Here is a 69384-nt window from a genome sequence, read left to right as displayed (position 1 = left end):
CCAGGGTCTCCGGGATGGGGCAGGGTCTCCAGGGTGGGCCAGGGCCTCAGGGTGGGGCAGGGTCTCTGGGATGGGGGAGAGTCTCGGGGTGGAATAGGGCCTCGGGGTGGGGCAGGGTCTCCGGGGTGGGGTAGGGTCTCTGGGGTGGGGAAGGGTCTCCAGGCCCACAGCCTCTCGGAATTCTCACGGCTCCCATAGGGCCAGTGGAGAAGGGGCATCTGCAGACCCTGAGGAAACAGGCTGACTGCTGGGGTCTGGGGGCGAGGCAGGGATGCTGCTGGCAGCGGGGGTGCCATAGGCACCCCATAGGGCCCAAGGAGTACATGAGGCTTTGCGTAGCTGCTCTCAGATTCCAAAGTCCACACACGGCGGTCTCTCTGCCAGTGGGACACGTAATTAGAAACAGACCCTGTGTGTGACTCAGAGGAAGCCGGCACCACCCTCCCCCACCAACTCACACAGGCTTTTAACAAGGGGTTTTACTTCCTGTGAGATCCCAGCTCCATCTGGCTAACATGTGTTGGCCACACAGCTAATCTTATCGAGCCAGACTGTTCTAGAAGGTTCTGCTCCCAAGCATGTCTCCCCTGACTCCAGGAGAGTGGTCACCACCATGCCTCATCCCTGCCAAGAGCACATGGCTACATACAAATACATAAACGCACATACACACACGCGCACATGCACGCACGCGCATGTACGGAGACGTACACCAGCATCCATGCACACGGCCATGTACACGTGCATGTGTGTACACACACATGTTCACAAACACACGTGCACACGTGCACATCCACATATCCACGGCACGTGCGATCAGCTCCTCCCAGACAAGGGACCCCGGCGCCCTGGAGCACCCTGCCCAGGCCCGGCTCCGGGGCTTTCCTTCAGGGAAACGCAGCGGCCAGCAGCACTCTTCGCTGGGGACGTGAGGGGACGCGAGGGGCACTGCGTCCCTCCTACGAGCCACACCCCTCTCCCTCAACCCCCACGGAGAAGCAGCCCTCGTGCTTACAGCAAATCAGCCCCTGCTTCACGGGTGTGCAAGGCTTTGTATGCTGTGAGTGTGTGCCATGGGGAGTGTGCATGTGGAGTGCAGGGTGGGGCGTGTGCCACGGGAATGTGTGCACCGTGGGGTGTGCCTCTGGGGTGCATCTCTGATGGAGGACACAAGCCACCTGTTCCCGGCCTCGCCCGTCAGCCCGAGCACCTTCACCTCCTCTCTTCGCCTCACCCACTCTCGCTCCCTGGAGGGTGGTCCAGATGGGACCTGTGACACCCCTAACGTCTGGTTTCCCAGCACCCACCACCAGCTGACCAGGGAAGAGCTGTGAGCTTCTTGCTGGGAGCCAGGAGCACATTCAGTGCGCGTCAGGCGGATGCCAGGCTGTAGCTGGTGAGGTCCGCGGGGCACCATCCAGCAGGGCAACAAAACCGCAGCTAAACATGCAAGGCCGTGTGGAGACGCTGCCAGGCTCGCAGGGGGTTGATGGCCGTGCAGGGCAGTGTGGACACGCTGCCAAGCTCGCAGGGGGTTGGTGGCCGTGCAGGGCAGTGTGGAGACGCTGCCAGGCTCGCAGGGGGTTGGTGGCCGTACAGGGCAGTGTGGAGACGCTGCCAGGCTCGCAGGGGGGTGGTGGCCCCTGGGCGTGGCAGGAGGGGGCCCCCAGGACTGTGTCCGTTTCCCACGCACTCTGCACCGGACGTGGCACCCCCTCCTAGCCCACACTCCAGCTGAGAAGCCGGGGGCTCAGCGGGTCCTCACATGACGACATCAAGGTGGTGGTCGGGCTGGGGTCCAATCGGCAGGCTGTGAGAACCCTCTCCCCAGCTCATTTGGGTCACCGGCCAAACCTAGTTCCCTGCAGCTGTAGGACGAGGTCTTCTGGCTGGTTATTGGCTGGGGACCACTGCCGGCTCCTTCTGTGAGGCCTCTCCACTTCAGCCACGAGAACCCCCACCTCCCTCACCCTGAACTCCTTGGGGCTCCCCACCCTCAGGCTTCCTTTCCTGCTTCCAGCTGGTGAAAACTGCTCCGTGAGGGCTGGGCGACCCGGTCAGAACTACACAGGTCACCTCATCCTGAGGTCAACTGATTGGTGAGCTTCCTCACACCTGCAGGTGCGACGTGGCAGGCGCGACGTGGCAGGCGCGACGTGGCAGCCCCGAATGGCCACGAAGGGGCCGGACCCAGCTGCATGCCAGGGCTGGGGCGTGGGAGTGGTGTGTGTACTGAGGCCCCCGGAGACCTCCTGGGGCATGAAGGGGCTTCTGAGGGACAAGGCGGTGGAGGACGAGACTTGCAGGCACCGAGTACCAGACACAGAAGGTCCGTTCGGCAGCAAATGTGGGGCTTGTTTCCACAGTTACTCACAAACAGCCACATTTCTTTCTGATAAATTTGCTGTGACACATTCACCTGGACCCAACCACCTTCGGAACATTTTCTCTGAGTGACTAACACAGCTCGACTGCCCGGATTCCGGAAAGTGTGTCGTCACGGGAATTGCCATGGCCAATTCGGCTGCCCCGGGGAGGGACTGTGGCCATGTCTCCCCGAGCAGTAGGCTAGGGATGGATGTGAGGCTTCCTCCCAGCCCCACAGGACTCCCCTACCCCCCAGTCCCCAGCACTGGGAACGGAGGGGTGGGCCCAGAGCAGGGAGGAGTGGAGCCCTGCCTTGGGGTCTCTGCTGTGGGCAGGGCTGGCCAGTCACCCCCTCTCTGGCGCCCAGGCTCCTGGCACTCCCCCTGCCCGTGCTGCCCGGGCCAGCAGCAGCCAGCTCAGAGCCCCAGCGCCTTCCAGCCCAGACGTGGGGATGCCCGTGCCAGCGCGTAACACATACACTACCTGACGTCCAGGGGCTGTGAGGGCGGCTGCCGTCAGAGCTCAGTCGTGGGCGCCCCATCGGGAGCAGGAAAGAGGAGCTGCCCCAAGGACACTTCCGCCGGGTCCAGTGTGCATCGCAGCGGCTGCTGCCCGGGGAGGGCGGGGAGAGCAGGCACCCCCTGACCTCGAGGGCTGCTGCATTTCACCTGCCCGGAATTAGAGGACTCAGTGATAAGGCCTCCTGCTGGCTGCACACTGAGTGTGCGGGGACGAGAGGACCGCAGTGGACAGCCGGGGCACCTGCTCCATCTCTCAGTCTCATAGGACGTGCTCACCTACTGTACAGGTGGGGAAACTGAGGCAACCAGGAAGCAAGTGGTCTGCCTCGGGTAGCGCAGCATATGGATGGGGTCCGAGCACCTGGCTTCCCAGTGGTGCCGTGTGCGGGCAGCGATCAGAGGGTGCAGGAACCAAGGCTGGATGATGAGGAGGGGGCCCCGGGAGGCTGCACTCTGCCCTGGAGTTAGCAGGCTGCCCGGGCCGTTGGCCTCTCCTCCTGTAGGGACTGACCCTCACCCACTTGCTCTGGAGCCGGTGCCACGTCCTCCAGGGCCACCAGCAGCTGCCTGCCCCTCTCACCCTCATCTGACCTCCAGTCCAGGCCAGCCAGCTGCCCATAGACACTCCGAGCCTGCCCCACTCCATAGACCAGGCCCCAACAGCAAAGCTGGGCAGACCAGCGGGTCCTCTCACTTTGGGCCCCAAGTCACCCGGTGCTGAGCCCAGGACTGTCAGCTGCAGGGGCACGTGTGGACCCAGCGGGGAGAAGCCTGAGGAGGATCCGGGATCTGGCAGGACCCCATTGGCCAGGGCCTCCCCCAGGCGGACCTCTGCGTCCACTTAGAAGGCCAGGTCAGCAGATATAGGTTGAGTGAGAAGACAGGCTGGCAGGGACCTAGGACAAGACAGGTGGCCGGGGTTCCCTGATAAGGGGGGGGTCTTAGAGCTGGTGGAAGACGCGCTCCAGGAAGAGCCAGCTGGAGTGGGGGCTTTGCCATGGTCCAGGCTCAGACTCAGTGATGGGCACGGCCTTCGTGCCACTCTGGGGGGTGGGGCAGCCAGGCCCTCAGCCCAAACTCCTTTGGGCACCAAAGGAACTCACAGGCAGGATCCCTTCAGACACTCACCAGCGGGACCAGAGCTTGGAAAAGGCAACCTAAGGGCCACTGGGCTTCACCCGTCAGCTTCTCCGGGTGGAAGAGCATTGTCCCCATGTGAAGTTGTTCCCTCGCGAGACCCTGCCTCACCTCCAGATGGTTCCTCCCACCCCTGCCACCGTCTCAACACACGGGGTGGTTAAGCACGTGGAATCGAGTAGGTAGAGGGAGGGAGGGTGAGCGACACGCGGCTGGCCTCACCTCAACCATGTCCGTGTGGTCTTGTGCTCATGACAAGGCAGGGCCCACACAGCCGCGGACAGGCATCACTCAGGTCATGCGAGGAGACATATGGAGGACTGGTAACAGCTGCAGCTCTGAACCCCTCCTGGCCTGGGAGTCCCTGACCCCAGGGAGAAATTGATAGGGCTCTGTGGCTTTCCAGAAAACCCCACACCCGTGATTGCCCTGAGCCCCAATTCTTGAAGTCCCTCCCAACTCACAAATCCATTGCAGTCAGCTCCCGCAGCGCCCGGCTCGCCCCTCGAGGGTGGGGGTTCAGCCATGCTGCTTCCTTGTTCTGGGTCTCAGGACAGTTAGTCTTGGGGTAAGCTGGTTCTGGTTAGGGCCTGATTTATCAGATGGTTTAAAATCTTCTTCCTGCCAGAGAGGGGGTCCGTCAAAGGGCAGTGATCCCTCCCTGGCTGATGTCACGAGCCTCCCTGCCAGAGCTGCCCACAGAGGAGGGGGGCCAGGCTGCGTGAGTGCAGAGCAGGGGAGGGGTCAGTGCAAGCCCGGGAGAGTCCGCCTGCAGCAGAAGCGGAGCAGGACACAGACCGGCTGTCACAGCGCCTCCCCCTTCCTGACTGTAGGGAGCCTTGCACATGTCCTAGAGTCCCGGCCCGGGGAGAGGGGTCGGGCTGTGAGACAGGCGTCCCTCCCCAGCTGAGTCCAAGGGCCCCTTCCAGCAAGGTGCTCCTAATTCCCAGGGAGTGTTTCATTCATGCTGGGCTGCGTGCACACTGGTGCCCGGTGGGGGGGCCCTCTGCTTCCTGACCCCTCCCCATCCTTGGCGTCTTAGCAGCAACCTGACTTGTTGTCTGTTCTCTGGGTCTGGACACGCCCCAGGTCGCCTCTGGCCTCAGGCCTCCAACTCCAGCTCTGGAAGAGGACCCAGTGCCCTATCCCCCCAAAGCTGGAACAAAGCTCGGATTTTCTAGGCTCCCACCACTCACAAGCAATGTGCCACCGGCTCTGCCCCACAGCCCACCCTGTGGTTGCCGTCACCTCTGCCCTGCCCACCCTGGGACTTCTCGTGGGAGGGGGCGGGCACCATCTGCTCCTGCACGCCTCTGCTGGCCTGGGGGGGCCGGGTCAAAGCCACGCTGGGGGAGCGGGGGCACGTGGCCACCATGCCGATGAGGCACTGACCCTGCCGATCACATGGAGGAGCTGGCGGGGTCACGGATTCAGAAAGAAGAGCAGAGGTAAGTCCAGGTGGGGACAAGCCCCCTGCCGAGTGGGAGCTGGGAAAATGAGGAACATGCAGGAAAGCACCTCCGGTTTTGCCATCAAGCATGAGTGGACACTGCTAATAATGTGAGATGAAGTCCATGGATAGTAGGAGTTGTCAATGCAATTTGGGCCCCGCTTCAGCCAATGACAGGTTTTCTCCTCTTCTGTCCACACAGGACTCTTGCACGTGCCTCCCGGGTTCATCTGGACAAAGTGTGCACATGATGGTGCCAGTAACATGCATGCTGACACCGCCAGCAAGCTTGTGAAGACGCCTGAGAGTTCAAGACGCAAACCGCATCGCGCCGACCCCGGGACCCCGCCAAGCTGCTCATGTGGAAGGGCTCATTGACAACGTGCTGTGAAGCCAGCATCCCAGAGCCCCAGTGTGAGCCCAGGACCATGCCCTTCACAACTGGTCACTCGATGCCTTGACAGCATCATCCTGATCACTATCATCACAGACAAGCCAGAGACACGGCTCTCCCCGGACAGACTGGCCGGGACTGGACTGCGCCTGGTCATCATCCCAGACAGAGAGACGTCAGGCAGAGATATCGTTATCTGGTTGGGGTATGGGAGTAATACTGGCCTCATAAAACAAGTTGTGAAATGTTCCCTTCTCTATCTTTTGAAAAACTTTATACAGGATGGGTATTAACTTCTTTCCTAAAAGTTTGCTGGAATTCTCCAGTGAAGCCCTCTCAGATAATCAGTTCAACCCTTTTAATAAACATAGGATCATTTCTTCTTGGGTTAGTTAGATAATGTGTATTTCAAGGCATTTGTTTATTTCATATAAGTCGTCTAAATGTCTTTGTGTAAAGTTGGTCACCATATTTCTTATTTAGTTGGTGAGAGCACAGAGAAGCATCAGCAAATCCACCAAACCATCAACACGATGAGAACTGATGTTTGCTTTATTCCTGACTCTTGAACAATATGTAGAGAATTCTATATGAAACATCCAAAAAAAGGCAAAAATAGAAAGACAGAAAGTAGACTAGGAGCATGAGGGGTCTTACGGGTGATGAAAAAGTTCTACAACTGATTTATGATCATACTATTCAGTAAACTTACCAAAAATTATTGAATTACACACCTGAATAGGATGAATTTTGTTAAGCAAAATATACCACAATAAGTCTGTTTTTTAAAAAGCATAGCACAGGGGCACCTGGGTGGCTCTGTCAGTTAAGTGTCTGACTCCTGATTTTGGCTCAGGTCATGATCTCAGGTCATGAGATCAAGCCCGGTGTTGGGCTCTGAGCTCAGTGGGGAGTCTGCTGGAGATTCTCCCTCTCCCTTCCCCACTCCTCCTCCCCCGTTCGTGCACATGTATGCGCTCTCTCTTTCTCTCTAAAATAAATAAATAAATAAAATCTTTAAAAAAAAAAAGCATAGCATAGCTTTTGCCATCTCTCAGTGGTAGGGAGATAACACCTAGAATTCAGGACCCTTAAAGGAACAAAAGTTTTGGTTGAACATAAACACCCCAGGCTCTCAACTGGGTCCCTTAGAAAGTTATATTCCAGGAGTAAGGAAGAACTGGAAACAGCCCAGTCTTCATGGAGATAAACCTAGATTCAAATCATATCAACTCCTGACTGGGAAAAGGCAATCTGTCCCTACACTAACTGCCCACCAAAATAAAATTAAATCTGATTAAAAAAAAAAAAAGATAACACTAAGCTGGACCTTGGCAATCTTTCGTATATAATGTCCAGCATTTAATAAAAAACCACCAGGCTGGTCAAGAGATGGGACCACACAACACTATAGGAAAAAACAAATGACAGAAACAGACCCACAGGTGGCCTGATTTAGGAGTTATCATGTACAGACGTGGAGTTATCATATACGGACTTGGAGTTATCATATATAACTTGGAGTTATCATGTACAGACTTGGAGTTATCACATACAGACGTGGAGTTATCATGTACAGATGTGGAGTTATCATGTACAGACTTGGAGTTATCATATACAACTTGGAGTTATCATATACGGACTTGGAGTTATCATATAACATATATCATGATAACTTAGAGTTATCATATACAGACGTGGAGTTATCATGTACAGATGTGGAGTTATCATATACAGACTTGGAGTTATCATGTACAGACTTGGAGTTATCATGTACAGACTTGGAGTTATCATATACAGACTTGGAGTTATCATGTACAGATGTGGAGCTATCATGTACAGACTTGGAGTTATCATGTACAGATGTGGAGCTATCATGTACAGACGTGGAGCTTATCATGTACAGACTTGGAGTTATCATATACAGACGTGGAGTTATCATGTACAGACGTGGAGTTATCATGTACAGACTTGGAGTTATCATGTACAGACGTGGAGTTATCATATACAGACGTGGAGTTACCATGTACAGACTTGGAGTTATCATGTACAGACTTGAAAGCAAATGTGATTAATACTTCACGAAAGTGGAAAATGAGACAGACAAATGAGTAAGAGAACTGCAATCTGTAAGTTGAAGATAAAATGGAAATACATTAATTGGAAAATAGGTCAATAGAAAATGGGCGAGGCTGAAGGACAAATTAAGAACAGATATCAAATACAGAAAAGAGCATAAGATATATATGGGGGATTTTGAAGATGCCTGACATATGTGAAATTTAAGGCCCAAATGGAGATTACAGACAGAATGGAGTGGAGGCAGTACTTGAAGAGATTTTCGAAAGGATTTCTAAAACTGATGAAGGACATCTTTCCACAGATTTGAAAGACGAATCTACCCATGCCAGGCAGGGTAAATGCAAAGAGCACTGCGAGTAGCTAAACACAAGAAAGCTGCTCCAAGCTGAAGAGAATGGGAACTCTTAGGAGCAACCAGAGAAGAAAGGCATATTATCTTCAGTGGAATGAAGGAAAGAGATCTTCCACGACTCTGGAAGCCAGAAGACAATGAAATGTCATCTTTAGGGAATCAAAAGAGAGTAATGGCTAAGATGGAATTCTCACCTAGGGAAATATCCTTCAAAACTGAAGGCTAAGTAAAAAGCCATTGAGACAGGTGAACACTGAAAACACAGACCCACACTAAACAAAATTATAAAGGAAATCAGTCTCTAAAATGGCCTTCGTGACACTGCCTCCTGGTATTCATGACCTAGTGTAACCCCCTCCACTGGAGTGTGGGCTGGACCCCAGACTCATTTCCAGCAAGCAGATCATGGCAAAAGTGATAGGTGAATCCTGAGGTTAGCTTACAAAAAGATGTTGGCTCCTCTCTTGATAGACCTGTCTCCTTCTCCTGTCTTCTCTCACGGCTCTTTCCCTGTCTCTCTCAGCTCCGACTCTGGGGGAATTGAGCTGCCATGTTGTGCGTGGCAAACTGTGGTGGGAGGCTAATGTCTCCGGCCACAGGAGCTGAGACCTGCCATGGCCATGTGAGTGAACCTGGAGATGATTCTTCCCAGTCAGACCTTGCAGGGTGGGCTGAGAGGGAAGTCTGCTTTTCACCCCATGCCCTGTGGTACCTTATGAATTTTGAACAATGAACACGCATTGTCTGCTCCCAAAAGAATAAATATTACAAAAGTTTAAAGCCAACCATTAGTAAAATTTCAAAATTAGCAAAATTTTAAAAGGCAAAGAAAAGTAAGCAGAACTGAAAAACGGTGGCACAATCCTCTCCTGCATCAGACAGACCCCACTGGCTGCCCCACGATGGGAGAGTCCCAGACGCCAGAACCTCTGCCCGTCCATCTCCCTCAAGGGTTTGTGGGCGTAAGCAAGGGGCATGCTGACAGGCTTTACAGCCTTTCCAATACCACTATTTACCCACCACGAATACGCCTTTTACCTTCATCTGCATGGCAAGACCTCTGAGGACAGAGAGTGTTGGCCCCTGCAATGGCCAGGGCCTGCCTGAGGAGAGGAAGGGGAGAGGCGGTGACGCTGATGGATGGAGCAGAGGGTGACGGGAGCGGTGGTGGAGGTGGTCAGTGGTCACGTCATCCCTGCAGCTCTTCCCACCAAGAGCTGGAGTCTATGCCTCCATTCCTGGAGTCAGGGGTGACCTTCTATCTTGCTTTGACCCACAGACTGTGGCCAAGTGATGGTATCACTCCTGAGCCCGGGTCTCAAGAGTCTATGAGCTTCTGCTCTCACTCTGTGGCAATATTACCTCCACAGTGGTGGAGCTGACTGCTCCTTCCAGAGAGGCCACAGCAAGGCCCCGACCAAGAGCCCGCCCTGTGAGATCTGTAAGCGAAGCCATCCTAGACCACCTCGTCCCACAAGCCTTCTGCGGACCACAGCCCCCTGAATGAGCTCAGGGAAACCCTCAGGGGAACCGCTCAGCGAAGCCCAGCCGAAGTGTCAACCTACCCAAAACGAGCAAGTGAGATAGTTGTTGTTAAACCCATGGAGTGTAGGGATGGTTTGTTGCAGAGACACAAGTAACAGAGCGGGGGTGGCGGGGACATCACAGTGACGAGGAGGAGGAGGACAACTCCAGACCTCCTAAACCACCACAGAAACACCGACAGTATGCGTTGTGTGTGTTTGCTGTGTCCCAGCCCGCTGAAAATGTGCAAATACCCGTACCTTCGAGAATCCAAGGAAACCTGGCCTCTTTCTAGGAAAACACACAAAGGCAAGGTTTCGCTGCAACTCCGGGGGTGGCGTCCCTGCCTCCCAGGGCAAACCCCTGAGAAGGAGCCCTGGGGTAGGGCTCCCCCGTGTTCTCACACCCAGGCTGGCCAGGCCTGGAAGTGTGTCACTGTGGCCTTCCTGTGCCAGCAGGAAACTGAAGCGCGTGACGTTCTGGTGACCCTTTCAATTCAGTGAAGCACAGCTGGTTAAGAGGAGCTTTCAATGAGGCATAAATATTTTGAAACATTTTATAAACCAGTTTCATGTAGTTTACATACAGTTGGAGGTGGCAGAGGGGAAAAAACCCCTTCCTGGACCAGAAGTTCTTCCCCCCGACGTGGTCTCCCCTGTGGGCTCCCGTGTCCCGTGTGAGACTCTCACCAGCAGGATCTGACCAGGTCAGGTGTGGATGGGCAGCTTTGCAGGAGCCACCCTGGACCACTGCTGCTCTCAGGCTGGCTTCACTTTCCAAGAAACGACCATCTGCCCAAAGCCAGATGTCAGAGGAAGTGAGGGCCCCTCGGGAGCACCACCCTGCCTGGACGGATCCACTGGGAGCACAAGGGGGCAGCTCTCCTCTGGCAGCACGTGTCCCCGGACATCCCTGCCCACTGGCGCCCTTGGCCCCTGCAGGCCCTCCCCAGGTGCCTGGCCTCTGTCCTGGCTCCCTGGAGATGTGCACAACGAGTTCTCCACACCCAAGTGTTGTCATAAAGTTAGAAGCCCTACATAAAGCCCTCGGCGCCCAGGACCCAGAGGGATTATTAAGACTAACAAGATAGCTTTGGCTTTAAAAAAAAAAAAAGAATAAGCCCACTCTCCATCACCAACGGGAACCCACACTGTGACAAGTGACACGCTGATTCCCATGCGTCGCCTGTGGGTGGTGGGGTTTTTTTTTTAAGATGTTATTTACTCGTTTGAGAGACAGAGCAGAAGAGAGGGCACGAGTGGTGGAGAGGGGCCAAGGCAGAGGAAGAAGCCGACTCCCCACCAGTCCACGGGGCTCCACAAGAGACGTGGGACTTGATCCCGAGACCCCGGGATCATGACCTGAGCCAAGGCGAAGGCAACCTCTTAGCTGACTGAGCCACCCATGTGCCCCAGGATGGTGGGTTTTGTAACGTTTTCATGTCCCTGGAGGAAGTGGAGAGCAGCTGGGGTGGAGGAGGGGAACGTCACCCTTCAACCCCATGAGCGAGCAAAGGAAAACAAGCGTCTTCTGAAATGCATTTCTAAGGCCATAGGGCAAAGCCCCGCTGCCCAGGACAGTCCCACGAGACAGATGGAGCATGAGAAAGCCACAGAGGGCCTGTCCACTCAGAACCACTCGGGTCTCCCTCGGCCTGAGAACACGTGGGCAGAGGAGGAAACGGCGTTCCTTAACCGTCCCGTGGGCAGGCCAGTGCGCACCCAGGATCCGAAGACCGAAGGCTCTTCTTGCACGGCTCCCACGCATCGTCTTGGGTTACCGCCGGGCTTCTAAGCGCCAGACTATCTGCGCTGCTCTTCTGGGAGCCATTTCCCCACCAACACGGTCAAAAGCAGCAAAACGGCACAGTCACACGATCTTGGATGGGCTTCCTCTCTGGAACCAGCATAGTACAAACCACGTGGGGTGCTGTGAGCACCCCAGCGCCCACCTCTGCAGGCCCTTGGCACAGGCAGTAGCGGGGTGAAGCCAGCCAGGCCCTCGGATTCGGGACACCTGGCTGAGGTAGGGTGACCCGGGTGCCCCTCCACATCCCTCTGCACCTCACACTCCCGGAGCTATCCCCCCTCTGCCTGCAGGAACACCCAGGCAGGAACGAGGGGACGGTGTGGGTGCTGGGGTGGTGGCGGTCAAAGCTCCCCCGGCAAAGACTCTGGGCTGGGAGGCCAGAGGGGCCTGATGAGGAGGGAGCTGACAAGCCCACCTGCAGTTCTAGAGTCAGCAAATCAAGGAGAACAAATCTGTGGCAGACAAGGGGAGGGGGGCTCCTCAGGCCAGAAGACAGTAAAGACCGGCACTCACACCCTCCAGAGCTGTCTCCATAGAGCCACAGCCAGAGGCCATGTTGGTCTTCATGGTGGGATGGACCACTGCTTGACCCCAGGGGGCACTTCTCAGGGTCTCAGTCCCCTCAGGATTCTTGACAGAACCACAGGGCCCTGTGGAGGCCAAGTTTTGGAGGCTCTGGGATTTGCTGATTCAGCACCCCTGCCAGGGCCCGCTCGGAGCTGGCGTTGCCCTGCAGACCTGGAGACACGAGGCAAGTCCTGCCCCTGGGGCCTGCCCCTCTGCCAGCAGGCTGTGTGGTCTCGGGAAGGTTTCTGCAGCTCTCTGGCTTGTTTCCTCTAGAGCTGAGGGCAATGAGGGTGTTCTCGAGCTGTGTATGCAGTGTCTTGCGTGTGACACACTCCTTGGGAGGCAGGCGCTATTGTCTGATTAATGCTATCATTACCACCTGGAGAGGCAGTCAAGAACTCAATATGGCGGCCCACTGGCTGATAGCAGCTACAGAAGGACCCCTGTACAGAAGGAAGGCCGTTTCCCAGCAAGGCCCCACAGGGCCTTCCACGGGGCATCTTTTCCCTCACAAACATTTGCAGAACCACATGGTCCCAGCAGGGCTGCCTCCATGTCACCTGAGATGTGGGTCAGAGCAGTACTCCTCAGGGGGGAACGTATTGCCTTCAGAACCCAAAGTCCTACCACTGTGCTTCCTTCTTTGGAGTAGAAGATACAACATGAGGCAATTCGTCTTTTAATTTCAGGGATATCCCAGCATGCCCTTGACCACTGGACCCCTAGAAACTTCCTGGGTTTTCACAGGGCTCACCTCCTGCCCTCTGGAGCATAAGTGTCTTGAGGCCTCCAGCACACGAGCCTCCTCTCCCTTGACATGCCCAGTCACTATGGTGTCCTGTCCTGGGGGTGTCCAGGCTCCCCAGCCTCCCGGACCACATTAGGACAGAAAGGAGGGTTAACGTGGCCTGAGCCCAAACCACAGTTGTGTATGATCATCCCTCCCGTGTGAATGCAAACTGCTCCTGCCTGTCTTTCCTAACTGGGATGGAGAAAATGCAGTCGTCAATTGATGGCCTGATTACCCCGCTACAACCAGAATTCCAAGCCCAGCACAGCAGAGGAGGTGGGCTTGGTTAAGCCTCAGTGGCCTACGGACTCCCTTCAGGACCTGTCGCTCTCTGGTCTCTGCAAGGCCCACTACCCCTGCATCCTCCAGGTCTCGACCCTCAGGGACGCCATGTTGCTTGTGGTTTGCTCTCCGGGCTGTGGAGGGGGCAGCATCCAAGTCCCTCCTGGATCTCCCCACTACCATGTCCACGACCACACAGGCCAGATCCCGGTCACTCCAATGGCCAGGTATGGGACTTACGATAACATACTTGGGGATCAGGGAAATGACCACTGGGTGGAACTGTTGACTAAGGGACCCACTGTGACCAACATTTTATCCAAAATCTCTTTTATGACCTGGCCGCAAAACCTCCCTCCAACAGAGAGGCCGCGATGACACTCTGGGTATGAATCCAGTCACCCAAGGAAATGCTTTGGGGGGAAGACAGCCCATACTCGCCACGGTGTCACACTCACAAGTGCACACAGACACACACTCACACACCCTCCTCCGTGCTCCTGGCTCAGGGAATCCAGTGCATACAGAAAAACACTGTGGTGGAAGAGGGGAGAGACTGGTGCTGCCCTGGGAGGGTGGGCAGTGGAAGGCAGAGTGGGCACGGATAGTGCGCCAGGCTGAGGGGGGCTCTGGGAGCCAGGAGCAGGTGGGAGGCCATTTGCTGGGGCCAGGGAACAACTAGCAGGCCCTCTGGACACGGGAGTGGGGTCGTTCTGTTGTGCAGCTATAGGCGTGGCCTATCCCTTCTCAGGGGATATTGCGCCCCTCTGCTTGAACAGTCTGGGTCTACGGCTGGGCTCCCTGAAAACCAAAGATGCTTCCTCAGGCCCCTGCCCTAGCCACCTTATAGCCTGGCCAGGCCGTGGGAGCTGGGTGCACCAGACTCGGGGTGCAGACGGAAGGAAGCAGTCAGGAAGGCCAGAAGGCATGCATGCAGAGAGGGCAGCCCCCTGGGGCCCACACAGCTGACCAAGAATTTCTGGGATGGCTCTCCTCTTCCGGGGTGGAGGGAGGGCGGCTAAATCAGAGGTGTGCAAAACTGCTCTTAAGCTGGAGCTGCCCCTCCGCACTGTCCCAGAGCCCAGGGTCCTCTGCCCAGCTCTGCCTGTACCCCACCTCAATGAGGACCCTGGCCCTGGGGGTCAGCCACTCCAGGGTGGGGAGCAGGGATCCCCACCACAGCTCTGCCAGGGACCCGTCTCCCCCTCTCCAAGACTGCTCAGTTAAGGACATCACGGTGGCCTCAGGGCCCAGCACCAAGCCCCTCTGTGGAGTTCTGCGAAGAGGGGGCACCTCAGTCTGTACCCTCCAGGCCCTCGCTCCTGCCCACAGCACCTGCGGCTCCCGAGGTCCTGGACCCCCTGCCCTTTCCCAGCCAGCCCCCAACTGTTTGACCACCACCCTCTCAGGCCCAGGGGAGCGGGGAGCCCAGGGCGGGGACAGGAACTCTGACGCGCAGGGTCGCGGAGCTGGAGCCACGTGTTCCCGGATGAGGGCTGAGCCAGGGAGACGCTGCGGGGCATGAGGACCCGCAGGTCCACCCAGGGGCGAGTTCCAGGGACCCTCGCCAGTCCAGGGGCAGGGCGCGATTCCCAACATCCCAGGTCAGGTCGCCCTGGAAATGGGGAGGGGGCAGCAGGCAGTCAGGCCGGGGCCTGAAGTCCAAGCAGCGGCCGGAACGCGGTCCAGGAGGGACCCGTGAGGCAGGGTGGCGCGGAGGGCCGTGAAGACCCGCGGCGGCCGGAACGCAGGGCCTGGTGACTTCGGCCGGGCTAGTTGGAGGGGAGGTGGCAGCGCGGCCCCCTTGCCGCGCCTCCCCATCCCGCCCTGTGCCGCTCCCTGCCCTGGCCGCCTCCGGCCCTCCGTCCTCCCTCCCGCGTTCCTCGTCCTGGTGGCGCCCCTCTGTCTCCCCCGCACACCGCACCCCGCCCCTCCGCTGGTCCGCGCTGTCGGGGCGCGGCCCCAGCGGGAGGCGGGAGCGGTATAAAGTGGGCGGCCCCCTCCGCGGCCCCCTCCCTCCTGCCCGCTCGGAGCCCGCGTCTCGGCCGCCAGGACCCTGAGCTTCCTCGAGACGTGTCCAGCGAGGGCGCCCCGCGCGCTCCGGGGTCAGGTAAGCGCCGCTCGGCCGGCCCGGGACCCGCCCGGAGCCGCGGCCGCGCACTGGCGAGTTGTGACCGGGCGAGGGCCTCCCAGGCAGGGCGGGCTGGTCTCCCCTGTGGCAGCGAGTTCCCCGAGGGGCCCGGGCGTGGGGGGCACGCCGGCCTGGCGGCCACATTTCACCACCCACCCTCCCTCAGAGCTCCCCACGTCCGCTCCTTAGGGTGCGTCGCGCGTTGGGGGCAGGGGCCGCAGAGGTAATGGTCTGACCGCCCCCTCCTTGCCCCTTCTGGGGCAGGGCTGGGGCTGCGGGTGGGGAGGTGGGATTCCTCCCTGTTCCTGGGCTCCCTGCTAAGACTCTGCAGCTCTCGAGCTGTCTGATGGGACAGCTGGGGAGCCCTCGCGTCACCGCCACCAGTGGGTCACCAAACAGCCCCGAGGGGCTCAGCGTCTGCGGTGGGACCCCTGGCTGGTTCCTGAGAGGTTTGGTTTTGTCTCTGGCCTGGAGATCCCATTCAGAGGACTGAGGAGCCCGTGTCACCCCCACGGGAAGTCCAATCTTTTTCACGTGGAACTGGGCGCAGGGTCTCCCTGGGTTCAAGAGGGAGAGGCTGTTCCTCCTCTTTCTGGATGGAGTGCCCCGTGGCTACAGTGAGCTCGCCCAGGCACTCTTCAGGTGATAGAGGGTCTCTGACACCTAGTGGAGAAGACAGGTCACACCAACACCTGACCCCCACCTGGAATCAGCAGAGCCCAGCCTGTCCCCCATTCCTCTGAGGCTGAAAGTGGCCCACCAGGCATCCCCCCCACACACACCCGAAGTCTGTTAGGGGAGACAAAGCAGGGGGCTGCATGGTGGACATCGGAGTGAAGGAGGAGCCCAGGCTCATGGGCGGGTGATGGCTCCCCAGCTATGCCAGACCCCACACCCTCCAGGACTCCTCACTCAGTTCAGCAGAAACCTGGGGGCCCAGCACCCTCAGAGCATGGCTTTGGGGTGGGATTGGGTGGGGCACCTGCCGTGAGCTCTCTGCTGCTGTTGATAGCACAAAAACCAGCAGGGCGTGGAGCCGCAGGTGTGCGGGCCATCCTGCCTAGTGCCCACACAGGGTACCACCCCCATAGCCAGTGAGAACACCGCCGGCTCCAGCACCCACACTGCTGACCAGCCCAATGTCCCCAAGGAAAGAAGCCTCACTTTTAGGTTAATAGCCAAAAGAAGGAAGCTTGAGATCCACAGATTTGTGACTTTTTTCTTCCCATAAAGGAGTTTGGGCCCAGAGGTGGTCTTAACATTTGTTTCACAACAAGCAAAAGGCATTTGGGGTTTATATCCAGCCTCATCTCACTCAGGCCAGGCGACAGGACAGGCATTTGGGGCTCTGAGGAGGGACACTGTCTGCCTTCCTTGTTGTCTGCCTCCTTGACGTCACCCAGAGGCAGGAGGGTAGGGCCGGGGAGTGGGCCTGAGCCCCAGCCTCGGTGGCCTGCAGTCTCCCAGGCCGGACCGGAGTGGGTGGGCACAAAGGGCCCAGGTGGGTTCCCTCGGCAGGACTCAGGTGCTGATGGGCCCCTGGGCCGTTCTGGCCACCGTGAAGCTGTCACCCTCTGCTAGGGAAAATAACTGGGAGGCCAGCGAAGCCCGCGGCAGGGCAGGGGCCGTTGTTGGGGGTGTCTGTTGGGAAGCTACAGGGAAGGCCATGTGCAGGGACAGAGTCAGGCTCCTGCCCCTGGGCCCCCTGGTTGGGCAGAGCTCAGGCCCCTGCACTGGGCAGTGCCCGTCACACCCAGCCGTGACTTTGCCTCGCTGGCCGACAGGGGCAGCTATGTGTTTCTCGGGGAGCTGTGGGCAGCAGGGAGGCCTTCAGATGAGCTCCCTGGGCTGGGCAGGTCAGAGAAGGGACGGCCAGTGCCTGGGAGAAGGAGCTGGGGCCCGAGGCTCGTCCCGGGGCTGTGGCAAAGGGTGTGGCCTGGCCCTATCCCAGCCAGCATTTTCTCATCTGCAGAACCAGGCCGGGCTTCCAGGCGCCTGCCCTTTCTACCCGCCACGACGGCTAAGGGCCTCCAGAGGCACAGAGTGTGGAAAGACTGCGTTTGTACCCACAAAATGCTTTTTGATGTTGGAAAAACCTAGTTCTTGTGATTTTTATTTATGTGTTTTATTTATGTGTTTTATTTATGTTTATTTATGTGTTCTTGTGTTATTTATTTATGTATTTATCTATTTATTTGACAGAGAGAGAGAGAGAGCACAGGGAGGGGGAGCAGCAGGCAGAGGGAGAAGCAGGCTCCCAGCTGAGCAAGGAGCCGGATGCGGGACTTGATCCCAGGACTCTGGGATCATGACCTGAGCCAAAGGCAGATGCTTCACCGACCGAGCCACCCAGGCGCCCCTCTTTTGATTATTTTAAGAAAACCACAAATAGTTTGATTCTTTCCACATTTCGGTGGATCAGTCCTTTCTTTGGCTTCTTTCACACATGTGTACAAAGCCGTCGGGGGTTGGGGAAACCCTGGTGGGGGCACACCTGCAAAGAAGCCGGGGTCCTGGGATGCTGCTCATTGAACAGCACCTGGGGGAGCCCAGCCCCCACCCTAGGGGTGAGTGCTGGCATTGGGCCACATTCTCCACAGACTGTATGCACACCCTCCCCGCTGACCTAAAACATGTCAGCACTCCACACCACACCACTGGGTCAGCCTCGTGGTGGCCCACGGCAGTGGCTGAATTAAGCAAGTGGAGGGCAGGCATCCAGCTGTGAGGGGCCCCTGCTGCTAGGAGAGCAGACTCTGGGTCTTTTTTTTTTTTTTAATAATAATTCTTTATTATGTTATGTTAGTCACCATGCAGCACATCATTAGTTTTTGATGTAAAGTTCCATGATCCATTGTTTGTGTATAACCCCCAGTGCTCCGTGCAATACGTGCCCTCCTTAATACCCATCAGCAGGCTAGCCCATCCCCCACCTCCTCCCCTCTGAAGCTCTCAGACTCCAGGTCTTACGCTCTGAAAAGTGGCGAGGCTTTCACGCCTGTAGTCAGGTACTGACCAGAAAAGTGAGGAAGGACCCTGGTATTCTCCACAGCAGGAAGTACTGCGGTTTGTGGTGTCGTTTTTTCTTTCTTGTATGCCAGAGTCACAGATGAGGAACGGTGTGCTGTCGGTCTGTCTGCACGTCCTTGATTTTTGTGCACTCAGCACTTTTTGATGACTGACCATTTGCCTGGTTATGATTTCCCCCAAGTCCCTAACGAGTGCGCAGTTCTACTAATCTGTAAGAACTTTCCCCCAGTTTTTAAAAATTGTGGTAAAATGCGCTTGACATAAATGGATCATCTGAACCATTTTTAAGTGTAGAGTTCAGCGGTGTTCATATTCTTCTGCTACTGTTACCTCCATTCATCTTGAAACACGGAAACTCTATACCCATTAAGCACTAACTCCCCATTCCCTCCTCCCCCAGTCCCTGGCAGCCTCCATTCTACTTTCTATCCCTCTGATTTTTTAGATAATCTAAGTATCTCATAGGATTAGAATCGCACAGTATTTGTCTTTTTGTCTCTGGCTTATCTCACTGAGTATCATGTCCTCAAGGTTCATCCATATTGCGGCAGGGGTCAGAATGTGCTTTCTCTTTAAGGCTGGATCACGTCGTTGTGTGAATGCACCACATTATGATTATCCATTCATCCGTCCGCGGGCACTTGGATTCCTCCCTGTTTTACCTGTTGTGAATAATCACTAATGTGAACAATGAAGATGGGTATACAAATATCTCTTTGAGACCTTGCTCTTAATTTGGCGGGGAGGGGGGTGGATATAGCCAGAAGCAGAATTGCTAGATCATGTTGCAATTTTATTTTTATTTTTTTTGAGGAACTACCTGCTGTTGCCCAGAGAGGTTCATTCCCACCAACACTTCCAGTTTCTCCACATCCTCCAACACTTGCTATTCTCTAGATTTTTTAAATATTCGCCATCCTAATGAGTGTAAAGTGATATCCTTACAATTTTTGTTTGTTTTTCTGTAATAATTAGTGATGTTGAGCATCTTTTCATGTCTCCATTGGCCATTTGTGTGTCTTCTGTAGAGAAAGTTCTGTTCAAGTCCTTGGTCCATTTTTTTTTGAGATTTTATTTACTTATTTGACAGAGAGAGAGAGACAGCCAGTGAGAGAGGGAACACAAGCAGGGTGAGTGGGAGAGGAAGAAGCAGGCTCCCAGCGGAAGAGCCTGACGTGGGGCTCAATCCCAGAACTCCGGGATCACGCCCTGAGCTGAAGGCAGACGATTAACGGCTGAGCCACCCAGGCGTCCCCCTGGTCCATTTTTTAATCAAATTTTTGTTGTTGGGTTTTAGGTGTTCTGTATATATTCTGGACACTAATCCCTGATCACATCTGTAATTTGCAGAGACTTGTTTCCATTCTATAGGGTTGCCTTTTGACTCTGTGGATAGTGTCTTTTCATACACAAAATGTTTTATTTTTCCTAAAGTCCAATTTGCCTATTTTTTTCTTTAGTTGCTTGTGCTTTTGGTTTCACATCCAAGAAATCATTACCAACTGCAAGCTTGTGAATTTTTTGCCCTATACTTCCTCTAAAAGTTTTATAGATTTAGGTGTTACATTTAGATCATGGATCTACTTTGAATTAATTTTTGTGTATGGTGTGAGGTAAGGGTCCAGCTTCATTCTTTTGCTTGTGGATGCCCAGTTTTCACCACACCGTTTGTTCTAAAGAACTGTCTTTTCCCCCACTGAATGATCAAGTACTTTGTTGAAAAGTACTTGAATGTATATGCAAGAGTATATTTCTGGGCGCTATTTGACTCCATTGGTCTGTATGCTAGTACCACATTGTTATCATTACTATTGCTTTGTAGTAAGTTTCGAAATCAAGAAGTGTGAGTCCCCTGGCTTTGGTCTTCTCTTTTAGAATTGTTTATGCTATTCAGGGTCTCTTGAGATTTCTTATGAATTTTAGAATGGCTTTTTCTATTCCTGCAAAAATCATCATTGGGATTTTGATAGAAATTGAATTAAACCTGTAAATCACATTGGGTGGTATTGACATCCTAATATTGTCTTCCAATCCATGAACATGGACTATCTTTCCATTTGTTTTTATCTTCTTTAATTCCTCTCAGAAAGATTTTATAGTTTTCAGTGAATAAGTCTTTCACTTCCTTGGTAAAGGTAATTCCTAAATGTTTTATTCTTTTGATGCTAATGTAAACGGAATTGTTTTCCATTGTTCAGTTGATATATAGAAATGCAGTGGATTTTTGTGTATTGACTTTGTAGTCTACCACTTTGCTCAGTTTGTTTATTCTTACAGTTCCTTTTGTGGAATCCTTAGGGTTTTCTACGTATAAGATCATATCATCTGTGAACAGGGATAATTTACTTCTTCCTTTCCAGTTTGAGTGCCTTTTATGGCTTTTTCTTGCCTGGCTAGGACTTCCAATACTATGTTGAATAGAAAGGGATGGAAGTAGACATCTTTGCTTTGTTCCTGATCTTAGAGGAAAAGCTTTCAGTCTCTCACCATTGAGCATGATGTTTGCTGTGGCATTTTCATATATGACTTTTATTATATTGAGGTGGGTTCTTTCTATTCCCAGTTTTCAGGTATTTTTATCATGAAACTATGTAAATTTTATCAAAATATTTTTTGAGATCATGTGGGTTATATTACATTGATCGATTTTCATATGTTGAATCATCCTTGCATTCCAGGAATAAATGCCACTTGCTCATGGTGTTTAATCCTTTTACTATCTTATTGAATTCTGTTTGCTAATATTTTGCTGAAGATTTTTGTGTCAGTATTCAATAGGAATATTAGTCTGTAGTTCCTTTTCTTGTAGTGTCTTTGTCTCACTTTGGCATTAGGGTAATGCTGACATCATAGAATGAGTAAGGAATATTCCCTCCTCTTCAACTTTGAAAAGTTTGATAAGTATTGATGTTAGTTCTTCTTTAAATGTTTAGTAGAATTCACCAGTGAAGTCATCAGATTTAGGGTTGTTTGTTTGTTTGTTTGTTTGTCAGGAGATTTTCTGTTACTGATTCAATGTCCTTGCTCAGCACAGATCTGTTCAGAATTTCTATTTCTTCATGGTTTAGAGGTTTTGTGTTTCTAGGAATTTGTCCATTTCACCTAGATTATCCAGCTTGTAAGTGTACAGTTGTTCATAGTTCCCTCTTATGATCCTTTCTATTTCTGTGGAATTGGTAGTAATGTCCCCACGTTAATTTCTGATTTTAATAATTTGAGTCTTCTCTCTCTTTTTCTTAGTTCATCTCACTAAAGGTTTGTCAATGTTGTTGATCTTTTTGAAAAATCAACTTTTCATTTCACTGATGTTCTCTGTTGTTTTTCTGTCATCTATTTCATGTAACTCTGCTCTAATCTTTATTATTTCTTTCATTCTGCTAGCTTTGGGTTTTGTTTGTTCTTCTTTTTCCAGTTCCTTAAGCCGTACAGTTAGGTTGTTGATTTGAGCTCTTTCTTGGTTCTTTTTTTAATTTTTTAAAAGATTTTTAAATTTATGTTAGAGAAAGAGAATGTGCACCCTGTGCTTGCGCGTGAGCAGGGGAAGGGGCAGAGGGAAACAATCTCAAGCAGGCTCCCTACTGAGTGCAGAGCCTGACTCAGGGCTCGACCTCATAACCATGAGATCATGACCTGAGTGGAAGTTAAGAGTCGGACTCCTAACTGACTGAACCACCCAGGTATCCCTGAGCTCTTTTTTGTTTTTGTATGAAAACATGTATAGATGTAAATTTCCTCCTAAACACTGCTTTCACTGTGTTCCATACATTCTCTCATGTTTTGTTTTCATTTTTATTGATTTCTGAGTATTTTCTAATTTCCCTTGTGATTTATTCTTTGATCTACTGGGTGCTTAAAAGTGAGTTGTTTAACTTCCATGATTTTGTGAATTTTCCAGTTTTTCTTCTGTTACCGACTTCTAACATCATCCCATTGTGATCAGAGAAGATACTTTCTATGATATTTTCTCCTTAAACCCATGGAAGCTGCCATTGTTGTTTCACCTTCTCCCATTATTGCAAGCTCCTCCCTTCCTTCTCTGGCTGCATTTATTCCAGGGGATTTTAAGTATTGGCACTTTTTTTTCCCTTATTCACTTTTCTCTTTCTTTTGGGGGGGGGAGCCAGACATTGAAGACTAAGTGCTCGCTTCGGCAGCACATATACTAAAATCAGACATTGAAGACTAGGACATTCTAATGCAACTGCATATATAGGGGAAATTGGATAGACGCTGCACATGTTCAGGGAAGATGTGTGCCCAGGAAACACCTGGAACACCTTATACCTAGACTTCAGGCTGATCCTTGGCACAGAGACAGCCTGCCACAATAAAATAAGTAAATAAATAAACAAACAGCAAGCCCTGGAGAAGAAGCAGAATCTGATTTCCAGACATACCACGTTATTAGATTCAAATGTCCAGTTTTCAACAAAAGAATCACAAAGCACAAAGAAACAGGAAAGTAGGGCCCATTCAAAGGGGAAAAAAAAACATAAACCAACAAAATATCCCTGAAGAAGACCTGATGGTGGGCCTAGTAGCCACAGACCTGAACACAACCGTCTTAAAGATGCTCAAAAAACTAAAGAAAAGCATTAAAGAAGTCAAGGAAACAATGTCTGAATAAAATGGAAGTATCAATAAAGAGAAACCTGTGGTAGAATTCAAAAAGAAATAATGGAGCTGAAAAATACAATAACTAAAATGGAAATTTCATTAGAGGAATTCAAAGGCAGATTTGAGCAGACAGAAGAAACAACCAGTGAAGTTGGAGATAAGACAATACAGATTATTGAGTCTAAGGAAAAGAAAGAAAAAAGATTAAAGAAAAGTGAACAGAGCCTAAGGAACCTGCATGTACGATATGGGAGTCCCGGAAGGAGAAGAGGGCGAGGAGGCAACAGAGAAAGTATTTGAGCAAATAAAGGCTCAAAACTTCTCAGTTTGATGAAGACATGAACATAAAACCCAAGAAGCTCAATGAACTCCAAGGGGGATCAGTTCAAAGGGACTCACATTGAGACATGTCGTCATCAAACGACCGAAAGCCAAGACAAAGAGAAATTTTGAAATCAGCAAACGAGGTGTGACTCATGATATTCAAGGGATCCTCAATAAGATTATTAGTAGATTTCTCATCAGAAACTTGGGAGACCAGAAGCAGTGGGCTGATAATATTCAAAATGCTAAAAGAAAAAAAACCTGTCACCCAAAAATTCTGTATCTAGCAAAACAGTCCTTTAAAAGTGACGGTAAGATTAAAACATTCCTAGATAAACAGAAGCTGAGGGAGCTTGTTACTACTAGAGCTGACCTACAAGAAATGCTGAAGGGGGTCCTGCAGGGTGAAATAAAAGGACACTAGACAGTAACTTGAAGCCACGTGGAGAAGTAAAGGTCTCAGTAAAGATCAACACATGAGCAATTATAAAAGCTAATTTACTGTGGTAATGGTATGTATTTCCACATTTTGTTTCCTATCTAATTTAAGGAACTAATGCATTAAAAATAATATTTGGTTATGCTTTGAACACACAAGGTATAAAAATATAGTTTTGTGAGGCACCTGGGTGGCTCAGATGATTAAGCATCTGCCTTCAGCTCAGCTCGTGATCAGCAGGTCCTGGAATCAAGCCCCACATTGGGCTCCCGGCTCAACGGGGGGGTCTGTTTCTCCCTCTGCCTCTCCCCTCTGCTTGTGCTCTCTCTCTGTCTCTCAAATGGATAAATAAAATATTTTTTTAAAAATTAGTTTTGTGACAACTGGTATAAATTCAGATTAGAGCACCATAACTTTAGGATGTTTAATATAACCCCCCATGGTAACCACAAAGAAAATATTTAAAGATTATACACAAAAAGAAATGAGGAAGGGATGTGAATGTTTCACTAGAAAAATCAACTAAATGCAAAAAAAGACAGTAATGCAGAAAATGAGAAAAATCTCTAAAGTATATGGAAAACAAATAGCAAATGACAGAAGTCCCTCCTTATTGGTAGTTACTTTAATTGTAAACAAATCACACTCTTCAATCAAAAGACAGAGACTGGCAAAACAGATGATTAAAAAACACGATCCAACAGCAGCTGAGCCTTGAGCAGCATGAATTTGAATCCATCAGGTCCACTTCGATGCAGATTGTTACGGTACCCTACCGTAGCGTGTTTTGTCTTCTGTATGATTTCCCAACATTTTTTCTCTAGCTTACTTTACCGTAAGAATCCATAATACGCACACACAATATGCGTCCTTCAGCTGCTCTCTTATCAGTCAGGCTTCGGTCAACAGTAGGCTATTAGCAGTAACGTTTTGAGGGAGTCAAAAGTTATATGCAGATTATCAACTGTGTGGGGAGGGGGCCAGCACCCCGACCCTCACACTATTCGAGGGTCAGCTGTCTACAATAGACTCACATTCCATCCAGAGACACAAATAGGTTAAAAACATTATTCCATACAAGTAGGAACCAAAAGAGAGCAGGGTGGCCATACTAATACCAAATGAAATGGACTTACAATCAAAACCAGTTACAAGAGACAAAAGACATGTATTAATACAAATTTTGATACAGCAGGAAGCTATAGCAGTTATAAACATCGCACACCTAATAGCAGGCCATCAAAATTTTTAAACCTTAAAAATATGAAATCTTGATGTATATTGGAAAGACTGTTGTCTGGCTCTTGGTCTGTTCCCAGGCTGTTCGTGTCATTTTTATTGAATAGAAGTGTCATCCGTGGGTGCCCAGAGTGTGGACCCCAGGCTGCCCGGGTGGCTCAGTCAGTTGGGCATCTGCCTTTGGCTTAGGTCATGATCTAGGGGTCCTGGGATAGAGCCCCACATTGGGCTCCCTGCTCGATGAGGAGTCTGTTTCTCCCTCTCCCTCTGCCCCTCTCTCCCCAGTCACTTGTGCTCGTGTGCTCTCTCAACTAAATGAGTAAAATCTTTAAAAAAACAAAACAAAACAAAAAAAACACCAAGAGTGTGGACCCTGAGCTGTGACGCCTGGCGGTTAGCTGAGTACACTGGGCAAGCTACCTATGCTGGGTCTGGGTCCTCCTGTGCGAGGTGGGAACTGTACCGTACCAATGCCCAAGGGCAGTGTGGGCCTGACGGGAGGAGGCGCAGCTGGCGTCTGGGGCAGAGTAACCAGAGAAGACATTTCCTTGTCATTTCATCCATCCTTTGCAAAGACTTTTTGGTCCATATTTTGCCCTCCCTTCTCCTGGAATTTCTTCGGTGTGGGTGAGATGACTCCCATCTCTAGCCACATCGCAAGCCCCCATCCCCCAACCCCTTCACCGCACTGAAGGGCCACCGTCTTACCTCCTCAGTTCTGGGTTGTCTTGCAGGCTGTTGCTGTTCCACATAAAACCACAGATGCACTATCACTCTGATTTTATCATCTCATTGGCCCTTGATAGCACAAGTTCCCTCCGCACCCTTTATCTCTACTCTTTCTTGTTCTTCCTTAGATTCATTCTGTCCACATGTACAAGCAAAAGGGCAAAAATATTTCTTGGAGATTCTAATCAAAATTACATTCAATTATAGAGTCCATTAGAAATACCTGATATTCTTTTTTTTTTTTTTAAGATTTTATTTATTTATTTGACAGAGATAGAGACAGCCAGCGAGAGAGGGAACACAAGCAGGGGGAGTGGGAGAGGAAGAAGCAGGCTCATAGCGGAAGAGCCCGATGTGGGGCTCGATCCCATACCGCCGGGATCACGCCCTGAGCCGAAGGCAGACGCTTAACCGCTGTGCCACCCAGGCGCCCCAGAAATACCTGATATTCTTAAGTGTTGCGTTTCCCATCCAGAAACAAGGTTCATCTCTCCAAAGTGTTCCTTAGAAAATTTTTGAGATTTTTTAATAAGTCCTGCACTTTCTCAGATTCTTAAGTTTACTCCTTAACTTTATGTCATTTTTGTTGCTAGGGTAAATAGTATTTTTCCATTAAATTCCCTAATTGGTTGTTGCTGATAGAAGAAAATCTATAGCTTTTTGTATATATTTTTCTTATAATAGTCTCACTGAGTTCCACTCCTTCCCCTAAACTTTGTATAGTTGATTTAATTGGGTTTTCCAATTCCCATCTTTAGTGAGGACAGTTTCCATATCTTCTCTTTCCAAGATTTGTACTTTGTTTTTCTTTACAGTCCTGTTGTATCGGCTTCCAACACAACTCTGAATAATCGAGTTCTGAGAGCAGCACTCTTTATCATATGTATGCATCTATTTCTTGTGCTCTCAGGGACATTTTTTGAGTGCAGGAGTTTTTAATGCATGGTCAGGTCCACAGTGGACTCTGAGTTCAGGAAGGGTGTGATTTCAGTATATGGGTATGTGTGCATTTGTGTCAAGTGGATTAGTCCAGATTCTTGAAGGAAGAACCCCTATTTCAGTTTTTATATAAAATATGACCTTGGTTGTGGATTTGAAATTTATATGCTCTATAATGTTAATCCAAGTCTTAAATTTCTTATGAGGTTCTGCCTTTCTTTTCTTTTTTTTTTTTCCTAATCAGTAAGGGATGTTTCAGGCACCATTAAAGCAGTTACATGGTTTTCTTTTTATACTGATGTGCCTTACGTTCGTGGACTTCGTAGTGTTGCATCACCGTTGTATTTCTAAACTGACTTCATCCAGTTCTGGTCCAGTTGTCCTTGGTATGCTACTGGATTTTATCTTCTAACGTCTGTCGGGAGCTTTGCAACTATATTCCAAAGTGGGATTTGTCCACAAAGTTTCTTTTAGGGATTTCTTTTATCAAGTTTTGGTCTTGGGTTTTTAAAAGTTTCAGAATGAATTGAAAAGCTTATCTTTTCATGTTTTGAAACAGGCTAAATAGTAGAGAAGTATTTGTCCTTGAAGATGCAAAAGAACTCTCCCAAATCCATGTGGGCAGAGCCTTGGGGTGTGTTCCCTGCCAGCGTTTCCAGTCCTTCCGGGCAGAGTCCAGTCAGGTCCTCACTTCCATACAAGACTTTCCCAGAACCTGGTCTTTCGTGTTCATTAGCTTAGAGCTGCACTTGGTATGCTCTTAAAAGCCTTCCTCACCTATCATATTATTTTATTCATTCCAAAATTCATTCCAAAATTTTATTCATTCCAAACTATCACTGTATTGTGCTTCATCATTTTCATTTTTGATTAAATTTTCTACTTTATTGGCTTCTTCAAAGAGCCAGTTCTAAATTTATATATATATATATATAATTCTACTGTTGGGTTTTTTTAATCGGTTGGTTTGTTCCTTATTATTTTCTTTCCCTTGTTTTCCTGAGATTCGTGTTGTTAATTTACTTTTGTCCCTAGCTTCTTCAACTGTGTGCCTAATTTGTTACACTGATTTCCTGTCTTACAACATAAAGCATCTAAGGCTATATATTGTCCTCTAATTACAGCTTTGCCCTTCCCATATTTGTTTATATGTAAAACATTGTCATTGTCACTAATTCCTATGTAGTTTTAGCAAGAGAGAGTTTTTTAAATTTCCAGGTGTTTTGATTTTTTTTTCTGTCTTACTAGTGACTGCTTTTGTATTGTGGTTCAGAAGATTTCATATATAATTTCTGATTTTTTAAAATTAATTAAAGCTGCTTTTGTGGCTACTCTAGAATTGAGTTTTGTAAAATTTTTAAAAGAACATGCATTCCTTACTTGTAGATTTCAAAGATAGACATAGATGATAGCGAGGCAGGTGTGTGTGTGTTCCCTAGTCATTACTGTCAAAGTTCTATAAAACAGGACATTCACATTCTCGTTTTCATTGTTTATGTGATCTATCAAGGACTTTCAATTGTGAGTTGAAAGCCTTCTATTATGATTGCGGTTTATCAGTTTTTTCTTCAATTTTTCACCACTTTTGCTTTACATAATTTTGTTATGAAATCTGCTACCAACAGACTCCTAACTAGACTGCAGCCTTAATCTTGTCCTTGGCACTGTCCCTCGCCCTTCTGTCTCACCTTCGACGGGCCCCCACGCTGTCCTCTCTGTCTGGGACAGCCTCCAGGGTCACTCTCACAAACCTACCTCATCCAGATGGGTTTCATTTTTTGATCTAAGTTAGGAATATTTATCTTTTTTTCTTTTCTTTCTTTTTTATTGCAGATTAGTTGACGTATATTAATTTCAGGTGTACAGATAGTGATCCGAGAGTTCTGTACATTCAGCTATGCTCACCACCAGAAGTGTCATCACCACGTGTCCCCACACAACCCTCATACAATATTATTAACTGTGTTCCCCATGCTGCACTGTTCGTCCCCATGACCCGTTATCACCGGGAATTTGTACCTCTTCATCCCTTTATCTACTTCACCCATCCCCCCACCAGTTCGTTCTCTGTATTTATGAGTCTGTTTTTGTTTGTGTTTATTTGTTCGTTTGTTTTGTTTTTTAGATTCCACACACAAGTGAAATCATATGGTATTTGTCTTTGTCTGACTTATGTCTTTTGCATAATATTCTCTAGGTCTGTGTTGTTGTAAATGGCAAGATCTCATTCTTTTTTATGACTGAGTAATAAACCATTGTGTGTATGTGTGTATGTTGTGTATACACACACATACATATATATATATATACACCCATCTTCTTTACCTATTTTTTTTATTTTACTCCCAGTGTGTTACTGTACAATGTTATATTAGTTTAAGGTGTGCAATACAGTGATTCAGCTGGTGCTCATCAGGACAAGTGCCCTCCTGACTCCCCATCCCCTACTTTTTTTTTTTTTAGAGATTATTTATTTATTTATTCGACAGAGATAGAGACAGCCAGCGAGAGAGGGAACACAAGCAGGGGGAGTGGGAGAGGAAGAAAGCAGGCTCATAGCAGAGGAGCCTGATGTGGGGCTCGATCCCATAACGCCGGGATCACGCCCTGAGCCGAAGGCGGACGCTTAACCCCTGCGCCACCCAGGCGCCCCCCCATCCCCTACTTTACCCTTCTCCCCCCACAACTCCCCTTTGGTAACCATCAGTGTCTTCTCTATATTGAGAGTCTGTTCTTTGGTTTGTCTCTTTCTTTCCCTTTGTTTGTTTTGTTTCTTAAATTTCACATTTGAGTGAGATCATATGGTATTTGTCTTTCTCTGACTGACTTATTTCCCTTAGCAAAATACTCTGTAGCTCCATCCATGTCGTTGCAAATGGCAAGATTTCATTCTTTTTATGGTTGAGTGATAGTCCGTTGTATACACCACATCTTCTTTATTCATTCCTCTATCGACAGACGCTTGGGCTGTCTCCACAGCTTGGCTACTGTGATAACGCTGCTGTAAGCGCCGGGGCGTGGGGAACATTTGTCTCCAACGGAAGAATTTAAGGCGCTCACATACATCGTCATGTACAATCCACGTGATATTGATGTGCTTTCTGGCTCTTTGTTTCCCTTTGTTTTATTTGCCCCTCAAAAGTCTCCAGTTACTGTCTCATTGTTTTTCTGTATATGGTATCGTGGAGAAAAAGTTTAATGCCTGAATTAGCTATCTACTGCTATGGAGAAGTTGCCTCAGAACTTAGCAATTTAAAACAATAAGCACTTACTCATAATTGACTCCAGTCAGGAATGGCTTGGCTGCATGGCTGTAGCTCAGGTCCCTGATGAGGTGCAGTGACAGTGGGGGGACTGGCCAGGGCTCTGCTCACCCGATGTCTCGACTGGGCTGAGGATGTGTTCTGCCAGGGCTCGCTCACCCGGGTGTTGGCTGGAGGCCTCGGTCCCTCACTCTTGGGCTTCTGCAAAGGCTGCGTGAGCGCCTTCACGTGACGGCAGTCGGCTTCCTCCCAGTGAGGACCCCAAGAGAGGGCCGGGCAGCAGCCACGATGTCTTTTGTGAGCTTGTCTTGGGAGTCACACAGCATCATCTGCATGCTGATCTGTTGGTCAGACAGGCCAGTGACAGCTGAGTGTGTGACGATTTCGTGAGAGGTGGCCCCAGGAAGCAGGAAGCGTTGGGCCCACCTCGGAGGTTGCCCACCACAGCACCAAAATGAGTCTTCCCTTTAGGTGGTTTTCTTAATATATTTTGTTGCCGCTGTTGTGTTTTTCTCCTGTGCAGATTATTTTTAGAATTCTTCATTTCCTTGGAGAGTGGCAGTTTCCACCAGTACACTTTAGTTTGGGGGCTGTTTGAATTGATTGTGTGTGTGATTGTGTGTGTGATATGTGTGAGGTGTGGGGTGTGTGCACACGCACGGGGAGTGGTGCCAAGGTGGGTATCAGAGTCCCTGGCCCTTCGGCAACCCCCTCCCTCCCACAGCAGACGGAACAGGATGGGACTCACTGCTCGCCCACTGGGGGCAGCAGGGTGAGGGGCAGTGGAGGACAAAGCTGCACCCACATCCCGGGGCTCAGCCCTAACCGGCCCTCCAGCCTGCCCCGCCAAGCTCCCGCAGTCCCCAAGTTGGCTGTCACGTGTGGCTGATGGCTCTGGACCTCTTTGCTCTGACTGTTGCCACCTGACTTCCTCTTGGCTTCCAGGTTCTTCGGGGTCCCTGGCTTGCCCCTCATGCCATCTTCTCAGCCCCTACCCAGCCCACCCTGGGCACTTCCATCACCTCATGCAGGAAGCCCGCCTGGATTCGCTGGCACACCCACTGGGCTTGCTTTCGTCTGGGCAACTGTCACCCCTTACTGGGTCACAGGCTCTACCTGCAGAGCCATGGCCTCTTGACCTGACCATGACCTATCCTGGAGAGGCAGAGCCATGCCCTGTTCACCCCTAATGATGCCAGGACCAGCTTCTCTCTCCTTAAACTCAAGTGATATTGAACCTTAAATCTGCCCCCCAAAATCCATCCACCTCCTCTCAAAAATGCTCCAGGAAAATGGCATCAAAGTGCCCCCATGCCTCTGCTTTCCCCCAAAGCTCTCCAGGCACCACCTCCACCCCCAGTCCCCTGAGGGCCCAGGCTACCTGCATGCCCCCCTTGTAGGCCAAGAGTCCCTTTTCCCACTGGGTCTGCACCTCTGCTCTGGGGACCCCAGGAGGCAGCCAGGTGTTTGTGTGAACCAAGAGTCCCACCAGGACGAGCCCCTTCCTCTCCCTCCTGGTCCCCAGAGCCCGCCCAGCCCCCCTCCCATGCCGCATGTGCTCTCCCCCTGTCTGGTTGCCAGGTGGGCAGCAAGCAGCGGGGAACCCTCCATTCCCACGGAGACCCAGTCTGGGGAAGGACCCCCCCATCCGTGGCAGCTGTCCCCCCAACAGAGCAGAACGCTGGCACTCGCTGCCTACCAGTCCCCCAGGCCTGTCTGCATCCCAACCCCCACACTCCATCCCCAGAGCCTTCCCCCGTCTGTCAGCATGGGGTCATGTGGATGGCTGGCGTCAAGTGCCAAGGCCCACCCTGCCCCAGCCTGGGCCATCCTCCTCTCCCCTGATACCTCCCAGTCACCGCCAGCGGAGCCCCCACACAGTGCGCTGCTGTCACCAACGCCCACCACCGGCATTTCAGTTTCAGAGAATGCACCTGTCTGCTTAGCACACCCAGCCCCCACAGGGAGGAGACGGGCCACGAGCGTCTGAAACCCACCCAGAGCTTGCCCTCTCTGCATCCCCTGAGTGATGAGGGAAGAGGGCGTCTCCCTGAGCCCACGTGCTGGCTGCCCCACCATCTGGGTAGGGGGCTCTGGGGTCCCGGAGGGGCACTGGGCGCTGACTACAGGGGCTGCTTCTCCCTGTTGCAGGACATCGGGGCGCGTGGGTGCTGCTAAGATGTTCCGAAGCCCCTGCCCCGCCCTCCTGCTCTGGGGGCTCCTGGGGGCCGTCCATGCCCAGCAGCAGGAGGTCATTGCCCCCGGCAACTCCGAGAGAAACAGCTGCCCAGGTATCAGCCGTGGGGCCGGGGCCCGGTGTGGGCAGGAAAGGGGTGCGGCAGGGCCACTGCGGGGGCGGAGCCCAGAATCGCCCACGGGCACGAGGCCTGGCGACGGCTGGCGCCGCAGGCCCTCCGCCCAGGCAGGCCAGTGATACGTCCCGTGCCCCCCAGAGAAGGCTGACTGCCCCATCAACGTGTACTTTGTGCTGGACACCTCGGAGAGCGTCACCATGCAGTCCCCCATCGACAGCCTGCTCTACCACATGAAGCAGTTCGTGCGTCAGTTCATCAGCCAGCTGCAGGACGAGACCTACCTGGAGCAGGTGGCCCTGAGCTGGCGCTACGGCGGTCTGCACTTCTCCGACGTGGTGAGGGTGTTCAGCCCGCCGGACAGCGACCGGGCCTCCTTCACCAAGAGCCTGGAGAGCATCGTGTCCATCCGGAAAGGCACCTTCACCGACTGCGCGCTGGCCAACATGACCCAGGAGATCCGCCAGCTCAAGAGCAAGGGTGGGGTACACTTTGCGGTGGTTATCACCGACGGCTACGTCACCGGCAGCCCGTGCGGGGGCATCAAGCTGCAGGCTGAGCGGGCCCGAGAGGAGGGCATCCGGATCTTCACCGTGGCCCCGGACCAGGTCCCGAACGAACAGGGTCTGCGGGACATGGCCAGCATGCCCCTTGAGCTCTACCGTAACAATTATGCCACCGTGCGTCCCGACCTGGAGATCGACCAGGACACCATCAACCGCATCATCAAGGTCATGGTGAGCCGCTCCCAGGACCACGCCCGCCCGCTGGGCACCAGGAGTGGAGGGTGGAAGCCAGAGCCCTGGGGCCCGCTCCCCCACTGGCCCCAGTGGACAGCACCCTGCTCTGGGCCTCAGTTTACCCCTCTGAGAGTAAGCCCGGGCATTCCCACCCAAATCTCCGGCTCCGGCTAAGTAGCATTTCTTTGTCTTTTCTGCAGAAACATGAAGCCTATGGAGAGGTGAGCGGCGTTTTCCGGTCCTGCCACCCTGACCGGGTGCTGCCCGCTGGGCCTCTGAGGCGCTGACCCAACAGGGATTATCACTGCAGCCGCCCCTGCTGCTCCCGGGGGGTCTAGGACTCCTAAGTTCGGATGAAGGGCTCCTGGCCAAAACCAGGCTGCTTAAACCCAGGGGTTGGCGTTAGGGTCACTCACCAAGCACACACCATGTGGCGAGGGTCGAGCTCAGGGTCGCCCTCCGAGCTCCAGGCCAAGAGCACAGGGCAGGTGACCTGTGTGGCCCCTGGCATTCCCCCATCCCCGTGCATCCCCAGCACCAGCTCTTCCCCCTCAGCGAGGCTCCTACAAGGCGCCCTTTCCTGGCACAGCTGCTCGCAGGCCTGGCACACCCGAGCACAAGCAGGGCCTGGCGAGGGCTCTTTCGTCCTTCCTGCAGGCGGCCATCGCATAACCTTGGTTCTCCCAGACTTGGCCAGAGTGCCCGTGGGTTCGGGGCCTCCTGGGCACGTCCCGAGTCCGCTCCCCCGTCAGCCCCGTGCTCTGGCGGGCCCCCCGCCAGCCGCCTCCCCGCCCCCCGCCGGGGCTCTGCGCCCGGCCTTCCTCCGCAGCCCCTCCTTCTTGTTTCAGTGCTACAAGGTGAGCTGTCTGGAGATCCCCGGGCCCCCCGGCCCCAAGGGCTACCGCGGACAGAAGGTAAGCCGCCCAGACTGCCCTCGGGCTCCGAGCTGCCAGGAAGCCCCCGCCCTCTCTCAGCTGCAGACGTGGGGCCCTGGGCACCTGGAACGGCCTCAGCCCTTCCGACCGGAAGAACTAGAATTCAGTTTTTATCCTCTATTTTGAGGAAAGCGGGAATGCTTTTGTATTATTAGCTGTGCCGCCGCAGTGCTCTGGCAAAGGAGGGAGGCTCGGGCAGGACACCTGAAACAGGCTCCCCTGGTTATGTGGCGGCTGACCCACGCGGAGCACCCCCCTTCTTCCAAACCCACCAGCAGCCCATCAGACAGACCGTAGCTCTCGCCAGAGGCCGGGCCTGAGGGCGGAGGGGGGAAGGAACCTCTGGGGAGATGAGCCCGTCTGGAGGTTATCCCTACACGGCTTCCAGTTTCCCTCTTTCTCAATCTGGGAGGAGCCGTGTAGACCAGGAGGAGTGTAGACGCCGTCCGCCAGGTCGCCAGCCAGATGCCCCCGCGCCCCCCGTCCTCGGTGGCACTGCCACCTGCCACAGCCCAGGCATGGAGGTGCCCGCGGATGCAGCCTCCCCACCGTGGCCCTCCCGTGGGGGGAAGGACGCCCACGGTGGTGTCTGAGGGGACACCGACTAGACCCCAAAACAGGACATGTCAGTTCAGAAGCCTCTGCCCGCCTGCCGGCTTCCTGCCTTAGTTTACCCCTTTCTCCATGATCTGCGTTTAGGGCGCCAAGGGCAACATGGGCGAGCCAGGAGAGCCTGGGCAGAAGGGACGACAGGTGAGTGTCCTCTGCACCCCTGCCCCGTTGGCCCCCATTCCCCAGGACTGGGGTTCAGCCACGACTCTTCGTTCTTCCTCCACAGGGAGACCCAGGCATCGAAGGCCCCATTGGATTCCCAGGACCCAAGGCAAGTCGCTGCCAGCCCCGCCCCTGTGGCTGGGGGGCGGGGGGCAAAGCCAAGGGCTGCCTGGGCCAAGTGGGGCTGGCCACAGGGTCAGGATGTCTCCGGCCCGCCCAACGTGAGACGCCAAGAGCCTCAATATCTTGAACGTTGTCCCTGAACCGAGCCCCCCGCCGAGTCCTGGTCATGCCTCTCCCCGGAGGCTGGCCACAGCCCTGCTCTCCCCCCGAGCCGGTGGGCATCACAGTAACGCCGCTCTTCTTCCTTCCAACCTTAGGGTGTTCCTGGTTTCAAAGGAGAGAAGGTGAGACTCTGACGCGGCCACTGCTCCAGCTCGGCTCCAGCCGCCAGCAGCGTCCGTCAGCGAGTCCATGGCCCTGGTCAGGGCACAGCATCTGGCGTCATGCGGGGCGGGGGGCCTCTCTGGGGTCCTTCTGGCCTCTTGCTTGGCCCGAGGCAGACCTGGACCCCTGAGGCTGTGGTGTCTATGGGACACCGAGCTAACCGGCCTCTCTTTCGTCCCGCACAGGGTGAATTTGGAGCAGACGGGCGGAAGGTAAGCAGGCCGTGTGGGTCAGCGGGTGGGGCACCCCACTTTCCTGCTGTTTAAGGGTTGACGATGACACCTCTCCCTCCAGGGGGCCCCTGGCCTGGCCGGCAAGAACGGGACCGATGGACAGAAGGTAGAGTGCATCTCGGGCTCCCACCCAGGCTGGGTGCACGTCAGCATTTCTGACGTAGGAGTGAGCAGAGCCTCCCTGAGACTCGTGGGTCCTTACCTGGGGCCTCTGGGCCCCCCTGGCCACTGCCCACAGCCTGTGGCTGGACAACCCCCCTTGGCACCTAGCCAGAGACACAGGACAAATAAGACCATCACAAGAGCCCGAGTGGACGTTTGCTTCTGAGGACCAGCTCACAGGGGTTCCGCAGCCTGTGCTCCAGAAGCCCAGGTCTGGCCTGACTGGCAGGCCACACACGTGCTCCAGCCACATCCCAGGGACTCACTGCCACCCACAGAGAGGCCACCATACTGTCCCGCCGCTGAAACGCACAGCTGTGTGCCCGTTGGGTGTGAAGCGGAGGGGGCTGCCCCCGCACACTCGCCACCACGGGCACACTCGCCACCACGGGCACACCCGCCACCACGGGCACACTCGCCACCACGGGCACACTCGCCACCACGGGCACACCCGCCACCACGGGCACACTCGCCACCACTGGCACACTCGCCACCGGGCACACTCGCCACCACGGGCACACTCGCCACCACGGGCACACTCGCCACCACGGGCACACTCGCCACCACGGGCACACTCGCCACCACGGGCACACTCGCCACCACGGGCACACTCGCCACCACGGGCACACTCGCCACCACGGGCACACTCGCCACCACGGGCACACTCGCCACCACGGGCACACTCGCCACCACGGGCACACTCGCCACCACGGGCACACTCGCCACCACGGGCACACTCGCCACCACGGGCACACTCGCCACCACGGGCACACTCGCCACCACGGGCACACTCGCCACCACGGGCACACTCGCCACCACGGGCACACTCGCCACCACGGGCACACTCGCCACCACGGGCACACTCGCCACCACGGGCACACTCGCCACCACGGGCACACTCGCCACCACGGGCACACTCGCCACCACGGGCACACTCGCCACCACGGGCACACTCGCCACCACGGGCACACTCGCCACCACGGGCACACTCGCCACCACTGGCACACTCGCCACCACTGGCACACTCGCCATCATCACTGGCACACTCGCCACCACTGGCACACTCGCCATCATCACTGGCACACTCGCCACCACTGGCACACTCGCCATCATCACTGGCACACTCACCACCACTGGCACACTCGCCACCACTGGCACACTCGCCATCATCACTGGCACACTCGCCACCACTGGCACACTCGCCACCACTGGCACACTCGCCATCATCACTGGCACACTCGCCACCACTGGCACACTCGCCACCATCACTGGCACACTCGCCACCACTGGCACACTCGCCACCACGGGCACACTCGCCATCACTGGCACACTCGCCACCAGGCACATTCGCCATCACTGGCACACGACCCTGACCCACCCTCTGCCCCCCTCTTCTCCTCCAGGGCAAGCTGGGGCGCATCGGGCCTCCTGGCTGCAAGGGAGACCCTGGGAGTCGGGTAAGGCCAGCTCGTGTTCCTGCCCAGGTTTAAGGGTGGTGGCCAGCCCCTCGAGCTGCAGCACGAGCGCTGGGAGTCACTTCGCATGGACCCTTCTTCAGCCTCTCTCCTGCCCGTCGCTGACCCCCCCACCCAGGGTTCAGCCAGAGTTGTGGTCTCACGATGAGGAANGGTGGGCGGGGGTGGGGCGGGGTGGTGGCCAGCCCCTCGAGCTGCAGCACGAAGCGCTGGGAGTCACTTCGCATGGACCCTTCTTCAGCCTCTCTCCTGCCCGTCGCTGACCCCCCCACCCAGGGTTCAGCCAGAGTTGTGGTCTCACGATGAGGAAATACTCTTGGGGGCTTCTGGGGGAGATGGTGGGCAGTGCTCCTGGGGGTCCTGATGGTGGGTTCTGGAAGTCCAGACCCAGGCGGAGCCTCAGTCCAGACGAGCCTTCTGTTCATCCGGGCTCCTGGGGAAACCCCAGCACAGCTCTGGGCAGGAGCCCAGGACAGCCCTGTCCCCCTGTCTTGCAGGGCCCCGATGGATACGCAGGGGAAGCCGGCAGCCCCGGGGAGCAGGGCGACCAGGGCGTCAAGGTAGGCTGCCTGGCCAAGGTGACAGGCCTCCAAGGGTCAACTGGGGTGGTGCTCTGTCTGCCCTCCGCGCCAGGCCTCTGGGGGGCTGGGGAGGGGGGCAGCCCGGCCAAGAAGCCTGGCAGAGAGGGCCTGTCCCTGCAAACTGGCGCTCGGGAGTGGGAGGCCTAGGCGTGTGCTGCCTGAGGGGTCGTGGCGCTCGTGCCCGGGGCTGTGGGGTGCTCACACTCAGGGCGCCCGACAATGCCAGTCTGTGGCTAGCTCAGGACTGCATGTCCGGCTCAGGCAGCTCCTCGGTGCCCGAGTGGCCCCAGCAACCAAACCACCTTCTCCCAGGCCTCGCAAGGCCCCCTTGGCCAAGCTCTCGGGTGCCCACTGCTCTGCACCCACCTCCTGGCTGCCCAGGTCTCTGGACCAGCAGGAAGCACAGCCCTTCCCAAGCAGGCGGCCCCCTCGGACCTGGCCCGCATCTGATGAACCCACCTTTGCAGCCGCACGGGCCGGCCCGTCCGAGCAGGCTCCTGCCTGGCGCCAACGCCTGAGGGACGTGAGGCTGATTTCTCCAAACCTTTCCAGGGAGATGCTGGCCGCCCAGGACGCAGAGGACCCCCAGGAGAGAACGGGGCCAAAGGAAGCAAGGCAAGTGCCCCTGGCGGGTCCCTGCTCCCCCCCAGCCACACAGCAGCCCTGCCCGCTGGCACCGATGGGGGGCAGTAAGGACCATGGCATCCTGGCCAGCCCTGGGCTCTGAGCCCGCTGCCAGCCCCTCCGCCTCTGCTGCTGAGCGACCGGGGCACCCCCCACACCTTAAGGCAGACCTGGGCCCGCCCTGTGGCGGCCGGGCTGGCGGGGAGGGCAGTCCTCAGGGCCCTTCCCTGTGTGGCTGACGTGGCTCCACTCCGCAGGGGTACCAAGGCAACAACGGATCCCCGGGAAGTCCCGGTGTGAAAGGAGCCAAGGGTGGACCTGGGCCCCGAGGACCCAAAGGCGAGCCTGTGAGTTCATGCTCTGCCCCCACCGGCTCCTGGAGCCCAGAGCTCAGGGGCAGCTGACCCGGGTGGGCTGCCCCCGCCCCCAGGCCGGGCCGGCCTGCCTCACCCCTTCCGCACACACCCTGCTCTGGTGCCACCAGGGAACAGCATCCGGGGCAGGGCAGAACCCCTGCTGGCCGGGGGTGGGCTCGGCTGCACCCCTGCGGGAACTGGCCTTGGTCCCCACGCGGCCCTCCCAGCAGGACACCCCGAAGGCTGAACGCACACTCCGCGGGTCCCACAGAGCAACCTGTCCCCTGCGTCTCACGGCAGGGCTGACCCTCACAGGGGAAACACCCCAAGGCCTGGCGTGGCCCAAAGTGGACAGAGTGACCACTTGTCCGCCAGCTGATAGCTGGTCCAAGCTGGGCCCCAGTCACATCAGCTAAAAACCCCTACTTGACCCGGTCCTACACGCTGACAGGAGCCCCTCTCTTCCTAAATCCTTGGCTGCAACTGAACTTACCGACCGAGGACCAGGCCCCTCTCTCAAAGCCCATGTCCGAGTGAAGAGAGCAGAGCATGGGGTCCCCACGTGGCCCCACCATCAAGCCCCCCCCACATACCTGTTCTCTGCAGGGGCGCAGGGGGGACCCAGGAGCCAAGGGCAGCCCGGGCAGCAACGGCCCCAAGGGTGAGAAGGTGAGTGTCTGAGGGGGGAGCTGTTGGCTGTGTCTGCTTCCACACCAGGGTCTCACCATGGTGTTGACAGGGCCCTGGGACAAGGGACAACCAACAATCCCCCCACCACGTCCACTCCCAAAAACCAAAGTGACCCCCAGGGGGTGCCTGGGTGAGCCAGTCGGTGAAGCATCTGCCTTCTGCCCAGGTCATGATCCCGGGGTCCTGGGATCGAGCCCCACATCAGGCTCCCTGCTCAGTGGGAGTGGGAAGTCTGCTTCTCCCTCTGTCCCACCTCCTGCTCATGCTCTCTCTTGCTCTTGCTTTCTCCCCAATAAATAAATATCTTTTTTAAAAAATTTAAAAAGTGACCCCTGGTACCTGGCCGTTGCCAGGGGCAGAGGCACCCCCTGCAGGTTCTCAGAAAGCAGGAGGCAGACAGACTCCCTGCTGAGGGGCATGGGCAGAGTAAGTCTGGCCTCATGAGTGCCATGCACAGCTGATCAGGCTGTGCACTACTCCACCCAGCAGCCTCCCACTGCAGACACACACATAGCTGTAGCTGGCTCAGGATGTCTTTGTGGCAAATCTGAGGGCCAACAGTTCCCCACAAGATGTGGGTCAAGGGCTTGAAGGAGGGGCTTCCCCTCTGGGAAATGGCAGTCCCTTTCCTGGTGCATGAGACTGAATGCGCAGGGCTGAGATCCAGTGCCACCCTTTCCAGGGAGTTAAATGATCCCCTCCCCTCCCCTGCCTCCACCTCCTGAGACTGACTCAACCTCTCTGCTCACAGGGAGACCCTGGCCCTGAGGGTCCCCGGGGTCTGGCTGGAGAGGTTGGCAACAAAGGAGCCAAGGTAAGTGAGGCCCTCATCCTCCTGGGGCAGGCACCCAACTCCTGGCTGGAGGAGGGTGCCTGGGACCCTGCCCCTCCCCTGCCCTGCAGGGACACCCCCCCATTCCCACCTAATCTGCAGTGATTGACAGCAGGGTGTCCTTTCTTTCCAGGGAGACCGAGGCTTGCCCGGACCCAGAGGCCCTCAGGGGGCTCTCGGAGAACCCGGGAAGGAGGTCAGTAGCAGGACACCTGGGAGGGCCCTGTGGCTCTGGGTCTCCTGTCCTCAGGACATGGTCCCCATGACATACTCAGGCAGCAGCACGAGGTGGGGGGGAGGGCACCCCATGTACCTCATACGGTCCTCCTGCCCTGAGGGGTCCAGCTGGTGTGGGGCAGGTGGCAGTGAGAGGGAGGCTGGTGTGGGGCCTGGGAGCCAGGCTGGGGGGTCTGGGAGCCAGGCTGGGGCACCTGGAAGGAATGAACCCCGGCTTCCCAGTCCCCACAAGGCAGCAGAGAGAAGGGTCGTGTTGCTGGACGTGGTCAGTCCTTATCTGTGCTGACTCCGTGTTCTCTCTGCCCTCAGGGATCTCGGGGAGACCCCGGTGATGCTGGTCCCCGTGGAGAGTCAGGACAGCCCGGTCCCAAGGTATGTCCCCTACCCCGCTGGGCAAGGCCGGCCTCAGGGGGCCTGAGCCCCTTCTCAGCTCCAGAATAAGGCTGCCAGGAGTGTGCCCGGCCCAGCCCCCTTGGTGTGGGGGACGTGCGGGGGCCGGGCAGCCCCTCCAGTTCTCTCCCTTGGGGGTAGCATGTCCCAAGGCTGGGCCCTGCGCACACAGCCCCCCAGACCAACAGCCCAGACCTGACCGTCCTCATCCTCAGCCCATGCCAGCCTAGCCTCTTCCTTTCCCACTGGACCCTCCCTTACCAGCCTCCCCATCCTGCAGGGAGACCCCGGCCGGCCTGGATTCAGCTACCCAGGACCCCGAGGAACACCTGTAAGTCCTGGCAGGGGTTGGGGGGCCCTGGGAGGCCCTGAAGGTTCCCACTAGTTCCTGGGAGGGCCTCTTTCCTGGGGGACGAGGCTAGGGCGGGTGGGCCTGGGGTCACTCGTTGGTGCAGAGACCCCCGGGAATTGACCCAGACACAGGGCAGGTGGTGTGGGGTTTACCCATGCGCTCACGGCTTCATACAGATTGTGATAACTGAGACCACCCCAAGAGGGCAGGAGGGGGCTTCCAAAAATCTCTGGGTCCCCAAGAGAGCCAGCTGCCCGCCGCAGGGACAGCCCTTTGGGTTCTGTGCTGAGTTACGGTGACCTGTGCTTGCTTCCCAGGGAGACAAAGGCGAGCCTGGCCCACCTGGCCCTGAGGTACGTATGTGTAGAGTCCTCCATGCCCACCGTGGGGTGGCCTGCACGCCCCTCCCCTACACTGGGCCCCCAGCGAGCTTCCCCTGCTGAGCTTCCCCTGCTGAGCTCTGAGTGCTGGTGGCCACCACGTGCTGGTCACTCTCCAGCCCAAAACCCCGCCTCTCCTGACACGCTGCCTCGTAACCCGGGCAACCGCCAGGCACAGGATCTTCTGACAAAAGCCAGCCCGTACCCCTGGCAGACTCCCTGGAGGTCACGGCTGGGGGTGGGGGGCCGTGCCGAGCCCCCCACCCCGGGCTGACGGGTGTCCTGTGTCTCAGGGGGGCAGAGGTGACTTTGGTGCCAAAGGAGAGCCCGGGAGGAAAGGAGAGAAGGGCGAGCCCGTGAGTACCCAGGGCCGAGGGCGCATGGGGGCCGTGGGGGCTGGGAGGGTGGCACCCAGGTTTGAGGCTGTCACCCACCTGCCTCTCTCACTCCTCAGGCAGATCCCGGTCCCCCTGGCGAGCCCGGCCCACGGGGGCCAAGAGGATCCCCAGGACCCGAGGTAGGTCAGCTGCTGGTGCCTCTAGCGCTCAGGTCACAGCCCTGGGCCACCCCCTAACCTCGGGGTCATGCTGGTGGAGGAACCATAGGGCCAGTGCACAGGGGGCGGGGGCTGCCCAGTCTCAGCGCAGACATGGGCCACTTCTCACCGTCACCCTTCCTCCTCCAGGGAGAGCCCGGCCCCCCTGGAGACCCCGGCCTCACGGTAAGTGTCAGGCAGGGATGGAATCCCCGTCCCCGTCCCTCCTAAAACGGGAAAGCATGGGCAACAGGGGTGAGGTCAGGGGCTGAGGTCAGCAGGAGCCCCTTCTCGGCCCCTCCGCGGAGCTCGCTTTCTTGGGCCAGGACTGACCCCCCTGTGTTGCAGGAGTGTGACGTCATGACCTACGTGAGGGAGACGTGCGGGTGTTGTGGTGAGTTTTGGCCCCCACATGGCGGAGCAGCTGGGACACTTGTGTCTTTGGAACGCTCTCAACCAGGGGTCGGGGTCATCTGCCTGGCTCACGCCCTCTGCCTCGTGCACCTGGCTGTGGGCTTCGGGCGTGTCTCCCGAGGCCTGAGAGCAGCGAGCACAGCCCCCCGCCCTCCCCGCAGACTGTGAGAAGCGGTGTGGGGCCCTGGACGTGGTGTTCGTCATTGACAGCTCTGAGAGCATTGGCTACACCAACTTCACCCTGGAGAAGAACTTTGTCATCAACGTGGTCAACAGGCTGGGGGCCATTGCCAAGGACCCCAAGTCAGAGACGGGTCAGCTGTGCCTGTGGTGGGGCAGGGAGGGAGGCCGGGCGGACAGGACGTCCTGAGGTCCAGTCACGAGAGGCAGCGGACGGACAGATTTTCAAGGGACGGGTGTCAGCTTGGCCCAGAGCCGCCGAGGTCCCCGCTTGAGGGTGGCAGGCCGTGCAGGGTGGGGGCAGCGGGGCAGCGGGCAGCACCCTCATGCCCGGGCCTGACTGCCATAGGAACCCGCGTGGGCGTGGTGCAGTACAGCCACGAGGGCACTTTCGAGGCCATCCAGCTGGACGATGAGCGCATCGACTCGCTGTCCAGCTTCAAGGAGGCCGTCAAGAACCTGGAGTGGATTGCCGGCGGCACCTGGACGCCCTCGGCCCTCAAGTTCGCCTACAACCAGCTCATCAAGGAGAGCCGGCGCCAGAAGACCCGCGTGTTTGCGGTGGTCATCACGGACGGCCGCCACGACCCCCGGGATGATGACCTCAACCTGCGGGCTCTGTGCAACCACGACGTCACGGTGACAGCCATCGGCATCGGCGACATGTTCCACGAGAGACACGAGAGCGAGAACCTCTACTCCATCGCCTGTGACAAGCCACAGCAGGTGCGAAACATGACCCTCTTCTCCGATCTCGTGGCCGAGAAGTTCATCGATGACATGGAGGACGTCCTGTGCCCAGGTGAGTGGCAGCCCGTGCAGCCCGGGTCCGAGGCTGGGCGGAAGGGGCCGGGGCGTCCATGGGCCGCTGAGGGAGTCCAGCCCCTGGCCTGGCCAGTGGATGCTGACCGGGACCCCTGGCCTCTTTCCTTGCTCCTAGACCCTCAGATCGTGTGCCCGGACCTTCCCTGCCAAACAGGTAACTTGGGGTGCTGCCAAGCCCCCCAACCCAGACTAACAAGCGGCCCCGGGCTGGGGAGGAGGGGTTGCTACAGGACCCCTCCCTGGCAAAAAACCTTCTGATGGGCGACTCGGCCCCAGGACCCTGGCACATCTGAGGAGGGGCTGGGGTGAGGTTTGATGCCTTGAGCCCTTCAGACCCCCACCCTCCTCGCACATTCTGAGAGCGGATGCTCCCGTCCAGGCCTGCACTTGTCTGGCGGGCTGCTGGTCTCGAAAGCTGGCTCACAGCCTCGGCAGCTTGTGGTCCCCGCCCCCCACCTCCCGGGGAGGGACAGACACCCCAGAACCCTCTCAGCTTCCACAGGCGGGAGCCCTGGAGGCAGTAAACAAAGCGGCTGATTTACAACCATCCTGAAGGTGAGAGCAGCCGCTGCCACGCAGCCACAGGCTGATGCGCTCGCTTCCACCCCCGACAGCCTGAGCCACTGCCTCCAGGGGCCTGGGCCCCTTGCCCGACATGGCTGCATTTGTGTTTGAGGCTGCGGGGCTGGGGACATGCAGAAGCTGTCCCAGGGCTCCTGCGGGGCCAGGAAGAGGCAGGATGCTCGGCCGGCCTCAAGCTGCAGCCTCCAAGGTTCTGCTGCACAGTGTCTGGGGCCACGGAGCCCACAGATGTGCCTGGGTGAGCCAGGAGCTGAGACGTCCCCTTGCTGAGCCTGCCCCGCCAGCCGGGGTCCCGGAACCAGCACCAGGCGCTCGGGCTGGGACGTGGGCACCAGGCCCGTGCCCGCCCAGGAGTTGGCGTGGCGGGGGCCCCCGAAGCGGGCAGGCGGGGCTGTGCTGGCAGATCCAACAGAGGACACAGATAAGAAACGCGAGGCCTGCGTCCACACCGTCATCTCCTGGGCGAAGTCCGCGTGTCCTGGGCTTGCGTGCTCCTCACGCGGCACCAGGTGGGCCCGCTGGGCTGGCCCGAAGGCACAGAGGCAGCCTGAGGGAAGGAACCGTGTTGAGTTCGGCTGGGAGTCCCCACACTTGTCCGACAGAGAACTGCCCAGAAAATGGTCATCACGGTGGTACCCCTGACCACACCATGCTGCCTGTGAGCTCCGGGCTTCCCTCGGGCCTGTCTGGGCCCGGGGTCCCTCGAGTCCGCTGGGGACAGCTATACACAGTGCCCAGAGCTGCCCAAACCCGAGGGGCCGGCCTGAGAGCGCCTGCGCGGTCTCTGCCTGAGGCCACACCGAGCGGCCTCGCACCCCACGGCTGTGCCCCCGCGTGCCCTGCAGGGCACCCAAGTCAGTCTGCGGTGGGTCCCACAGTCAGGTTGGCCCTTCGAGGGCAGGCTCCCGACCTGACCCCCGGTGTCAGGGCCCAGTAGAGGCCCAGCATCCCCGCCCCCATCTCGGCAGGGAAGCTACAGTTCCTCACCACCGAGTTGGAAGTTCGCGGAGCTCTTGAGCGAGGCGCCCTGTCGGGTGGGTGGCCCCTCTGTGCCAGGCACGGAGGACTTGGACTCGAGCGTGTGGGCTCTGTCACCGGCCGCTGCTGCAGTCTCGGGCAGACGGTGCGGCTTTTCTTTGCCGTGTCCACGCGATGGATGGGTTGATTTTCAGGTGCTGAGCCGACCAAGCCGACCGGAGACAACTCCCATTGGGCTGTGGTGGACGAGTGGTTTCGTGTGTCGTTAGGGTTGATTTGCTATGTTCCATCTGTGCTCCTGAGAGGGATCTGGCCACAGCTCCTTTTCTTGTGATGTCTCCGTGGGGTTTTGCCGTTAGTCTGACACTGGGCACTTCGAGGGCGACCGTGCTTCCCATGAGCCTCCAAGACCCAGCAGTGAGAGGGATCGCCCCCTAGGAGGCCTTTCTCCACCTTGTCCCAACTACCTTCTCTGCTGAACTCACAAGCTTATCCTTTAAAGTGACGAAAATTTCCAAGTATCTTAGACATTGCGACCAGAGAGGAAGAAAGCAGACGTCGATGGGGGATGAGATCTTACACTCCGTCTCCAGGCGCGTCAGGGACTGGGTGGATGCTGCTGGCTGGGGCATGGCCCTGACCTTGTGGACCACATGTCCCCGTCCACCCAGAGACCCACCATCCCTAAGCCTGGACCGGGCCAGAGGGCAGCTCTGCTTGATTGGGTCAGAGCCACGCGGGTTTCAGGCAGCATGAGAGCTGGCCAGCGGCTGAGGCTGCAAAGACCAGGCTGGTTCTGGAGAGCGGCCGCAGGAGGGAGGAGCCCCAGGTGACCCGAGCCCCGCCTCCCTGGGACAGATGTGGGAGACTCTCCAGGGCCGGGTGTGCACAGAGGGCGGTGTGTGTGCCAGGGTGGGGGGCCCGTGTCACAGGCCACCTGGGTTTGCTACCTGGCACCTCCCCAGAGGAGAAAGAAACTCCCAGACTCCCAGGACAGAGGCTGTGGTGCACGAGGAGCAAGGCGCCTGCGGGGTCAGGCCCTGACCTCCCGGGGGGCCCGGGAGGGAGAGCGGGAGCCCCGAGCGTGTGCGGCACAGCGGCTTCCGGGTCCTCGAGGGGACAGCTCTGGGCGGTGGACGACGGGCGTCTCAAAGTGCAGAGAAGGATTTATCATTGCAAGCTTTCCAGAGACTGTTCTGAGGAGGGGTCCAAGGGCCCACCTGCCTGTCATCAGGTTGGGGCTGGAACAAACTACACTCTCCCGGCCGCAATGAGCTTTCTCAGTCAGGTGTGTAAGTGGGGCTGGGGTCCTCCAGGGGCACAGCCTTGAGCTGCTAGCAGCCGACCCCGAGACTGGTCAAGTCTCAATGCCACCATGTGTGCCAAGAGTCTTGTGGGTCTCAAGGTCTGTGGGGACCCCGAAGGTGCTTTTACTCCCCGTCTCCTTGGCAACGTGCTTCGCTGCTGGCTCCCCCAAGCCTCTGTGAGCTCTGGCACCCGCGTGCTGACGGTAGGGGCGCCGAGCCTCCCCGCCTCCTCATCCGACCCCCTTGCTGAGCCTAACACCCGCTCCTCGCTTCGGTCCTAAGTCATCCCGGAGGAGAGAGGCACCTCGGCTCTCGCAGTACGCTCAGCCCAGGAGGGCGGCTGGAGCCCGCTCATGCCAATTAGTCCCTTAAAGCCTTCTCTGGATGCCCCTGCAGATGGACCGCGGCCTGGCGGCGAGCCCCCGGTCACTTTCCTCCGCACGGAAGAGGGCCCGGATGCCTCCTTCCCCAGGACCATCCCCCTGATCCAACAGTTACTAAACGCCACGGAGCTCACGCAGGACCCGGCAGCCTACTCCAGGCTGGTGGCCGTGCTGGTCTACACCGCCGAGCGAGCCAAGTTCGCCACGGGAAACGAGCGGCAGGACTGGATGGACCTGTTCATTGACACGTTTAAGCTGGTGCACAGGGACATCGTGGGGGACCCTGAGACCGCGCTGGCGCTCTGCTGAAGCCGCAGAGGCCGCCCGTGTGCGGGGCTGGGCTGGCCAGAGCTGCCTCCTCACAGCCCTATTAGCTCCTGGGGCGACCTACCGCACACTAAGGGGCTTAAAATAATCTTTTGTTTTAAGAAATCTATTCTCTCTCCATCTGGAGGCCGAAAATCCAAGATCCGGGTGTGGCAGAGCCACGCTGTCTCCGGGGGCTCCAGGGAGGACTCTTCCTGCCTCCTCCAGCTCCTGTCTGTGCCTCCGTTGTCCCGTAGCCTGCTCCTTTTGGAGCCGGACCCCCCGGCTCCCTCTTATAAGGAACTTGTGGCACTTAGCGCCCACTGGAGAACCCAGAGCAGTCTCAAGTCATAATTTAATTCCACCTGCAGTCTTTTTTTGCCACGTAAGGTCATATTCTGTCTCCAGGATGAGGACGTGGGCATCTTTGGCAGAGCCATTACTTAGCCAAAAAGTAAGAGAGAAGAGCAGAGCCTCATAAACCCAAAAGTCCTGGCTTCCGCTCCAGCCTCTGTGCCTGCACCCACCCCTATGCATTTTTCTCGGTCTCCCTGGTTGATGCATTGAGGAAAACTGCCCCCCAGGCCAGCCGCCCCCCACATGTGCGTCTCTGCTGGTGGTGACCTGGGAGTGCAGGGGCACCCAGGCTACTTGCTAGACATTTTCAGCAAGTTCTCGCCGCACGGACTTAAAGCAGAAGCTGCTTTTCATCTGCACAGCCACCAAAATAAGCTACGTCATTAATATAAGCTCCTTGAGAAAAACCCTGCCCGCCAGAGATAGTCGCTCCATCCGCCCATAGCCTGGCGCCCCCACTGCATGGTGATGCACCCAGGGGAGCCACCTTCAGACGCTGTGACCACATCTTCAACATTCTATAAAGGCTGAAAAAGAGTGTGAATGCGTTGCTGTGGTCACATGATGTGCTGGGGTGACACGCTGTGGCTGGGGACTGGCCTGGAGCCAGCATCCATGCAGGTGGGCGGCTGGTGCCTGCAGGATTGCCCCAAGGCTGGCGCCAGGAGTCAGGACCTCCTCCTTGATGGGATCCCCACACTCCTGGCCCCAGGGGTCAGCAAACCTGGACCCACATCCCAGAGTGGGGCCTGTAGGGCTGAGAAGCTGGATGCAAGCAGGAGGACCAGCTCTGTCTTCCCCCAGCCCCAGCTACGGCCAGAGGTGAAGTCTCCAGCAAGGCCATAGCAGAGGGGCCTGGCTGCGTGTCTAGGGAGGGTGGACCACGTCCTGTGTATGTGGGGAGTGGGTTTTCGGGCTGTGCTGTGGCGCCCGCCTCCCCCAGAGGCTTGGCCTCAGCCTTGGCTGCAGCCTCGCCCCAAATGCTCTCTGGCAAGTCCAGGGCTGGTGACCACGCAGATGAGAGCAGGGCTGTCCTCAGGTAATAGTGAGTCACCACCGGAGCTGCTGCAGGGGTCTGGCCACACCTGTGCTCACTGCCTACCAGAGAGATGTCCAGGTGCAAAGGACACAGGTCCCTCTCTCCGCTGCTCCCAAAGCTAAGAGAGACGTGGCCCAGCCAGCGTCGGGCAGCTCTGGGACAACAGGGAGGAAGGGGGTCATGGCCAGATGTGGGTCCTTGCCTCCCAGGGTCTTCAGGGCTGGAGATCTTTATGACATATTTTTACTCTATTACAAATGCAAAGACAGCCTCCCCGCCCTCTCTCCCACCCCTACTGTGAACTGTGGCCTTTTTGGGGTTCCCTTCCTGCCAGAAGGGCCTGGAGGAGCCACTGGGCAGAGATGGTGCTTGAAGGGTGGAAATAAGCCCCTCAGTCCTCAGGTTTGGGGACATTTCCTGGTGAAAGCAAAACCAGCAAAGACGGTGACAGGTTCCAAGGAGATGGGGCGCACGCCGGCCCCCTGTGGTGGGGCTCCCGTCGATGGGTGCCTTTGGATGCAACCCCACATTCCCGGTGGTTCTTAGGCTCCAGTGGGAGGGGTGTGCATAGAGATGGGCACAGGACATGGCCAGGGCAGGGTACCAGACTGTGCCAGGGCCTGGAGCAGCCAGGAGGGGGCGGCCAGAGCAGGGACCCCGGAAGGGGGCTCACCCGGTCGCCCGCCCACCACCCCGTTTTGCCCCCAGAGCTGTACGTGGCCCAGTGCACGCAGCGGCCTGTGGACATCGTCTTCCTGCTGGACGGCTCCGAGCGGCTGGGTGAGCAGAACTTCCACAAGGCGCGGCGCTTCGTGGAGGAGGTGTCCCGGCGGCTGACGCTGGCGCGCAGGGACGACGACCCGCTCAACGCGCGCGTGGCCCTGCTGCAGTTCGGGGGCCCTGGCGAGCAGCAGGTGGAATTCCCGCTCACCTCCAACCTGACGGTCATCCACCAGGCGCTGGAAGGCGCTCGCTACCTCAACTCCTTCTCGCACGTGGGCGCGGGCATCGTGCACGCCATCAACCACGTGGTGCGCGGCGCGCGGGCGGGGGCGCGGCGCCACGCGGAGCTGGCCTTCGTGTTCCTCACCGACGGCGTCACGGGCAATGACAGCCTGGAGGAGGCCGTGCACTCCATGCGTAAGCAGAACGTGGTGCCCACCGTGGTGGCCGTGGGCGGCGACGTGGACACAGACGTGCTGTCCAAGATCAGCCTGGGCGACGCGACCGCCGTCTTCCGCGAGAAGGACTATGACAGCCTGACCCAGCCCGGCTTCTTCGACGGGTTCATCCGCTGGATCTGCTAGCGCCCCCTCCCTCCTGCCACTCGGCCCCAGACCCACGCCCGTGTCCCCCACCCTGCGCCCCCAGGCTCGAGCCCCTGGCCCCGGCTTCCAGCCCCCATCTCGCACTCCCAGCCCGCAGCCCTGCTTGCGTCCTGGCCGTGCGCCCTCAGCCACGACCCCCGGGGTCCCCAGCCCCAGGCTCCCCAGCCCCATGGGCATTGTCCTCCTATCCGTGGTGCTACTCAGACTCACCCAGAGGTCCCACATGCTGCAGACTCTATCTCCAGGTGTGGGTGTGAAGTCAGGAAAAGAGGACCCCCACCCATCCCCAGCTCCTCCAGAGCTTCCCACCACCCTACATTCCTGTCCATCTGTCCTACCCTCCACGCCCTCCCTGGACCCCAGAGGCTTTGCAGGCCCCACTCTGGTGGCCAGTGTTCCAGATCCTCATGGATGGCTGGTAGTTCCCCTGGCCTTCTCAGCCCAGCCTCATCCCTGGACTCCTCAGCCCCTCCGGTTCCCTCCAAAGGCTCTCTGTGGGCCCTATCAGCTCCACTGGGCTTGCTCCGAGGTCTCTGTCTTTGGCAGTCACCCCTCCCAGACTGAGCTGTGACAGCAGGCCCTGCACATTTCCTGTATGCACACTCCCCAGCACAATAAAGGCTTTCAGCTGCCTCCTCCTCTCAGCCTCCTATGTCTATGCCCCAAGGACCCCCCGTGGTGGCCAAGGAGACATTCAGACCATTCATGTGCCACCAGGACTGATCATGGTGCCCCACCTGGCCTGCCGTCCTGGGGGCAGGTTCTGACTCCAGGCACTGGCCACCCACACCACCCCAAGTGTGTAGACTGGACAGCCTCAACCATGGACTCCACACCTGCCTAGCTGGCCTTGAGCTGAGAAGAATGCTGTTGGATCAGTGAAGTACCTTCTATCCCCAGACTAAGCCAGAGTACTTTGAAAATGTTTGTTGGGGGGAGGAGTTAAGATGATAAAGGAGTAGGGGACCCTAATTTTGTCTGGTCCCTGGAATCCAGCTAGATAGTTTTCAAATCATTCTGAACACCCACAAAATCAGTGGGAGATCTGAGAAAAGAATGGCTGCAGTTCTACAGCTAGGAAAGCGACCCCTTTCTGGAAGGTGCGGAAAGCTTCCAGGGAGCAAACAGTGCCACGGAGAGCAATCCGGAGCCGCTTACATGGAGCCTGGACCCCTGCAGGGGAGGCGCGATTCCACCCGGGGAAGGGCACCTGAGAATCCGCGTAACAGGCCCCTCCCCCAGACGACCAGTAGGAACTGCGAACACCAAGTTCACGGTCACACAGAACTGCAACTCCTGCTCTTGGGGAACACGGGATATAGCATTTGTGGTTTTCTCATTCTTGAGTCTTTCAGTTTTATTTTTTCAGTCATTTTCCTATTTTATCAATTCTTCTAATTCTTTTTTTAATTGTTATGTATGCGTTATATATAATATTTTTTATTTTTGGTTTCCTTTCATTGTATTTTATTTTTGTATATACATCAGTTTTTCTTTCTTTCCTATTTTGGGATCTAGTTTCTTTTAACAAACAGACCGAAATATGCCCAGCCCGGCTTCTTTGACAGGTCCATCCGCTGGACCTCCTAGCACCCCCTCCCTCCTGCCACTCTGTTTACGGTTTCGTTCTGTTTTAGTTTTTGCTTGATTTTTTCTTACATTGTTTTGTTTTTGGTTTTGTTTGTATTTTTCCAGTGGTGTTGTTGCTATTTTTGTCTTTTCTGTGTCTTTCATGTCCTTTTCTGTACATAATGACAAGACAGAGAAACTCGCCCCACAAGAAAGAACAGGAGGCAGTACTCACAGCCAGGGATTTCATCAATATAGATATAAGTAAGATGTCAGAATTCAAAACAACAATTATAAAGATACTAGCTGGACATGAAAAAAGCACAGAAGAGAAATTACTGGAGAAATAAATAAACTAAAATCTAATCAGGCCAAAAATTAAAACTCTATTACTGAGATGCAATAAAAAATGGAGGCTCTAACTGCTGGGATAAACAAGGCAGAGGAGAGTCAATGACACAGAAGACAAAATGATGGAGAATAAGGAAGCTGAGAAAAAGAGAGATAAACAACTACTGGATCACAAGGGGAAAATTCAAGAGATCAGTGATATCATAAAGTGAAATAATATTTGAATAATAGGGGTCCCAGAAGAGAAGGAAAGAGAGGGGGGGCAGAAGGCTTATTTGAACAAATTGTAGCTGAGAACTTCCCTGATCTGGGGAAGGAAACAGGCATTCAAGTCCAGGAAGTACAGAGAACCCTCCTCAGAACCAATAAAAATAGGTCAACACCCCAACATATAATAGTGACACTTGCAAATGTCAGAGACAAAGAGGAAATCCTGAATGCAGCTTGAGACAAGAAGTTTGTAACCTACAAGGGTAGAAACATTAGACCAGCAGCAGACCCATCCACAGAGACCTGGCCGGCCAGAAAGGACTGGCATGATATATTCAGGATCCTAAATGAGAAAAATATGCAGCCAAGAATACTTTATCCAACTAGGATGTCATTCAAAATAGGAGAGATAAAGAGCTTTCAGGACAAACAGAAACTAAAAGAATTTAGGATCACTAAGCCAGCCCTGCAAGAAATATTAAAGGAGATCGTTTGAGCAAAGAGAGAGACCAAAAGGAACAAAGACCAGAAAGAAACAGAGAAAATCTACAGAAACAGTGACTTTACAGGCAATACAATGGCACTAAATTCATATCTTTCAATAGTTATTCTGAATATAAGTGAGCTAAATGCCCCAATAAAAAGACACAGGGTATCAGATTGGATTAAAAAAAAAAAAAAAGCAAGAGCCATCCATATGCTATCTGCAAGAGACTCATTTTAGACCTAAAGATACCTCCAAATTTTAATCAAGAGGGTGGAAAACCATTTATCGTGCTAATGGACATCAAAAGAAAGCTGGGGTAGCAATCCTTATATCAGACAAATTAGATTTTAAACCAAAACTGTAATAGGAGATGAGGAAGGACATTGTATCGTAATTAAAGGGTCTGTCCAACAAGAAGATCTAACAATTATAAATATTTATGCCCCTAACATGAGAGCAGCCAATTATATAAACCTATTAATAACAAAATTAAATGAGCACATTGATAATAATACAATAGTAGTAGGGGACTTAACCCCCCCTCACTGCAACGGACACATCATCAAAGCAGAAGATCAACGAAGAAACAAGGGCTTTGAATGACGCACTGGACCAAATGGGCTCTGAGGTCAGCCATCCGCCATGCTTGCTTCTGCCAGATGGACCAACAGGAAAACAGGGGTCCCATCACCATAGACCAGGATCGAGGAAGTCAGGGGATTTGTGTGACGGGAAAGAGTCACCCAGGACATGATCTCAAATGGTCGAGCTGTTGGTCATGGTTTCTGGATGTTTCTTACATTTCACAGTGAAATGCTTAGGAAAATACGGGGGAAGGAGGAGTGAATGAAAGCCATTTGAGTAGGAGTCTCTCTAAACACCGATAAGAAAGTGGCTCTTGCTGAAAGTAGAACCGAAACCCGGCAGGTAACCCGCTCTCTGTACGCGGTGCAGGAAGAATCGGGGACGTACATCCCACGTGTCTGTGTTCGCTTACCTAAGCACGGAGTGGGTATGAAACAGAAGGCAGTGATGTCCTGAGGAGGGTGCGAAGGGGGCCTGGCAGGGACGGGTGGCGAGGCTTCCCCGTGGAATCTGCGTCACTCTGGCTTGGGGGCGTCTAATGTGTTGCCTATTTTGGAAGATGAACTGGGAACACCTCAGCCTGTGGCTGGTGGTGGCACGGCCCTCCTGCACTCACTCAAGGCTCGGAGCCCCCAGGATGGCGTCCCCTTGGAGAACACTGCCGCCTGTGCACAGCCCCTCCAGGGCCCCCACCCGGGCCAGACCACAGCAGCCTCGTGCCCACCGCGGTTCTGCTGTCCTCCTCCACCTGGAGCTCCCACGCAGGACCCCACGGCCGTTCCTCAGCCACCGCGGTCACACCTGGCTTGGCAGCATCTGAAGCTGGGGCTGTCTGCCGGGGGGCTCTCCACCACACCCCCTCCCTGTCCCTCGCCACCAGGCCCTGTGGGGGGTGCGTAGAAGGCAGAGGGGCTGTGGGCTGGGAGATGGGGGAGCTGTCCTGCTGGGACCCCCCTCGCTGGGCCTCGGCCCCCTGAGCTTCCACGGTGAAAGCTTCCACTGTCCATCCCTTCTGGGCCCCCCAGGTCTGATGCTTTGTCACCTCCCAGCCAGGTCAGGGGAACTCGTCACCTCCCCACGAATTCCTGGCACCCTCTTCCTCCTCATCTTCACCTGCCTGCCCTACCCCCCCACGGCATCAGGGGCCACAGCTTTCCCGCCACTTCAGGAAGTACCAGCCTCACCTCCTTCCTGAGACATGACAGGGGAGACCTGCCATCTGGCAGGAGGCTTCTGTCCCATGCATGAGCCCAGGGCCACCAAGCCGCAGGTGCCCTGCCCTGAGCCCCGGCTGCTCCCGGTGACCTGGGGCCCAGCTCAGGCTGCAGTGGCATCTCACATGCGTCTGTGGAGCCCCAGAGCCAGCACGTCACCTCACACTGTGCCCCCATTTTCTCTGACCACCTCTCCCCATGCTCACTCATCTCGGGTCCCCCGTCCCTGTCCACTTAGCTCGGCCCGTCCCTTCTTCCAGCCCCAAACACACTACACAGGCACTGGTGGGTTGTGATTTTACTAAAAGCTGCCCCTGACCCGCCCCCCGCCGCCCACTCTGGGCCCACGGGGACCCCGTCTGGAGGCTGCCGGGAAGGGGGAGGGGCACCGAGGGCTGCAGAGTCCACGCAGTCTCTCCACGCGCTGTCACTCCTGCCGGGCCTCCAGGCGCTCCAGCACCAGCGCTGCCTGGGTCTTGGCTTCCTGCAGGAGGCTGGAGATACGCTGGCGGGTCTGACAGACATAGGTCCAGGCGTCAGTCTGCACCTGAAGCCCATCCCCACCAGCCCAGGACCCCTGCCACCTCCCTGTGCCCTCCGGTCATGCTTCCTGGCCTGTCCTCTGTGGGGTGATCCCAAGCCCTCGACCTGGGGACCCCCAACTCCTCGCAGGCCTCTCAGCGAGAACGGGAGGGTCCCTCTGTCTGTCCTGAGATGTGGGCCAGGGCAGGCCCCCCACCTTCCTGGTCTTCCCACGTTAGCCACAACTGCAGAGGGCAGGGCTGTGTCCCCGAGCCCAGAGGGGGTTCATGCAGCCCATCCTCTAAGTCAACATCCACGTGGTCACATGGTGGACAGTGACTTCCCTCAAGAGCCAAGCTCAGCCCCTGAAAAGGCCTTCGTTCTGAGCTGCGAGTTCGTTTTTAGATTATCACAAAACTACAGAGACAGATGGGGTGGTATCTGGGGCTGGGGGTGGGGGAACGGGGTTTTCTAATGGGTGGGGGGCTGCCTTTGGAGCAAGAAAATCGTTGTTCTGGAACGTGACAGAGGTGACGGTCACACAACATCGTGACTGCGCACAATGCCCTGAGATCTACACTTTGAAACGATGAACCGTATGCTTTTCAAATTTACATCGATGGCAGTACAACGAAATTACAGCAAACGCTGAAGCTAAGACCATTTCGTAGGTTGGCGACTGTTCTTTGAGGCCCCGCGCTGAGCATGGCGGCTCCCATCCCAGCAGCTCCCCAGCCCCCAGCCAGAGCCCCACAGGAGGGCAGGTGGAGGTATGGATGACGCCCAGCCCCCTGCCTTCAGGGCCCGCAGAGAGGACACCGGCCACCGCGGAGGCCGGAGGGCCATCTCAGCAGATGGACACTCCCCCAGACCCGCATTGCGGAGCCACGGCCCCGAGGGTAACCTCCAGGTCCCGCTGCGGGGCCTGCCCCGGGACCCTCCTGCTCACCTGGTCCTTAAACGCGTCGTCCGCGACGTCTTTCAGATTGATGAGCACGTTGAAATACGCACCAAACGTGCCCGTCTCCAGGGCCTTGGCCGCCACCTGCAACAGGCGCCAGGAGCAGAGCTGGCCGTCCGTGACCCGGGCAGATGGCGGGCTCACCCTGCCCACTCCACCACCCAGGGCCGCGGCTGGGGGCCCTCACATCTCATCGGTACTGATGGCGCACTGAGCGCCCCGGGGGTCCCCAGGAGGCCCAGGGCCAGCCTGCCTGCAGAGGCCCGGCAGTGGACATGCAGAAGGGCGGGCTCCAGCCTGGCCCCTCCAGAGACAGAGACGACAACCACAGCCTGATTCCCTCCACCTCTGAGCACAGAAGATGAGGCCCTGAGTGAGGTGAGGCCTCCGGGCGTGCCAGCTTCAGGCCAGGCCTACTGCCGATGCTCCCGGGTCACCTCCTGGCTTCCCACATGCGGGCCGTGGGTGGGGAGAGCAGGTGGGAGCGCAGGCCCGGGGACGAGCCCAAGTGGCAGGAGTGACTTGTGCCCCAACGGCTCACAGCTGCCTCCCAGGGAGGGAGGGGACGATTGTCTGGAGCCGCAGGACCAGGCACTGAAAACAGTGTCATTCTTGTCAAGGCCTAGGCTGCGGTGCTCAGGATGGGCTGAGAGAGCTCCGTGCCCACTCCGGTCCCCGACCCAGAGCCCTCCACACTCGGGCTGAGGGCAGCGTGAAGTGTGCACATCTGTGAGCTGGTTTAGGGGTTTTCCGAAGGGCACGGGGCCACGAGAAGGAGGGAAGAGGACAGAACAAGGGAGCGGGAGGCTATGGGGTGGCCAGGAAGGTCTGGGGACCGGGGTTAGGGGTGGACTCAAGATACAGCTGCATTTCTGCCCCCTGCAGCACAAGCTTAAATGAAACCCTTACTTCCCACTCTTAAAACGGGATAAACAAATGGGCTCTGCTGGCTGAGACTGGCCAGGACCCCCTGTGAAGCGCTCTTGTCCCACGACCCTCCACGCTGCTCCCCCTGCAGCAGGAGCCAAGGGACCCCACCGCCGCCCCATACCTGCAGGTCCGACCGGCAGGCCAGGTTTGCACACTGTGCCAGCTCCTGCAGGGCCGGCCACAGTGAGGCCACCGTCTCTGCTAGCGCCAGAGGCACGGCCACCGCCTGCTGCAGCCCCTCCTGCAGGGCCGCCGCACGCCTGAATCCAAGGGGGTCGATGGTCAGAGCCCAGGACACCCAGGGGCCACCTGGACTTCCCCCCCAGCTCCACCCTAGCAGACAGAACCCGGGGGGAGTCAACAAGGACGTCATTCTTCCATCACAAACACCCCCCATAGGGTGGGTTAAATGGCTCCAAGGTCAAGGCCCTGGGTGTCCCCGGTCTGGGGTGGCGCCCCCCCCAGCCCCTGCGGCTCTCACCTGTCCCCTTCCTCAGGTGTGTTCTTGGGCAGCTTTGTTGCTTCCTGCCAGGAGAGACCCCAGAACCCGTGGGGTGAGCAGTGGCCATACCCCGGGGCCACAGGGAGAGTCTGGGCAGTGTCCACACCCCACCCCTGGGGTCAGCGTTTCTGCAGGGCGCGGACGCACCTTCGAGCAGCCCTTCTGCCAGGGGCCAAGGTTTCCACACCAGGCTCCAGGGGACTGGGGGGACGCCCTCAGGGACCGGGGCTCCCCTCACACAGCATGGGCTCCAGTCACTGCTTGTGACACACGACACACCGCTGGGTCTCGGGCTCAGGTGTGTGTCCTCCACCCCCTCCTGCCTGAACCAGCTCAGGCCCTCCTTTCGCGAGTGGTCACACTGGCCGCTGCACTGGTCAGCCCCCGTCCGCACACCTGTGTCTGCCCAGGCCTCTCCCTCACGCACGAGGTCCTGCCCTGCTCGCCTGCAAGGGCCAAGGGCCTGGCCGGGTGGGGAATGTGTCCATTCTGCATTTGACTAAATCTCTGTCCAAAAGTCGACGCCTCTGTCAGCGTGCCTTAGAGCAAGGGAGCCCTGACCCTGCCCGGAACCCACCAGGCCAGCACCCCCACAGCTCCAGCTGGTGGGCAAAACCATCCCGAGTCTCCCAGGGGCTGCCTGGGCCTCTGGGGCAATGCACGCCTCCCTCCAGTCTCCCGCGTGCGGCCCCACAGTGGTCCTCATACATGCGGGGCATTAGTCCTGTCCCCGTGAGCCCGGGTGCTCGGGGTGGGGAACTCCCGGGGGAACCGGGCTGGTTTCAGTCAGGCCTGTCCTTCCCACAGCCACGGCTGTGTCCAGCGGCGGATGCCCACCCACCTGGAGGCAGGTGATGGCGAGCTTTGCTTTTCCCCCATCTGGAAATCACTTCTGCGTTCGGCGCAAGATGAGGATGCTTCCTTTTTCAGATCTCCCTCTTCTTGTCGCCCCCAGGGAGGGAGCGTAAAGCACTGCGTTCCCCTTGTGCATGACTTTCGACTGCGCGTCTCCGAGTTGCATTTTAGGCTCTGAAGCAGACACCTTTGCCCGTCGTCTTTCTTTCCTCCCCTGCCTTCTGATTCGATTTTTGTTTTTCTCCTTCCCTCCAGTTGTTTTCTACTCAGTCGCCTTACTTCTAATCTCTGGCGGTTAGCCTTAAATGTTCTGCATTTATACTTGAACCTGATGTTTCCCCCTAAACGCCTCTCCATGTGTGAAGGTCATCAGAGCAGGGGAGTCTGGGAAGTGGCGCGGGAGCAGCTCAGTAAGCTCACGCGGGGCAACCCCGTAAACCGACACGACCACCGTGGGAAGAGCTGGGAGACTCTGGGTTCAGAGACAGAACACTCAAAGCCGCTGGGTCAGGAACCAGCACGACCACCACCGCGGGAAGCAGCCGGCCCACGGCCTGAGGGTAGCCAGCAGTAAGGGAGGTCTGAGAGGGAGGGGAGCCTCGCGCTTCTGGAAGGCACACGGCACCGCTGTGCGAAGTGCGAGAAACGCTCCTTGCCACGCACAGTGAGAGGCACCCGCCAAGGCAGCATGGAGACACAGACCACGGTGTGACTGCCACATCCATGGCGTGGAGACCCGGGAAGGAGCCCTCAGATTCGCACCACGGAGCCACATCCACGCAGCCTCCCAAGGGCCCCTTGGCTGCACCCACCTTGGGCAGCAAGTCCTTCTACAAATCACTCCCACAGGCTGCCCACTGCATGCCCGGTGACGGACGCCCGACACCAGCAACATCCCAGGTGCAAAGGGGCCTACGTCCTCCAGTGGGGCTGGCCAAAGTGCTGTGACCAAGACGTCTACACAATCAGTCCCCACTTACACGGATTCAGATTTTTTGACTTCGTGGTGGTGCAAAAGCAACACGCGTCCAGAACCGTGCTTGGAATTGGGATGTGGGTCTTCGCCCCGGCTAGCGATATGCCATCCTGTGCTGAGGCTGGGCAGCCCCGCGGGCACACAGCTGTTCCGTCGGTCACTCTGGGTACAGTGTTCGGTCAGTTACAGAGCTATTCAATCCTCTCTCATAAGACAGGCCGTGTGCGAGTCCACACCCAGCTGGAGGCGAAAGAGGTGTTCTCGGCAGCTGAAGGCCGGCCAGGCTGGGCTGCGATGTGCCGAAGGCTGGCTGTACTAGATACGGTGTTTTCAGTTGATGATGGGTTTATCGGTCGCAACTCCACCGTAAGTCGGGGCAGATCTGTCCTGGCATCTGGGGGCGTGAGGTCTCCATGCACCAATATAGAAAGATCTCTAATAGAACTCAAGTGACGAGCCCAAGAGGCAAACTAAGAACATATATGATGCCATTTGTGTAAGAAATGAGGAGAGAAAAAAAAATTGGATCTACACCCATATAAATAAACATCTTCGGATGCATGCCCTAAAATTGTGCCTGTTCGGGGCGTGCAGGGGTGCGGCGGGGGGTAGGGCACAGGGACTTCTCATCCTCAATCCTCCTGGCTTTGTGAATTCTGAACCACCTGAAGGTTTTACCTACTTTAAATAGCAAATAAATGAAATTTAAGTCTAAAAGCACACATGGAAAAAGGTGACCAAGGTCTATACCTCCCTCCCAGAGGACATGAACTTTAGTTCCAGATGGTAACTTATTTAGGTGAGACTCTGGTTCTTCCCATCTGGATACAGCCTTCACTCGGGGCGTGCACGGTGTGCCCTGGAGGTCACCGGTGGTCATCTGTGCCCTGACTTCCTTTCAGCGCAGTCTGGCCCTCGAGACGGCTCTGTCCTGAAGCCTGTGGGGCGGCTGGTGGCTGTGAGCTCACGTGTCTCCCAGGTCCTTCCCCCATGAACTGCTCTGAGACACAGACGCACAGCGGGGCTTGGTCCTGGACTCACGTCTCGGGTCTTCCTGCGAGTGCTCCGACCCCTGCTCCGGGTTCTGAGCTACACCCCTTCTCTGTCGTCCACCACCTGACACAGACTCCCTCTTGGGAGGGTGAGCAGATCCCAACCTGACCAGCCTGCCACGGCATGTGGAAGAGTTCCCGGCTCTCCCCATGGTCCTCTCTTTGTCTTGTGGCTGGAACGTCTTCCCCAGCCTCTGAGACCATCCATCACTGGCTCTTCTGTTAGGGTTTCTGCTGCCCACCCGTCCTGGGATGTGAGCTCTTCTTTGGGGACCTCGCCTTCCACCAGCATCTGTAGGTCTGGGCGCTGACTCAGCTGTGGGACTCAGAGGGTAGCTGGGGCAGGGGCGCTGAGCCTGGGCGGACCCTCTCTCCGTCCCACCCCACCCTGCCGCTGCCATGGATGTGAGCGCCAGGTCACGCCTGGGCCAAACGCTCAGAACCGCTGAACTCAGCCTTGCACAGTCAGGGGAGGGGGGCCAATAGCAGCCAGACCACCCTCCCCTCCCTCCCGCCTCCCCTGTTCTCCAGACACCTGTGCTTCCAACAGCCCCCACCCTCTCTGCAAGTTCTCTGTGACCCTGGGGGAGCGCTCTCTCCGTAGGACGCCCCCCTCTGTCACTGACCCCACTCAGGGCTTCCACAGGCTGGGGTGGTCCCGCCGAGCACTCACCAGGTAGGCCTGGAAGGCCCGGGCATCAGCGTCCACCAGCTGAGTCAGCGCGGCTGAGGCCGCGTGGAAGGGTGGGATCAGGCGCCGCATGGTTGCGTCCAGATGCTCGAACTGGCGCCGCCCGTAGGTCATCAGGCCAACCATGGAGGCCAGTGCGGCGCCCTGGGCAAGAGATGTGCTGTGCATGTGACTCGGGACCCCAGGCCAGGCGCCCTTGGCCCTGTCCTCACCCCTTGCCTCTCGCCTCGCACTCACCATGGCTGCACTGGCTGCTGCCACGGAGCCGCCCCCCGGGGCCGGAGAGCGGGCGCCCACCTCACGGACAAAGGCACACAGGGGCTTGTCCACCAGGCTCTGCTGGGGCCCACCATTGGGGACCAGGTACCTATGGGGAGGGGTTGGCTCAGCGAGGCTCCGGGAGGGGGAGGGGTCCAGGAACAGGGGATGGGGCTTTTGGGGGGGATAGAGAATGGAGGGCAGGGTCCAGAGTCACTACCGCCAGGCTGTGAGGGCAGGGCTGGCTCAGACCTTGATCCCTGACCCCAGGCCTCTCCCCATACACCCCCTCCCAATATAGGGTAGGGGACACAGTCCTAGTGTGCTGAGTGGCCATGACCACACAGAAGCCCCCACGACCATATGGTGGGACCTTGTTAGGGTCTCACTATATCCCCCCAACTAGCCCCCAGCCTCATGGCTGGCACAGACACCCTGGTGTTTACTGATGAATAAATGACCACACAGAAGGCTCTAGAAGAATCAAGGCAGGTTTCTGTAGGGGCAGGGGAGGTGCTCACTCGATGATCCGCTCCTTAGGGTTAAAAGGGGACAGAGAGTCCAGGCCCAGCCGGTTCACCACCTAGAAGAAGGGGCTGGTGATGATGAGCCACCTGGGCCCCCCACACACAAGGCAAGCCACCGAATGGTGGGGTCCCACATGAGCTCATGGTGGCATCCCTGCTCTGACCCACCTCTATATGGGGAGCCAAGCATAGCTGGCCGCATGTCCACCCACCACGAGCTTGTGACCGCTGGCTTCCGGGAAAGCCCCCAGCCCAGAGCAGACCCCCCACAGACTCCCTGTCACATCCACCCACCATCTTCTCCTACAGAGAAACTGACCCAGAGAGAGGAGGGGCCCTCGTTCTAAGCCACATGCGTCCCACAGACAACACCACACACGTGAGCCCATCACTGAAAGGAACCCACAAAACTACCACTTTGGACAAGATTCCTGATTCTTCAGGAGTCAGTACTCACAACTTTTAAAGCCCGGGAGCTGCCTGATTGACCTAAACATAAGATTTGTTCTATGAGGCAAAACGGATTTTACCTAAACTCAAAATAAAGTTGGCACAATCTCCATTTAAGATTAGAATTCTTTCCACCAAAAAAAATATTCAAAACACTTTATGGTGCTAATGCCAGTGGCGCAGTCTGGCGCATTCTGAGCCCAGAAGGCTGACATTTTCTACAGAAATGGAAAGTGACATGGGCTCCTTGACAGAAACCAGCCCGCAGAGTCCCGGGGGCGAGGGCAGCCAGGAGGTCTCCCCGAGGACATGGAGATGGGTAACAGTGCCTCCTGAGAGCCTTCAGCAAGCAATAAAGCAAAGACTTCCTGGCACAGAAGACCTCAGAAAGACAAACAGAAATTTAAACATGAGTTTAAGTGCCTGGCTAAGCTGGCAGAAAGTAAAGGCGCTCATTCAGGGCCAGAAATGACCAGACAGGGAACCAGATAGGCCTGCTCACCCTAACGCTGGGTCCACCCTGGGACATCTGAGAGCCTCTGGCAGCCCCTCACGGCAGGGAGGTCTCAAGTCCTGAAAAGTGAGGGTCAGAATGGAGGCCCCGAAAGGTGACCTCTCCAAGGATGAACTAGGATTTAAAACAAAAACAAAAAACACTGAAGGATATAATTGGGATACTTCTCAGTCTCTGCCTTCCCTTTGGTAAAGCAGGAAAAACCATTCCTGGGAATTCTAACCACAAACCACGCTGAGGGGATATGGGCCACGGTCCACATAGAACTCTCTGTGTAGTTCCAAAGCTCCAAGCAAAAGACTGACCCTGGGGGGCCCTTTGTGATCACATACCTGAGACCTAACAGAAGCAAATCCAAACTTTAAACCCAGGTGTCCAAGAACTACCACGGATAAAGTTGCAAAGAGTATGCGCACACAATCAAAAATCACAAAACACACGAAGAAGCAAGTCACCATGAGAAAGTCAACAGACGCAGCAACTTGCAAAATCAGACCTTCAAAGCCTGCAGATATCAGAACCTTCAGATAAAGAATATAAAACAACATGTTAAGAAATACAGGAGAACATCAAACACATTAATAAGGAATAAATAAGTGTGGGAGAGATGAAAGCATTTTCTTTTTTTTCTTTTTCTCAGTATGTATGGTACTGGCACAAAAACAGACATAGATCAATGGAACAGAATAGAGAGCCCAGAAACGGACCTTCAACTCTATGGTCAACTGATCTTCAACAAAGCAGGAAAGACTATCCAATGGAAAAGACAGTCTCTTCAATAAATGGTGCTGGGAAAACTGGACAGCCACATGCAGCAGAATGAAACTGGACCATTCTCCGACACCATACAAACTGGACCATTCTCTGACACCATACAAACTGGACCATTCTCTGACACCATGCAAAAGATAAACTCAAAATGGATGAAAGACCTAAATGTGAGAAAGGAAACCATCAAAATCCTAGAGGAGAACACAGGCAGCAACTTCTGTGACGTCGGCCACAGCAACTTCTGGCTAGACACATCTCCAAAGGCAAGGGAAACAAAAGCAAAAATGAACTACTGGGACTGCATCAAGATAAAAAGCTTCTGCACAGCAAAGGAAACAGTTGACAAAAGCAAAAGACAGCCGACAGAATGGGAGAAGATATTTGCAAATGTTCTATCAGATAAAGAGCTAGTATCCAAAATCTATAAAGAACTCAGCAAGCTCAACACCCAAAGAACAAATAATCCAGTCAAGAAATGGGCAGAAGACATGAGCAGACGTTTCTCCAAAGAAGACGTACAAATGGCCAACAGACACATGAAAAAATGCTCAATATCACTCAGAATCAGGAAAATGCAAATCCAAACCACACTGAGATCCCACCTCACACCGTCAGAATGGCTAAAATTAATAAATCAAAAAATGACCGATGTTGGTGAGGATGCGGAGAAAGGGGAACCCTCGTGCACTGTTGGTGGGAATGCAAGCTAGAGCAGCCACTCCGGAGAACAGTAGGGAGGTGCCTCAAAAAGTTGAAAATAGAGCTCCCCTACGACCCAGCAATCACACTACTAGGTATTTACCCTAAAACTACAAATGGAGTGATCTGAAGGGGCACCTGCACCCCAATGTTCACAGCAGCAATGTCCACAACAGCCAAACTGTGGAAAGAGTCCAGCTGTCCTTCATCAGATGAATGGATAAAGAAGATGTGGTTCATATATACAATGGAATATTACCCAGACATCAGAGAGGATGAAATCTTGCCATTTGCAATGACATGGATGGAACTAGAGGGGATTATGCTAAGTGAAATAAGTCAATCAGAGAAAGACAAATACCATATGATTTCACTCATGGAATTTAAGAAACAAAACAGATGAACATAGGGGAAGGGAAGGAGAAATAAAATAAGATGAAAATAGAGAGACAAACTATAAGAGACACTTAATCATAGGAAACTGAGGGCTGCTGGAGGGGAGAGGTGGGGGGTGGGGTAACTGGGGGACGGACATTAAGGACGGCACGGAATGAAAGGAGCCCTGGATGTTATACACATCTGATGAATCACTAAATTCCACCCCCGAAACTAATAATACAGTATATGTTAACTAAATTGAATTTAACTAACTTAATATGTTAATATGTTAACTTACTGAATTTAAATAAAGAATTGGGAAAAAAACACGTATCTGTAAAGACAATGCATTGAAACTAGTTAAGGCATTTTTAAATATTTGTAACATAGATAAAAACATGCATTGGTTCATACTTGTACACATGCTAAATTTTGTGAATAAATTCTGTTTCCTTAGGGGGGAAGAGATGAAAGCATTTTCTTAAAGAAAGGGTAAAGTTAGAAAAGCATTACTGGCTGCTGAAACTTATGGCTGGAATTTCAAGAGGAACGGGTATTTACACACCCTTTCAGGACCTCCCGCACAGCGCTCAGTACAAAAGGGAAAACCGGAAACACTGCAGCGAGGAGCTGCTCCTTGACACGAGGACCCCAGGCAACAGACGGGGGCGCCTGACCCCGCGCTCTGAGGACGGTACATCCCGCCCACCCTGATCCCACCAGAAGCCCACAACCCCGGTACGGGAGATGCTGTGCAAAACAATTTCCTGTACTTTTGAACTATGTCAAGGTCACTGAAGGGCAAGAGCACAAGGAGCTGCTCCCGATTAAAGGCAATAAAAGACATGGCAGTAAAGGACGGTCATCTGGTTCGGACCCTGGGTGAGAGGATAAGTAGCTATAATGGGGATTACGGAGACGTTGGTGTAATTTGATTATGGTCTGCAAATTAGATGCTAGAACTGCATTAATGTTGAATTTCCTGATTTTGATCATTGTACTAGGGTTATGCAAGAGAAATGTCCTTGTTCTTAAGAAATAAAACCGGAATAAATTCGAGGTAAAATGGTACAATGTCTTTAACCTACTCTGAAGTGGTCCAAAAAAAAAAATACACACACACACACACACACACACACACACACACATATATATATATATGACTATACGACTATGCATGGATACAGAGAGGGAATGACGCAGCAAATGGGGTGAATGCAAACAACTGGAGAATCTGGAGCTCGTGAGGGGTCCTTGCACCGTTCCTACAGCTTTGCTGTGAGTAGGGAGTGACATCAACATAAAACAATTACACAAAATTTTGTAACAGCTAGAAAGAGAACAGACCTGGCCATAAACTCTGTCAGTAGCTTAGAAGCTAGGTTGGAGAAAACCACATGAACACAAGGGGAAGAAGTTACTGAACCTCCAGGACAAAGGAGGAGTTCTTCAGGGATCAGGGAGCACAACAGGTGCCTGGAGATTTGGGAGATAGCCAGGCAGACTTAGACCTCCCCTCAGGACGTCTGATTCCAGAAGATGGTAAAGATAGTCTGCGGGAGCGCCTGGGTGGCTCTGTCGGTTAAGTGTCTGCCTTCAGCTCGGGTCATGATCCCAGGTCCTGGGATCGAGCCCCGCATCAGGCTCCCTGCTCCATGGGGAGTCTGCTTCTCCCTCTCCCTCTGCTGCTCCCCCTGCTTGTGCCCACACATGCTCTCTCTGTCAAATAAATAAATAAAATCTTAAAAAAAAAAAAGATACGTTTGCAATATTCTCAGGTGAAAACAAGTGACTCGGGATTTTGGTTGTCCAACAATGTTGAAAGAATAAATTCACAGAAAGACATGGCCAAACATGCCATATGAGTAAAGCAGCATGAGCCTTCCTTCAAAAAATCTGCTTGACTGTGAGATTCAGGCAACAAACAGACAAGGAGAAACAGAGATGACCTCGCCTACGTATGGAGCTAAGGTTAAATATCTGTGGGTATTTAAGACATGTGGAACATTTACAGAAGGTAAATGCCATAAATTTGACAATGTGAAAAGAGCAGTATAACAATTTAAATCTAGAGCAGAGATGACCGCTTACAGGTGCACACTAATATTCTTGTCTGTCTTCACCAAGAGTTGACAGACACTGTCGACATTGATAAAGAGTGAAAGAATTTAAGTGTGTTATTTAAACTTTACAGTTTAACCACCTAGGACTAATAAATGAATTCAGCAAGGAAGCAGGATACGAAGTCAACACACAAAAGTCAGTGCATTTCTATACACTAACGATGAGCACTCTGAAAAAGATATTGCAAAAACATTTCCATTTACAACAGTGACAAAAAGAGTAAAATAGTTAGGACTTAATTAACTTAACCAAGGAGGTAAAAGGTGTGTACAATAAAAACTACAAAACTTTGAAAAAATAAATTAAAGAAAATATAAATAAACGGAAAGCCCATGTTCATGGATTAGAATACTTCTGTTAAGATGGCCGTACTCCCCAAAACAACACACAGAATCAGTGTAGTCCTTATCAGAACCTTAATGGCATTTTTTGCAGACACAGAAAAACCCATCCTGGGTTATGATGGCTGCATAACATTATGATGCACTTAATATTGCCAACTGTATACCTAAAAGATGGTTAAGGTTCCAATTGTGTATTTTACTACAAAAGAAAAATTGAAAAAATTTAATCATCAAAAGAACCCCCCACCCCCACTAAAAACTACTGTAACTCAAAAAAAAAAAAATCAGGAAATAGAGAAGGAAGAAAAGATGTGAGCAAATGCTAAGTAGATTTATTTTCTCACTTCCATAGCAGGCTGTCAGTGTACTGATAAAAATCAATAAATCAAATTATGTATTTGAAAATTTGGGTAAACTTTTAAAATGAATAAATCAAAAACAGGGGTAAGTATATTAAGTTATAGAGGTAATCACCAGAATACCTAAAAAATAGACTCTTCCATTAAAACTGGAGGGAACGACGCCCAACACCCCACAGGCCTGCAAACAGGACAAAGGGTCAAGATGTATTTGCTGAATCAGGAGATACACACCCAACTGCCAGAGACAAACACGTGCAGAGAAACCCACTCGTGCGCTCACTGTGCGGAATTCCGGCTAAAGTGGTCACTTCAGCTTCTACACGACCCTTCGCTGCTCCTGGATGGGTCCACACACCCGCATCCCACAGCGGGCACGGGGCTGTCGCGGGAGCGCACGCGCCTCCGCCACCCCCGGGCGCCTCCAGCACAGACCCCAGAAGGGACGGGGGACGTGCTGTGCCTCCTCCCCAAGGGGTTCATACAAGACTGAACACCCAGAGCACAGGGGAAACTCCCACAGTTCCCCGTATGACAGAGTGTGATGTCATCCAAGCGCAGACAGCAAGAGGAGGAGGAGTGGGGCCCAGCCCGGCGGACCGGGTGCCCCAGGCCTGCTCCTAGAGCGTCAAGCTCGTGCCCGTCTCCCCACCGGCCCCTCGCTGGGAGCCCAGCCCACCAGCCTGACGCGGTGCTCCTCCTCCAGGATGAACAGCTTCTCCTTCTCGCAGTAGAAGGCGGCAGCGTCCAGGAGGGCCTTCAGCGGCACCAAGCCCACCAGCTGCGACCCCACCACTGGCAGGCTCAGCTCCTGCAGAGGTCCAGCGGCATCATGTCCAGGGGAGCTGGACTTGAGACGCCCTGAAGGGTGTCCTGGGGACCCGCCCCGCTCACCTGAGGGACTTCACCCCAGCCGGCAGGGGTCACCCGCCCCGCTCACCTGGGCTTCTCTGCAGGTCTCCTCGTAGACTGTATGCAGTGCTGTGACCTCAAAGTCCAAGAGGTTTGTGGACACTTGGGCCAGGTTCTTCTCATCCAGGTACCAGCCAATGCCCTGAACCTTTTTCAGGCGTCCTGGCTGCAAACGAAAAGTCTTTCCCAGCTCAGGCCCTGCCCATCCTCTCTTGCCTCCTGCACCGAAAGCCACTTGCACCCCCCACGCCCCCCCCCCCAGCTAAGCTGTCAGGAGGGCTCCCTCCCTCCACAGGTGCCATGGCCTGCGGATCCGTGGTGCTGCCTGGACGGCGGGTTGGCGGCCCTCTTCACACACCAGAGCTCTGAGCCAGCTGGGGGGGGCCCCGCCTACCACAGGGAAACTGAGGCCCCCGCCCAGGGCACCAGGCTCAGGCCAGCATTCCGCCCATACCATGTGCTGGGGTCTCGCCTGGGGCCACCCCCCTCCACCCCTACACTCCTGTGCATGGTCCCTGCTATCCCTCCCTCACCCCAGAGGCTGGCTCTCCACTCCTCACTCCTTAGGGTGGCTCAGTCCACCTGAGGAGGGACCTCTGAGCTCTGAATTCAGCAGGAACGCAAAGGATTTGGAGTTTGCCTGGCTTGTATGATCATGCCTACACACTGCTGCCTGTGCCAGGCTCCTGGGGCCTCAGCTGTCTGGGGGCATCCAGGTCTCTAGGGCTGGGGGGACGACAGGTAGGCAAGATGTCACCCTTCACCTCCTTCACCAAGTGCCTCTGTGTCTGTGGGTCCAAATCACACTCCCTGCAAGGTCGGTGCTCAAACTAGGGGGCAGCTGCTGTGGCAGACATGGTGGGTCAGGGCCCCCGGGGCACCTGGGGGTGTGGGGGGGGGCTGGAGTTACCTGGGGGCACTGGGGCTCCGAAGCAGCTGTTTCCCTAGATGTATGGAATCTAGCAGTGGCTATACCCCTGCCTGCTGCCACGGAAACGTGTTTTACGCGAGCGCCCCCCAATGTCAAACACTGGAACCCCACCGGCCTCGTCCACTTGTCATGGACACCAAGGCTGGGCTGGTCAGCAGGTCCACACCACGGCGCCACCCCACCTCTGAGGCTCTCCCTGAGCCCCTCAGGATTCCGCGGGGAGAGTGCCACGGCCCATGGGGACAGCAGGCTGCTCACCTTGTCCTTCCCACGCCCCTGCTCCCGAATGTTGAGGGCAATGCGGTGGGCCTGCTCCTTGGTGCTGACCAGGTTGATATTAAACGCAATGAGGAACTTCCGTGCCCCCGTGGCCGTGGCCCCCCAGCTGGGGACAAAGGAGCTGGGGCCGAAGTCGGGCGCCCACTCGGCCTGCTTGAGCTGTGGGGAGACTCACCCTAGGCTGTGGTGTCCC

The 69384-nt window shown here is 55.3% G+C and overlaps 2 protein-coding genes across 8 annotated transcripts in view; one reads left to right on the top strand and one right to left on the bottom strand.

Annotated features, from left to right (window-relative positions):
* Nucleotides 1-15229: 15229 nt before the first annotated feature.
* COL6A2 (collagen type VI alpha 2 chain) lies at nucleotides 15230-50378 on the top strand. Of its 3 annotated transcripts, none has more exons than XM_034654220.1 (28): nucleotides 15230-15385; nucleotides 32138-32277; nucleotides 32440-33035; nucleotides 33239-33259; nucleotides 33887-33952; nucleotides 34673-34726; nucleotides 34812-34856; nucleotides 35128-35154; nucleotides 35380-35406; nucleotides 35489-35533; nucleotides 36993-37046; nucleotides 37562-37624; nucleotides 38198-38260; nucleotides 38527-38616; nucleotides 39232-39294; nucleotides 40067-40129; nucleotides 40281-40343; nucleotides 40694-40756; nucleotides 41055-41105; nucleotides 41444-41479; nucleotides 41800-41862; nucleotides 41961-42023; nucleotides 42192-42227; nucleotides 42390-42435; nucleotides 42617-42769; nucleotides 42985-43437; nucleotides 43576-43614; nucleotides 49121-50378. In XM_034654220.1, the coding sequence occupies exons 2-28, from the start codon at nucleotides 32166-32168 to the stop codon at nucleotides 49717-49719; spliced, it is 3054 nt and encodes a 1017-aa protein (XP_034510111.1). In that variant the 5' UTR covers nucleotides 15230-15385; nucleotides 32138-32165; the 3' UTR covers nucleotides 49720-50378. The 3 variants fall into 3 exon arrangements, with proteins under 3 accessions (XP_034510111.1, XP_034510120.1, XP_034510125.1); XM_034654229.1 differs by lacking the exon at nucleotides 49121-50378 and adding an exon at nucleotides 46724-49080; XM_034654234.1 differs by lacking the exon at nucleotides 49121-50378 and adding an exon at nucleotides 44075-44094.
* A 4060-nt stretch (nucleotides 50379-54438) lies between these two features.
* FTCD (formimidoyltransferase cyclodeaminase) overlaps nucleotides 54439-69384 on the bottom strand; it is a 17804-nt gene continuing 2858 nt past the window's right edge. For 2 of the 5 annotated variants that reach the window (XM_034654204.1, XM_034654213.1), the window contains 11 exons: nucleotides 69171-69350; nucleotides 68010-68147; nucleotides 67749-67880; nucleotides 64541-64576; nucleotides 61425-61486; nucleotides 60883-61012; nucleotides 60628-60789; nucleotides 57051-57094; nucleotides 56691-56829; nucleotides 55628-55723; nucleotides 54439-54670 (listed from right to left, as the gene is read on the bottom strand). In XM_034654204.1, coding sequence (XP_034510095.1) covers nucleotides 54584-54670; nucleotides 55628-55723; nucleotides 56691-56829; nucleotides 57051-57094; nucleotides 60628-60789; nucleotides 60883-61012; nucleotides 61425-61486; nucleotides 64541-64576; nucleotides 67749-67880; nucleotides 68010-68147; nucleotides 69171-69350 — 1206 coding nt within the window. In that variant the 3' untranslated portion in view covers nucleotides 54439-54583. The remainder of the gene's footprint in view (nucleotides 54671-55627; nucleotides 55724-56690; nucleotides 56830-57050; nucleotides 57095-60627; nucleotides 60790-60882; nucleotides 61013-61424; nucleotides 61487-64540; nucleotides 64577-67748; nucleotides 67881-68009; nucleotides 68148-69170; nucleotides 69351-69384) is intronic. The other 3 variants (XM_034654217.1, XM_002919057.4, XM_034654210.1) reach the window with 3 other exon arrangements.

The sequence above is a fragment of the Ailuropoda melanoleuca genome, chromosome 1 (genome assembly GCF_002007445.2).
Source record: "Ailuropoda melanoleuca isolate Jingjing chromosome 1, ASM200744v2, whole genome shotgun sequence".
Lineage (NCBI taxonomy): Eukaryota > Metazoa > Chordata > Mammalia > Carnivora > Ursidae > Ailuropoda > Ailuropoda melanoleuca.
The sequence above is the reverse complement of the archived record's forward strand: the minus strand, read 5'-3'. Positions and strand labels throughout refer to the sequence as shown.

Coding starts and splice junctions, on each gene's coding strand:
- COL6A2 (XM_034654220.1), top strand. CDS start 32,166: ATGTTCCGAAGCCCCTGCCCCGCCCTCCTGCTCTGGGGGCTCCTGGGG. Junction 37,047..37,561: donor AGGGAGACCCTGGGAGTCGG/GTAAGGCCAGCT, acceptor CCTGTCTTGCAG/GGCCCCGATGGATACGCAGG. Junction 40,130..40,280: donor TTGGCAACAAAGGAGCCAAG/GTAAGTGAGGCC, acceptor CTTTCTTTCCAG/GGAGACCGAGGCTTGCCCGG.